Below are 72,089 nucleotides of genomic sequence, written 5' to 3'. Positions count from 1 at the left end.
GTGTAAGTTTCTACTTCATGTTTTTAACTACCAATTTATATAGGAATGTTTGAGGCAGTTTTCTGTTTTGCATGTTACTTTTTTGTCGATAGCTCAAATTTTTGGGATCACAGTGTAAAAAAATCATACATTTTAGGTTATGTTTGTATTCATGTACCAAAGACAAAGATACAGTATTTTTTTAATGCAAAGGTGCAGAGCCATGTGCTTTATTTATATTGCTTTTTTTTCTAGAAATAAAAGATGTTATTGAAAGTTAAATTAAAATCATATCCTTTTGTTATCTTTTGGTATATAATTTATGTACTTATATTTATTATTGACTGTATATATTGTACAAATTTTGTACTACGTTGTCTGCATTTATCATGCTCGTTTTATATTATACCAATGACTCAATTTGTAATAGTATACACTGTCTACTTTTTGCCCACTATTCACTAGTTTGCCATAAATAAAAAAAATTAAAAAATTGAGTGGTATAGTAATTATAGTAGTTAAATAGTAGACAAATAGTTCATTTTGTTTAATCGTAAGCCTATGGAACTGAATGGTGGCAAAATGGTAGATCGTGTATGGTAGATCAATGGTGGATTATTTGTGGTAACCCAATGGTAGACTCTGTATGGTAGACCAACGGTGGATTATTTATGGTAACCCAATGGTAGACCAATGGTAAACTATCTATGGTAGACCAACGGTACACTTTTTATGGTAGACCAATGGTGCACTTTATGGTAGCCCAATGGTAGATTATCTATGGTAGTCCAATGGTGGTCTCTATGGTAGACAAGTGGTGGATTGTGAATGGTGTTTCAATGGTAGATGAATGGTGGACTGTGACTGGTATGTCTATGGTAGACGAGTGGTGGATTGTGAATGGTGTTTCAATGGTAGAAGAATAGTGGACTGAATGGTATGTCTTTGGTAGATGAGTGGTGGACTGTGAATGGTGTTCCAATGGTAGACGAGTGGTGGATTGTGAATGGTGTTTCAATGGTAGATGAATGGTGGACTGTGAATGGTAGACGATTGGTGGATTGTGAATGGTGTTTCAATGGTAGATGAATGGTGGATTGTGAATGGTACATTTCAATGGTGTATGAATGGTACCAATGGTACAATTTATATGGTATTTTCAATGTTGGATGAATGGTACCATTCATTTACCATTGATATGCAAATTTGTTCGAAAAATGTAAATTAGGTTGAATGGTACACTTCAATGGTGGATGAATGGTACCGTTCATTGATATGCAAATTTGTCCGAAAAATGTAAATTAGGTTGAACGTACATTTCAATGGTGGATGAATGGTACCGTTCATTACCATTGATATGCAAATTTGTCCAAAAAATATAAATTAGGTTGAATGGTACACTTCAATGGTGGATGAATGGTACCGTTCATTACCATTGATATGCAAATTTGTCAGAAAAATGTAAATTAGGTTGAATGGTACATTTCAATGGTGGATGAATGGTACCGTTCATTACCATTGATATGCAAATTTGTCCAAAAAATGTAAATTAGATCGAATGGTACATTTCAATGGTGGATGAATGGTACCAATGATACATTTTGAATGGTATTTTCAAATGGTATTCCACTGGTATACTCCAGATGAATATTCCACTGGTACTTCCGAATGGTATTCCACTGGTACTCCTGTATGGTATTCCGAATGGTACTTCTGAACTTCCGAATGGTATTCCACTGGTACTTCCGAATGGTATTCCACTGGTACTTCCGAATGGTATTCCAATGGTAAACCAGCAATTTTTTTGTAAGGGATGTTCCTGTGAATCCACTGAACAAATCATGAAACCGTCTGAATCTACCTTTAAGTGTTGCAATTCATTGACTTTTGCTACTGGGGTACGCCAACACTTAGCAAAATGATTTTGCTTACCGCACTTTTACATGTTTTACATTGTGCAGGACATTTTTCTTTGGTATGTCTATTACCACATCTTGAACATGTTTTATTGTTAGTACGATCTGGAGGTTTTGTTTGTCTTGTTTGGTTTGACTTTTTACCAGAAGATTTCTTATTCTTGCTGAGAGAATCAACCGGAATTGAGGCATTTTCACCGGTGGAACTCAACGCTTGGGCCTGCGTTCGAGTTTGTTCAGCCACCCGACACACTTGCAATGTTTTATCCAATGTGAGATCATCTAGCCTCAACAAATGCTCTCTTAGACCATCATCTAAGATACCACAGATAATTCTGTCCCGTATAAGACTCTCTTTCAACGAAGACAACTCACATGACTGTGCACGACTTCGCAAATTGAGTTGCATTCTGATCAACACTCTCATGCTCTAATTGTGATCTTGTGAAAAATCAATGTCTCTCATACGTTAAATTACTTTTTGGCATGCAATATTCCTCAAATTTGTTCAACACTTTCTCAAGCTTCATGCTCTCATCCTCGGCAAATACAAATGTATTATACAATTCCAAGGCAGCATCACCAATTACGTGTAGAAGCATTGATGTTTGTGACTTGTCATCTTTTACTGACATTCGTGAGGCAACATTGTATAGAGTGAATTTTTGTTTGAATCTTTTCCAATTCTCGGAAATATTTCCCTTTAAGTCAAGTGGAGGAGGTTGACTTAGATTTGTCATTTTGTCTGTTGTTGTCTTTGTCTCTGTGTATCGTTAATGTTAGTAACTTTGTCTTACTTTAGTAACTTTAACAAACCATATCACATGTGCATATACTCATGAACAGTATAATAATTACCCGGGGGGGGGGGGGGGGGCCACTTCCATTGACGAGTGGATACCATGCGCGACCATGTGGTCTCGAAAAGCACCCTAAACACGCATTTTCCATAATCTGAAAATGCACCCCTTAACAAGTATTGGCGTCTGAAACCCTACCCTTAACAAGTATTGGAAAACAAAATGATACTCTTGGCAAGTATTCCCTGAAATGAGCCCCTAAACAAGTACAGCGATATTTTATTGTTATGTCACGGGTCCGTCGGTCGTCGGTTTAGTACGGCCCCACCTTCCACACCTCTTGCAGATCGGACTCTAAACAAGTAGTGTTGGGGCAAAAAGGACATCCTTTATAAAACATTTTAATTTTGTTTTATCATCCCCGCAAATTTGACCCCAAACATGTAGTTTCCTAGCAAAATAGATACCCTTTTTTCATTATTTTTGTGTTTTTGACACCCTTATCACGACGTAACGTGCCCTATCTTGAAAAAGACATCCTTTTTACATGTTTTTTGGGTTATGCATGGTATCCACTCGTCAATGTAAGTGGCCCCCCCCCCCCCCCGGGAATAATTAGCATATTTGTATCTTTTCAACAATTATGTTCGCTCAATAATTACTACTCTCACTGAGATATAATGTTCATGTCCCATAAACGTCACGCTAACTGCCCGTCGTACTGGAGTTTGGCCAGGCACATTCATGCACTCCAAATCCATACAACGACAGAGCCAACTTCTATGGACATAACATATCACACTGCAATGGTCATTCACTGATACACAATACAATAAGCTCTTTGTCTTTCACCATCTCTCCTCACGAGGGTTAGGGAGAAAATGGAATGAACTGGCCTGATTTAAATGATTCCTCCATCTCAAGGCTCGGTGGGTTACTCAGCATAATAATGCAGGATCTGACACCATGGTTGGATCTTATGTTGAATATAAATCAAAGTCCAGTAGGCATGCAGTTCTTTGTAACGTATTTACAACAGACATTTTTTAGGTGAGCTACATCACTACTCCGTCATCTTAGTAGCAGCCATAGCTTTCTCAGTACAAGTGGTCACGTGTAATAACATAGTATAGTCTACGCTTGCAGACCTTTATCAGTTATCACCACAATAACACACGCAACCAGGTATTTAAGTGCGACTCTAAGTCATACTTAAATCTTTGTGAAACACCCCCCTGATGTTATAAAAAAGATGCAGTCTTCAAAGAGACTATTTTAAGAATGGTTATCTCCCCCCAATTGCTTATCATGCAACTTTTATATTACAGTTACTATGGGCAATCTTTGTGATTATGTACTATGTTGTGATCATAAAACCCAATTATATACTCTTTTTTTTTACGCAGTGAGTACTTTAAGCTTGGCAGGCATCAAGTCACATCCTTCGTGACCTAACCAGGCAAATCTCTAAGGTATAAATGCACATGAACAATGTGAATGGACAATACCTTTTGTAAGTAGTCTTGTTCAACAGCATCTAAACATGTCACCAAGGACATCTCATCAGGGCTAGTATTGCTTGCCGGACATGCAGTAGGTGGCTTTGTGGTAGGAGTGACTGGATTAAAGCCTAGATTCCTGACAGCCTTACCATACAAGGGTTTCAGAGGGGATCTCTCAGGTTGCCTTAGTGAATGAATGAGAAGAAAAATTAATTGACCCTCAATATCAAACTTTTAGGTATTGAATTTGTTTGTCAAGATGCGAAGATACAGAGTGAGCACAACATCATACCAAACATTACAATTACAAGACTTCCAAATAAGTACATAGTTTCTTGTGCATTGTTCTTAACATTACTTCTTGTAACATTCTCAAGTTATGTAACTATTAAATGGTATCAATATTAGTTGTGTATTAACATTAAAAATAGTGATATCATTTTTTTAAATCAGTCTTGATATTGATTTAAATGCAAACATAATTTAAAAGCATTAGAGTCAAAACTACCTTGTTCCATGTTTTCCTAAAGGAGCAGGATTAGGAAGGGGTTTGGTCCAAGCAGTACTCAGCTGAGGTCTTGGTAGGGACTGGATCCCAAGGCCTCCTCGAGGTCCATATGATCCTCTGAGAGTGTTATTGTATGCAGGTCTCATAGATTGGTGTGAAGGATGACCTCTTCTAACCAGAGGGACATACTGATCAGCAACATTGGAGGTATAACTATACTCCATGACTGGCATTGACATGGTTGCACTGGATGCAGCAATGGATTTGCCAGCTTCGCCTCTGCAGAGTGTCCGCCCAGGTGGCACTCTCACATTCGGGACTGACTGCTCCTGTATGGGACGTGGCTGTCTTGGTGGCATATCTGTCCATAGAAACCCTGATGTTTGTTTTGGTGGGTAGGTAGGGCATTCAGATGATTTGGCTGGAGGGCACACATTCTCCTTCATGTTGTCACTGGGATCTTGGTGAAAGTTGTCCCCAAGGTCACCCATACAGATGATGTCATCCATGTCATCTACATCATAGATATCATTCCCTCCAATATCAAAACAAGGAAGGTCATCTGGTCCTTTATCAAAGCCAAGAGATACTTCTGGGAGTTCTGTTAGAAGGAAAGAAGGTGAACTCTACTGAACATAAATGATACTCATTGATAGAATGCAGGATGATTAATTACAGCTGCTCTGTAATATTTTAATAATTTCTTTATCAAGAATTTGAAAGATATTGTGTTTTGACTCAGAGCAGGAAATTACGTCAAACCCCCGTTTGAGAACGTACCGCAGTTCAGATTGCAAACTGCGGTATTTCACCCCATTTTGCATTTGAAAATCTAAAACATCATTTCCAAGCCCAGGGGCCGTTTCATAAAGCTGTTTGTAAGTTAAGAGCGACTTAAAGAGCGACTGGTGATTATCGCCAATGGTGTGTACCATTTACCGCAAGACAGGATCACCAGTCGCTCTTAACTTACGAAAAGCTTTATGAAACACCCGCCTGATCAACCCCGCTTGGCCAGGTAATCCCCGCTGTTCACCTCCACAGGCCAGATTATGAGCGTTGAGCCAAGGACAAAATGATAAACAACAGCTGTGCTATTACGTAAGACTTCTCTGCCTGTAGTAGGACCTTCTGAATGAAATTATTGTATTCGATATTTAATCACGTTTTCAAAGGCATCTTGTATTCAGAAATTCAATGTTAGTCCATTTTTAATTTCGAACGAAGAAAATCGACCTCGAAATAAGGAAAGTAAGCGAATAGAAATGACGGCGCGCTTACCGGGTCCGCACTCAGCGCTGCGCATGCATCCCATCGTGTGTGGCCCCCTGCTGTGACTGTATATGCCGGGCTGTTGTGTTATCTTCGGACCGAGGTCAAGAAACAGGTGTTTTGATACTTACATTGCATGCTTGGGGCAGTAGGTTTTGTCATACTTGGAGAAGAGAATTTATTGCAAGGGAAACTGGGGTATAGTGTTCTCAAATGGAGGTTTTTCGTCATGATTTAAATATATGAACATAAAGCATGCAAAGATAAATCTTTGTACAGAAGGTATAATACTTGCTAATCTTCCTTAAAGCTAGACAACATTCATAATTTTGGTATAGAAATAGATTGTATTAGAACACTGATAGTTGCACATATCTGGATGAAAATGATTTTTAATATTTAATCAAATATCCCTTTTTGTTGTAACATTTGCAGTTCATCATAAATATCTATTTAGCTTGCAAATCAAAGCAGTATCATCCATCCTACACAATACATACCATCATTACCACCATAATCATCATCCTCTCCTCCATGGGACTCTTCAGACAGCAAATCAGAGAGTTCCATTTGCCGCTGATGCCTGTAGAAGTCCAAGTGTTCCCATCCATGAGTCCTCTGAGGCTCCTTAGGATTGGGTGTGGCAGTGGTAGGAGGGGCCCTGCTGGTAGAGGTAGCAGCTGCTCTGTTCATGGCAGGAAGCAAGTTTCTTTTGGGTGTGTAGGCAAACTGATCTAGCTTTGGTAAGGGGGTAGGGGTTGAGTCACTGAACTGTGGATGGAAGCGATACAAAGTACAAGGTAAAGGCACTGGTGATATAATAATTGTTACCATATATCTGTTACCATAAAGTATCCCTGAAGTATTGGTACAGGGAATAAATATATCATCGCCATATGCCTAACCCTGTTTCAACTCTTATTTTATGTTACTTGCATATTTGAAATATTCCCCTACTTCCCAAAAACTTAACACTGATAAACAAAAGATTATAAAAATTCACAGTGAAATTGCACATAGCTGGGTCCCGTAACACAAAGGTTTGTGATGGAACATTGCTGTTTTATTTCTGGTCAGTGTTTTTAAGGAAATGTTTAAATAAAAACAATTATCTTGATTAGCTAATGCCAATTAGCAGTTAATTGAAATCTTTTGTATCCCTGAGCCCTGGTGAATCTTGTCTGCCTGAAGCTATAAACTTGCTCTTGGTTAAATGAGAGCATTTGAAATAAATGCAGCAACAATTACCAGATTAGAGATACCTTGCAAAATCATGATGGAGTTTCATCATGGAAAACTAAATACAACAGTTTGATGACAATTGCAAAACTCATGGTCTGAAATTTGTTATCCAAATTCATTTGCATCATGTAGATTTTCCTACCTTCAAGCGTTTGATGTTAGGGGTGACGGTGATATCACGAGCTCTCTGTCTCATCAGATCCAGGACGCCATCAATACCATGAAGTCCTCTAGATCTAGATGGTGTGGTGGCAATGCTCTTTGGATCATAGGAGTTCATACTAGTGTTGCTACTGGCGTTTGCACTGGTCGTAGGTAACCCTTGATCAGGAATCTGTAACCTCTTGGTGGATTGGGCTCTAGGTCTAGGAGGAGGTCTGATAGGGATGCCAAACTTACAGCAGTCATGGGCGCAGGTGTCCTTGTCTAAGCAGCGATGGCTACAGGGCTTGCGGCTTCCATACGCTTCAAAATCTGTAATTCAAGTTTATCTAGAAAAGGTGAGAAATCTTTAAAATATCCCATAATATTACCATCACAAATATTAGACACATGTTACTGTTAGCTGGTGCCTTAACTGAAACATATCAAAGGAAGAATCAGGTACTCTTAGTGTGGACCCCAAAGACAAGGCATGCAGCATTTTAATGGATTGTGATGTTATAATGTCATGTTAATTCTTTCCAACAATAATCAAGCTTTGCTATTATTAAAGTCTAGTTTTGAGTACCAGAAGAAATTAAAAAAAAAAGGTATTCCATTTCACCAAATAAACAACAATAATGGTTGTCTGACAACTATCCTTGATTTTGATTGGCTAAGAGAGAAGCACAAGTGTCTTACTTACTATGGTACTGTCAGATAAAACATGTGATGAGTCTTTCATGAGACATTTCCAAAAGATACTTGGATTGATATTTTTTTGCATACCCCCTCACCTTGTATACCGTCATCAAATGGCGGTGAAGAAGAATCTGTAGTGGTGAACCTTTTTTGAGAATCCACCGTATCAGGTATACCAAGTAACTGGTTTCTATTCATGATAGGGTGTCCAGGTAGGCCAGGTACCAGTCTTCTCGCAGGGGGTTTCTTCTGAGTCAGTTGAGAGGCCGGAGTATCACTGTCTGCTGCTGCTGCTCTAAGGTGCTTTGGTCCAGAGTAGAATGGAGTGTAGACGCTCTGGACGTCAAGTCCAACTAAGAATGATTGAAATAGAGGTTTACAACCACTTTGAATCATACTTTTCTTCTCACTTATATATTTTACTTTTATGTATTGTTGATACCTGGTAAATCACAATCTTAATTTAATTTAGTTTGTCCCTTTCTATTTCCACTCTTTCTATCTTCCCCTCTTTCATAAATGTATTAGGCAGCCCAGCTAAAGCCGGGGTAATAATAATAGCAGGGCCCACTGGGAGAACAGTTTTCAGAACCGAAGTAGCTTCCCTGGGTAAATATACCTATATTATTATTATTATTACTAATATATATGGATATCACATCTGATACACTACTACAAGCCATCAATGATTTCACTCATGTAACTCATGCAATTAGTTGAATTGATTCAAGATCAACATCATAACTGCATGATAAGTATTCCTGTTCCTCAGATTTCAATTTTGTAAATGTAATGTAATTTAGCATTTTGGCTGGCAAGGGGGTTGAAATTTTAAATCATACTGAAAAAAAAAAGAATTTTATCAACCATCTATTAGATCAAAGAAATACTCTTACCAAAGTCTTGACTGATGAGGTTAATACTGAGATCTTCTCCTTTCATAACTCTCTTGACTTCTATCTTACGCATCCATATACCAGACTGCAACAACTGGCTATCTCTGAAGTTGTGACATTCCAAAATAAAGCATTTCTTAATCATGAAAAAATTTGTACCAATACATTGTGGTCAAAAGTGAAAGGTATGAGAAATGTAACATAGATAAAGGAATCACAACTCAGTCTTTATTGAAATCATTAGATCGTTCTTAATTTTCTTCCACTAGCATTACCTTGTAATATTAACAAAACAAGGGGAAAACACAACTAAATAATCAATTACACTGAATAATCATGCAATTAACCAGGAATAGCTATATATTTTTAAAATTCTAACCTTAGTAGTTTACTGGTTAATATTTGCATGATGACGATGCTATATATCAAACACCTGCATACACTGAGTGCAGAGTGCTCAAATGGTTGTCACTTTACACAACCTAGCAATAAAGCTTGTTTAGTAAATTACCAGGAGGATATGGCTCAGATTCTTCTCCATGGGACTATGTATAATCATGACAAATCTCCAAAAACTTAATTTTAAAACCCAGGTAACATGATCACTGTACCAACAAAGAGTAGAGAAATGAAAATGGAGCATGTATAGCACATTGTCATTGTTGACATTCTCGCAAAGACATTCACACTTACGCTATTCTTTGCTTGTAGATTACTTTGTTATTGGCATCTCCTATGAGTAAGATGACATTATGGTTTGGTTTAGTGGTCTGTTTCCCAGCGACCTTCTCATGGTTCTGAAGACATACTGTGATGTTGAGTTCTGATTTCACAGGACTGTACTTTGAAATCTGAGTTAGGTCAAATACAATATGGCAGAATATAAAATATTTCTTCCTCTACAACCACTAATAGCTATATCAACAAACCCGCTCAAGTTAAGCATTTCTTTGATATTGTAAGAGTCATAAAATTGTCAATAGATACACTAGTTTTCAAGGCTGATATCTAAAAGTGAATGCTTTCAAGCATCATTTCAGTTTCTATCCAGCCCTAATTTGATTTACAAGGTGGTCTACATAACATGTTCATTCTTCTAAATTTGTTTATTTTAGCATGTTTCTATATGATTCTGTAGTACTTTCATATCTTCAGCAGATTACAACATGAAAATATGCTCAACTTTCAACAATATGGAGGAAGGAGAAGAGAGGCGAGAGATAATTTTTTTTCATGACACCCATTTGCTTTTGTCAGTAGTTAATCATCAAAACAACACCATTCTCCATTACTAGCTTAGTTCAACTTTTATAATGTAGTTAATGACACGTTTTTTCGTAATTATCATCAATGACAAACTTGAGGTCTTATGGCGTAGGTTACTTGAATATTTTACACATATGTGATAAAAGCAAGATAAAAAGGATGGTAATATGCACCTGTTCAATCGAGACATCATACTTTGGAAGATGCGAGACTGCTTCTACTATCTGATTCCCAAATGGAGGATGGCGATTTACAATCTAGAAAACGCAAAATCAATCAAATCATCCATGCAAATTATATCACTTCTGATACACTTTAAATTCATTCATTTTTCATGATGTAGTTCTGCTTCAATTTGCAGAAATATAATAAAACAGCATCTTTCAATTGTGCCAAAATTGGTCATATTCTATGTAATTAGAACACCAGCCGACCAGGAAGCCCTAGAGTAGGGCAAATGGGAAGACGGGGTCTGGAAATAGGGATGTATAGTTACATACAGATTTTAAAAAAAAATAGGAGACAGTGGCTGTAATGGCTATCTCTTTTGACAAAAAAAATTGACTTTATTCTACGGGGACAGTTGGCAGCTATGGACTCACTGAAGTCTTAACAAACTCACCAATTCCAGTTCCCTGGGGTTCTTGTTCTCTAGCTTTTCAAAGGTGTCCAGACCAGCATGAACCAATGCATTGGACATGGTTGGACCTATCTTCTCTAGCTGTCTGGCTACATACTTAGAATTCTCCCACAGCTTGGCTTGAATGCACTTGGATGTGATTACAGCATTGAGCAAGGCTTTGAACTCTGTTCTGGTCATCAGATACTCGGTGAGACCTGACAACATAAGAACAATGATGATTTACTGCTCTTCTTTAAAAAATGCATTAATTTCCAAAATCTAAAATTCCAGTAGGTTTTGAACAAGAATGACCAGGTTCAAGTGTGTAATGGCTCAAACATGCATTTATCAAAATATGTTCCAGTTTACTTCCTTCAACTTTATCTTTCCAACAATTGACTTGATATTGTAAAAATCAGAAGTATCATTAGACTCCAAAACACTAAAAATATGAGCAGACTAAGCAAGATGTATGATATATATCAACAGAAAAGATGAAATGACCTAGATTCCGAAGTTGAAAAAAATAAAGAGTATGCCAATATTGTCAAAGTAGGCTCTTTCCTAGAAATATCAAACCTTGAGATCATGAGATTAGAACTAGAGCTTGACGGAAATACTATTGCCTTTTATTAGCTAAAATAAGAAATAAATGCTCACATCTAGTAAGTCTCTGGCCTGCTCTGAATATCTTATAGCAATCCTGATTGAGAGCAAACTCCTGGATAGGAATAGATCCTAAGGTGGCTTGGATCAAACTTGAAAAGAAGAAAAAAAAACGATGAGAAAATCATAATATAAAGACAAGATCAAGTTGAGTAACTAAGAAAAACAACAACGAATTGAAATTGTTCAACACATTAAAAAAAAAATCAATGCTGCTTGACAAAATTTCTAGGAGCTTGAAAAGTATGATTAAAACAAAATTTAACTACCTACCTAGTCCTGTTCATTTCCCCCCTCTGACATTATTTGCCCAAATATTGCAACACTTAAAGTTCTTCAACAGAGAAGCTATTTTTTCTTCATAAATACCTCTACTGATAATTGTGTTTCTTTAATGAAAAGATATTAAAGTTTTGTAAATGAAGCTGATTATCTAAAATCTTTCTTGTTGAGTCCTGGAATGAAAATACCCCCCCCCAAAAAAAAAAAATATGTATATGATAAATGGTTGAATATATTTATTTCTTAAAAAAAATAAAAAACTTTAGTATTGTCTTCCTTCTCTTTAGCAGAAATTTGAAGTTGAAACTAATCAGGGGGGGGGGGGCGTTTCACAAACGATACAGTCTCACTAAAACTTGCAGTTCAATTACCAGTTGCCAGTGGTATATCATGCAACACCACATTATGTCAGACCATGCTCAGCGTGTCTTTAAGTCAAACTTAAATCTTTGTTAAACAATCCTGTATATCAAGTTGGATGATTGTACATACAATATAAATTCCTTCTTACCAATTGACTTTCATATCATTTGTCTTGATCTTTCCATTCATTGGGTAGCGGATAGTAACATGGTTCTTGTCTTTGTTCATTTTGTTCAAAACCTTCCTCTCATTCACTCTCAGCTGAACATCACTGAATTCCTTGCATTTTGATAGAAGTACCATCTATTAAGTTCAGAAATTAAAGAGATTTGGTGCAGTGTCAATTATGTTTCATAGTATCTATTTGATTCCCTATTAAAATCTTAGGATTTTTATTCATTTGAAAAGAAACAAATCTACATATTAAAGGCACTGAATGAATTACAACAGGAAACATTTTTCCAATATTGAGAATTACAATTACTACAGTTTAGGTACAAATAGTCAAATTTAGACTCCTGTCTGTCTGTCTCTCATTCTCTTTGTTGATTATAATTAGCTATTTGATTGAAGAATCTTCTCCTGTCATTTTTAATATATTCAATTTTTCTTAATTTCAGAAACACCTATCAATAACTTGTACAACCAAGGTAAATACAGAGTAAAATAGCATGTGTAACATTTATCTACATTGTTAATTTATTAGACCCAAAGCATTAAGGTAAACATTCAGATTAAAACTTTCAGATCCACTGCAATGAACATGTGGAGGATCAAGATCACTCCTTTTCACACAGAAAGAGGTAGATGGTTGTGTGTGTGTAATGGATCTGAAGACTCACCAAGTCCGCCACAGTCTCATTGCCATTAAGTTTGGTGAACTGCTTCATAGTCTCAAAGGCTACACAGTATCTTGCCATCAATCTGCCTGTCTCTGTAAGATAAAACGTAACAATGAGTTTACATTGTGAGGTATTGTGTGGATGCTTAATTTGTGTTTTCACCTTATTGTTATTTTTTTTGTACATTTGACTTAAGAATTTTTCTGTTGAATCTGATTTTGTGTGCTAGTTCTTCTATTTGAGGTTGCTGAATATGAGAGTGTTGTACAAGTCAAATGAATTTTGCTTGTTGCCACATATTTAAATGCTCTTCGGAAACCATGTGTAATTACTGCAAGGGAATCATGGAAAGAAAATGGATGTGGCCAATTTTACGATTGTACTACAAAGATAGCAACTACGGTAAAACATCAGACTTTAAAAGTTCATTTGGTGTTTTTTGTTAACTCTTTGTGCGCTGGGCCACGAACCCCTCTGTGCTGAATTCTTTTCAGGGAGGGTAACAATGCATTGTTTGCTTGAGTGTGAAATGCGAAGTTCACATGGCACCAAGTGTGCATACATGCGAAGTACGCATGGAAAGGGTTAATAACAGCCTCATAACAAGGAGTAGTAAATCTTGCAGGATGCAAATAAAAAATATTAAAGTCAAAAGTTCTCTATATCCTATGCAGCTAATATGGAGGAATGCAAAATTTATATTTACCAAGAGGCTTGAGTACTTTACTCCCTTGATCCATCTGTATGAGATTGATGCTAGCCAATGATGCCAAGTCTTTAGTGCACATTTCTTGTGAATGAATGTAAAAAAAATACATTTCTCAAATCATGCTACATCTAAAGTACACAAGCAACATGTGTTCTTAGAGGAAAAGTATTGGCCTATAGATAATTTATAAAATACTCTCTGTGGCCCTAGACCTATAGCAAAGTGATCAATTGTAGGATTTAAAAATTAGAATAAAATGTGGAAATCACTCTGCTGCACAATAAATTCATACCACTCAAAAACGTATTGAAAAAAGAGAATATAAATATAGGATTACAGCTTAAAGTTCAGGTTACATGGATAAGGAAAACCTTAAAACACATTACTGAAATCCCAATGACTTTCTATTCCACTCTAAACATATATGACCACATAAAAAATATATATTTACACATAAGCTTTATACAAAACAAAAAAACAATTTCAATTATGATAGTATTTTTGAAAATCAAAATATGGGGTTGTTAACCCCCCAAATTACATTAAAGAAACAGAGTGAGTATGCAATATGTAATTGAATGGTTCTCAGTGATATATATATATATATATATATATAGTACAGACATATATATCGATTAATATCTATTCATCACTATCAAAAATTGTCATTATACCTTTCAGTTTCTTTTCTAACTCTAGCTGTGTGAGTCCCTTTGGAAGACCATAGTGTGTGGGATTCTTCTGAATGCGTATGTAGAGGAAGGTAGACTTGAGCCACTCCAAGGCGATGTCCATGTTGTTAATGGTATGTAGGACTATCTCAGCATTCAGGTGCTCTATCAAATGGTTATGAAGACTGAAGAGAGAGACAAAGGGGAAAGAAAGATAAATAGAGAGCAAGAGAGGGAGACAGATAGAAAGAGGGAGAAAGTAGGAGATGTGCATGATAGATAGACAGGTAGAGAGAAAGAAAAACAAAGGAGATTTAGACAGAGAAGAAAGAAACATATATGAAAGAGAAAGAAATAGAAAAAGGATAGAGAGGGAAGTAAATAAAAAAGACAAAGAAAGAGAGATGAAGAACGTCAGTGAAAGAGAGAAAGGAAGGAAGGGTGGAAGGGTGGCAGGAGATTTTTTAATGCAATGGGAAGATGATGTCAGGATGAGGCAGGGGTTATCACAAAAAGACAGAAGGTTAAACACTACAGAAGAAAATGGCAAAAAGTAAGTCAGTTAGTAGCAATATAAAAAAAGACTCAAAACAGACCAAGGACAATGATGAGGGAACATTTATTTTTAGAAAGATAATTCATTCACAATTTAAATTTATTTTTAAAGTTTAGATTGCATCAATGTAGAGTATTAGAAGAAAAACATATTTACCTGCTCTCTATTTCTTCAGTTCCATTCAGGAGATTGTCATATTTCATCTGTAGAAAATAATGATTTAACAGAAGATAAAAATGGGGGAAGAAATAAAAGATTTTAGGTTTTTGCACAAAAGCTTTCCTTTGGTCATGTTCATTGTTTTTTTTTCAATATCAAGCAGGATATATAACATACTTTCTATTTCTGAGTTTTGAAATGAAAATGGAGTAAATCAAATAATACCAAATTGATGTTCTTCACAGTGTTATGTTTTAAAGATGGTTCTTATGTTATATTGAAATGACCAAACAAAAGTAGTGGTTATTTCGAAAAGTTGAAGTAGTTTTGCCAACCTTTGTCTTGTGTTTAGTCATGATAACTGCAGTGGCTGTGATATCAAATTGTGGTCTTCCAGCTCTCCCAATCATTTGTAGGATCTGTGTCTCACTGTATTCTGTATACATCCCACAGGCATAGTGCTGAGTTGACTTGACAACTACAAGGTGAGCGGGCAGGTTCACACCCATTGCAAGGGTACTTGTGGCCACTGCAATTAAGTGATTTAGAAACAAATAATGAGTAAAGTTTGTGTTTGACTGCAAGGAAATAAGAAATGTTTAACGTTTTAGGTCAGAGGGGATTCATAAAATACAAAAGGCTAATAGTGTGAACAGTGGTTCCTACTTTCATATTTTCCCCAGATGCATGTGTAAACAATTCTAGTTTTGTTCATATCTACTTGAAACATTGTGACAATTATAACAATTAGTAAAGTTCACCATACTGATTTGGGAGAAAATGTAAACGAAAGATGAAAACAGCAGTACATAATTTTAATTCTACTGCAAATATGAAAGACGTTACAAATGCATAGTGAGAATAGCAGTGCCTAGTTTTACATCTACTGCAGATATGAAAGATGTTACAAATGCATAGTGAGAATAGCAGTGCCTAGTTTTATATCTACTGCAGATATGGAAGATGTTACAAAAGCATAGTGAGAATAGCAGTGCCTAGTTTTATATCTACTGCAGATGGAAGATGTTACAAATGCATCGTGAGAATAGTAGTGCCTAGTTTTATATCTACTGCAGATATGAAAGATGTTACAAATGCATAATAAGAATAGCAGTGCCTAGTTCTATATCTACTGCAGATATGAAAGATGTTACAAATGCATAGTAAGAACCTCCGTGCCTACTTTTATATCAACTGCAGATATGAAAGATATTACAAATTCATGGTGAGAATAGCAGTGATTCTATATCTACTGCAGATATGAAAGATGTTACAAATGTAAAGTGAGAATAGCAGTGCCTACTTTTATATCTACTGCAGATATGAAATATATTACAAATTCATGGTGAGAACAGCAGTGCCTAGTTTAATATCTACTGCAGATATGGAAGATGTTACAAATGCAAAGTGAGAATAGCGGTGCCTAGTTTTACATCTACTGCAGGTACGAATTACGAAAGATGTTACAAATGCATAGTGAGAATAGCAGTGCCTAGTTTTATATCTACTGCAAATATGAAAGATGTTACAAATGCATAGTGAGAATAGCAGTGCCTAGTTTTATATCTACTGCAGATATGGAAGATGTTACAAATGCATAGTGAGAATAGCAGTGCCTAGTTTTATATCTACTGCAGATGGAAGATGTTACAAATGCATAGTGAGAATAGTAGTGCCTAGTTTTATATCTACTGCAGATATGAAAGATGTTACAAATGCATAGTGAGAATAGCAGTGCCTAGTTTTACATCTACTGCAGATATGAAAGATGTTCCAAATGCATAGTAAGAATATCCGTGCCTACTTTTATATCAACTGCAGATATGAAAGATATTACAAATTCATGGTGAGAATAGCAGTGATTCTATATCTACTGCAGATATGAAAGATGTTACAAATGTAAAGTGAGAATAGCAGTGCCTACTTTTATATCTACTGCAGATATGAAATATATTACAAATTCATGGTGAGAACAGCAGTGCCTAGTTTTATATCTACTGCAGATATGAAAAATGTTACAAATGCAAAGTGAGAATAGTAGTACCTAGTTTTACATCTACTGCAGGTACGAATTACAAAAGATGTTACAAATGCAAAGTGAGAATAGCGGTGCCTAGTTTTACATCTACTGCAGGTACGAATTACGAAAGATGTTACAAATGCATAGTGAGAAGAGCAGTGCCTAGTTTTATATCTACTGCAGATATGAAAGATGTTACAAATGCAAAGTGAGAATAGTAGTACCTAGTTTTATATCTACTGCAGATATGGAAGATGTTACAAATGCAAAGTGAGAATAGCGGTGCCTAGTTTTACATCTACTGCAGGTACGAATTACGAAAGATGTTACAAATGCATGGTGAGAAGAGCAGTGCCTAGTTTTATATCTACTGCAGATATGGAAGATGTTACAAATGCAAAGTGAAAATAGCAGTGCCTAGTTTTACATCTACTGCAGATATGAAAAATGTTACAAATGCATAGTGAGAATAGCAGTGCCTAGTTTTATATCTACTGCAGATATGGAAGATGTTACAAATGCAAAGTGAGAATAGTAGTACCTAGTTTTACATCTACTGCCGGTACGAAAGATGTTACAAATGCATAGTGAGAATAGCAGTGCCTGTCTACTGCAGATATGAAAGATGTTACAAATGCATAGTAAGAATCTCCGTGCCTACTTTTATATCAACTGCAGATATGAAAGATATTACAAATTCATGGTGAGAATAGCAGTGATTCTATATCTACTGCAGATATGAAAGATGTTACAAATGTAAAGTGAGAATAGCAGTGCCTATTTTTATATCTACTGCAGATATGAAATATATTACAAATTCATGGTGAGAACAGCAGTGCCCAGTTTTATATCTACTGCAGATATGAAAAATGTTACAAATGCATAGTGAGAATAGTAGTACCTAGTTTTATATCTACTGCAGATATGAAAAATGTTACAAATGCATAATAAGAACAGCAGTGCCTAGTTTTATATCTACTGCAGATATGAAAGATGTTACACATGGATAGTGAGAATAGTAGTACCTAGTTTTATATCTACTGCAGATATGAAAAATGTTACAAATGCATAGTGAGAATAGTAGTACCTAGTTTTATATCTACTGCAGATATGAAAAATGTTACAAATGCATAGTGAGAAGAGCAGTGCCTAGTTTTATATCTACTGCAGATATGAAAGATGTTACAAATGCAAAGTGAGAATAGCAGTACCTAGTTTTATATCTACTGCAGATATGAAAAATGTTACAAATGCATAGTGAGAATAGTAGTACCTAGTTTTATATCTACTGCAGATATGAAAAATGTTACAAATGCATAGTGAGAATAGTAGTACCTAGTTTTATATCTACTGCAGATATGAAAGATGTTACAAATGCAAAGTGAGAATAGCAGTGCCTAGTTTTATATCTACTGCAGATATGAAAGATGTTACACATGGATAGTGAGAATAGCAGTGCCTAGTTTTATATCTACTGCAGATATGAAAGATGTTACAAATGCATAGTGAAAATAGCAGTGCCTAGTTTTATATCTACTGCAGATATGAAAGATGTTACAAATGCAAAGTGAGAATAGTAGTACCTAGTTTTATATCAACTGCAGATGGAAGATGTTACAAATGCATAGTGAAAATAGCAGTGCCTAGTTTTATATCTACTGCAGATATGAAAGATGTTACAAATGCATAGTGAAAATAGCAGTGCCTAGTTTTATATCTACTGCAGATATGGAAGATGTTACAAATGCATAGTGAGAATAGCAGTGCCTAGTTTTATATCTACTGCAGATATGAAAGATGTTACAAATGCAAAGTGAGAATAGTAGTACCTAGTTTTATATCAACTGCAGATGGAAGATGTTACAAATGCATAGTGAGAATAGCAGTGCCTAGTTTTATATCTACTGCAGATGGAAGATGTTACAAATGCATAGTGAAAATAGCAGTGCCTAGTTTTATATCTACTGCAGATATGGAAGATGTTACAAATGCATAGTGAGAATAGCAGTGCCTAGTTTTATATCTACTGCAGATATGAAAGATGTTACAAATGCAAAGTGAGAATAGCAGTGCCTAGTTTTATATCTACTGCAGATATGAAAGATGTTACAAATGCATAGTGAGAATAGCAGTGCCTAGTTTTATATCTACTGCAGATATGAAAGATGTTACAAATGCAAAGTGAGAATAGCAGTACCTAGTTTTATATCTACTGCAGATGGAAGATGTTACAAATGGATAGTGAGAATAGCAGTGCCTGTCTACTGCAGATATAAAAGATGTTACAAATGCATAGTGAAAATAGCAGTGCCTAGTTTTATATCTACTGCTGATATGGAAGATGTTACAAATGCAAAGTGAGAATAGTAGTACCTAGTTTTATATCTACTGCAGATATGAAAGATGTTACAAATGCAAAGTGAGAATAGTAGTACCTTGTTTTATATCTACTGTAGATATGAAAGATGTTACAAATGCAAAGTGAGAATAGCAGTACCTAGTTTTATATCTACTGCAGGTACGAAAGATGTTACAAATGCATAGTGAGAATAGTAGTGCCTGTCTACTGCAGATATGAAAGATGTTACAAATGCATAATAAGAATAGCAGTGCCCAGTTTTATATCTACGGCAGATATGAAAGATGTTACACATGGATAGTGAGAATAGCAGTGCCTATCTACTGCAGATATGAAAGATGTTACAAATGCATAATAAGAATAGCAGTGCCCAGTTTTTATCTACTGCAGATATGAAAGAAGTTTGAAATACAGTGGGAAAAGCATTGCCTAGTTTTATATATACTGCACATATAAAAGAATTTACAAATGCATAGTGTGAACAGCACTTTTTATATCATGGACATTGAAGACAGTATCATTGTGGAGTGAATAAAAGTGATTAGCTTACTGAGTACAGGTAGATCCCCTTGTAGGAACATCTCTTCAATAGCCTTCCTGTCTTGTAGGTCCAATCCAGCATGGTGGTATCCTACTCCATTCATTACAAGATCTGTCAAACAGAATATGATCCTAATCAATTTTGTGGGGCAATTTTTGTGCCATATTGTAAACAGCATAAATTCTGTCTTTGCTATCAATAATTCATATATTTACTACAAAATAGTGGGTTTTGACTACACTTGTTAAAGCTATGCACAGGTTTTTGTTAAAGACTTATCTACAATGTGAAATAATATTCTTTTACAGAAACATAAGAAGTGACCAATTTTAGACTATCTATACAATGAAACTTTATTATATCTTTCTCCAACTTTGATTGCAAAAGAAGAAATTCATCATTATTCCAGTATGTCAAGTAAAGATGAAGTCCCATTAAAATATATCAACCTATCTGAAATACACAAATGTATAGTTTAATATGACCTTCGACAATTATCACAGTAAACAACAGATGATCAACTTTAATTATCAATCTAATTTAATTCTGTCTTTCCAATTTGCTTTGTACAGAGATCACCCAAGATTCTGTGGCAACCAGTATTGTTTTAACACACCTCTGAGCTTGGAATCTCTGATCCTATTATTGTACATCTGTAGTCTCTGTTTGCACTGTGCATTCAAGATGAATCTAGCTTCTTTCACCAGGATAGAAGCAGCCTGTTCGACAGCTTTCCTAGTAGCACAGAACTGAATATGAGTAAACATGAATTAGTAATATGTTCATTTGAACTTATGATGGAAAGGAAAAAAATGAGCAGATATATAAAGTCCTGGCATATTGTCGCTGTTGTGTTCAAACCTTGTATCCTAAAATTCAACAATTTTGAGGACAGCTCAGGATAACCATTATTTTAGAGTTGGGACGCAAATAAAAAACCTTCTTTTGCCAAGAAAGAGTTCTCTACAGGAATTTAGAGACTTTTGTCTGACAATAAGTGGTTGTCACCAATGCTTTATTTTTAAAATGTGGCTGTTCTGAGCTGCCCTCAAAATCTTTGAATTTAGAGATACACGGTTCTAACCCCCAAGTTATAGATGTATTGGTGGTGATGATATTAGTTGTGATTGCAGTGGAGTGTTTCATGAAAGGACTTGTTGGACTTTTGGAGCCCTGTTTTATCTGACAGTTTCCATAGAAGCAGTGCTTCTCAGCCAATAAGAATCAAGAAAATTTGTAAGATCTGACCACTTGTCAGACAAAATTGAATTGAATCAAATCAGGAAAAGGAACTCCAATAATGGCATTTTGAAAGTTGACAATCGAGGAAAACAGTATTATATGGTACGGTGAAAAGTGATTGTCTAAAGTTCTTACCACAAGAGAAGGTTTGTTTTCTGAATAGGTCTGGATGACTCCACTCAGCTTGTAGTTTAGAGATAGATCAAACTTGAACTCTGAGAAGTTTTCAGAGCAGGGGTAGCCAAGCACGACCTTACGAAGCTTCACTGGTCTGTGGCTGTCATCAAATCTAAAATGGGGGGAAAATGAACAAACATCTGCACAGACAGCATATTTTTATTTTGGGTATCTTGTGTATTCATTGTGTGTTTACAGACTTGTTTTTAAACTGCAAGATCATGTCATCCTTTACAAAGTAATCAGGGAAAATTGAGCTGTGATGATTCTAATTGTAATATGTGATACTAGTGTACAAGTATACAAGAGTTGAAAACACACTTGAAGTTTTGATGGAAACATTCTGTAAAAAGGATCACTACTTGTTCTGTGGTTATATTTTTGAACTGCATGTTTTAACGGAATACTTTGAAAAAGTCTGTGTTTATATACTCACTTGTGATAGACAGCTGTGTTATTTCCAAATCCAAGCCATCCAGCAATCTGCAAGAAAAATGTATGCATTAATTGATTTATGTTGTGTGTGAAAATTGCTACAATTATATATATTTCCCTCACCTCACTAAAACAAAAGGGGTAAAAGAAAAGTGAGAAAAATTTTAATCTGTGCAGTCACTCTGTCTTAGGATTATTATTACCATTTGGTTTTTTTTTCATTAATATCGCAACCATATATTGACCACTAAATATTCAATGTTATGTCATTTACATTATCCATTCTTCATCCTAAAAATAGAAGCTACCATGGTGTTTTTTTTTAATACTTACATCCTTGATGTTTGGTATGGTCGCAGAGACTGCAAGGAACCGTAATCCTGAGCCGCTGCTCTGATCCTGAGGTGCTGAGTTTGTCTGATGGTCTGGTAGTGAGGCCTGGACAGTCTTCATCCTACTGATAACAGCCTCTACAGTAGCCCCTCTGGTTTCTTCATTTAATGAATGCACCTGGCGGATAAAGGGATAGGGAATATGAAATGATAGGCATGGTTATGATATATTCAGTGGGGAAAGCATGGGGGGCAAGAACTAAAGTAGATGAATAAATAATATGAAGAAATAAATGATAGCAAAAATAGTATTTCAAATTTTCATTGGGGTAGTAAAGGAGTGGCAAAAAGTACAATAAATGAAAAAATAAATAAATAATAATTATAACCAGAATAAACAGGAAAATGATAATAAAAGAGTGAAATTATTGCCAATTTTCAAATTTTCACAAAATTTACTAAAGGCCGACCCTTGCTTTCAATTTTCATATGGGCACATTCTGTCAGGTTTAAAGTGCAAGTCCACTCCAACATAAAATTTATATGAATAAAAGAGAAAAAATCAAAACAGTAAAGCAAATTACTCACTTCATCGATGAGGAACAGTTTGACAAGTTGAACCAAAGAATGATTGTCCCTCCATTTCCTTGTCATGCTATCCCATTTCTCCTACAGAAATGAAACACATTCAAACCATTTAAGTTTAGAATTTAAAGAGTTATACAATTGATTTAAATCAAATTCAATTTATGATTGATCAAAGTGTATGTATTAAAGAGAAATGACTTTCAAACCAGTTCTGGTTCATTATGATTTGAATGTACTGCATTTCTTTGTAATATGATCTACATGATAATAAGTTGAATACGTCCTTTAAAATAAAGATGAAAAGTAATTAAATGTGGTGATCAATTCAAGTTGATCATATGAAATAAACAGGTTATATTATATTCTAATGTAAAATAATTTGAGAGCTATTTCATATTATGTTGCAGTTATGATATTCATTGAATAGTTGCATATGATTGTACTCTATACAATTTTTTTTTCAAAGCATATCAATAGCTATACTATTTTTCTATTTACTTTTTCTAATTTCATTCATTTTAAAGAAAAAAAATGTTTTCATCAAAGAGATGAAAATATGAATGGGAAGAGGGTGACTTCAAAATCTGATTTAAATGCTTGTGTTATTAGGTTTTGACAATATCAACACCAGCATAACATCAAACTTAAATGATGCCGTGCTTAAGCTTGCTTCACTAGGTGTTTAGCTATCAGTAACGTGATTGACATCATATTTGTAAACCCTCATTCAGTGCTAGATCTAGGTTAGGGCACTATGATTCATACACTCAACACAGCATCAGCACCAAACTTGGAATCACTAACTGAATCACAGTGTGTTAAGCTATCAATAATGTTTGGTACTAGATTTGTATAGCTTGATTTATACTCTAAATTATGATACCAACACTCTACTTGAACTAGCTCCATATATTACACAAAATATGAAATAAAGAAACACAGACCGGTGTGGTAAAGATGATATTGACAGCTTGTAGCTGATAGAAGTCTTCAATATCAGTGTCTCCTGTCAACTCTTGACATTTTAATCCCAGTGGTTCAAACTTCTCCTTCCATTCATCACATCGCTGGCTGCATAAAACCTTGATGGGAGCCACTACAGTAGATGAAAGATGGTTTGATAAGAGAAAAGATGGATTATAATAAACAAATCATTGAACAATAGATAGTTTTTATAAATTAATCTAATTCTCAAATTGTCTTATATCACCATTTTGTCTAATTGCCACTTGGTCTACCCTACATTTGGTATAATACTTACTGGCCCGTATCTGCACTTGGGTTTAATTTAAAGCTAAATGAACGTAGTTGCAGTAAAACACTGATTTCGTGAGAAAGTCTGTAAAACCAAGGTAAAGTATTGATATATCACCGTGGATCTAGATCTGGTACAGTTACATAAACTGAACTTTGTGAAATCATAATATCTAGCTAAGAAACGATCACACTGAAGATCGCCAACACAGATAGGCACACTTGGGACAGTGTATTATTATTGCTGGAATAAAGACCTGACGGAAGTGACAGAATCCGTGCTTATTTTGCTTATTTCTCAGCAATTACACAATTTCTTCCAGAATCCTTTGGCACATATTTTTTATTCATACAAACAGACACGTTGGTGATCATTATATTAAATTCTGTAAAAAGCAATTTTGAGATCGTTCCCACAACTGGAATTTATCTTTAAGCTCTGGTTTAGTCGTGATTCAACTACGGATAGGCAATTGACATAAATCTTTAATTATAGTGGTTGAATTTGTTAAAATTTCATTTTAGTCAGAATGAAGGCCAATTAGTCTAATTTCATTTAGTCAGAATGCAGGCCACTTAGTCTTATTTCATTTAGTCTATTGGCAAGTTGGTCAATTTCCATTTCTTTATTTATTATTTTACTTTGTCAAATAATTTTTTTTTGCATATTCATAAGTATTTCATTTAACAATACAGACACGAATAGATAAATAGGGCAAATGCCAATAAGACCAAATGGTTAAGTAGACCAACTGGTTGTAGACAAAGTAAGATTAGACCATGTTGGATGAGACTAAATGAATAGTAGATGAAGTGGATATAGACGAAATGGTAATTTACTCAATATATTAAACCTTGTAGCTATAATCTATGAATAAAGAACAACTTCATTCATTCCTTTGATTTCTGTTTCTGTGGTCTGTTTTTCTGGCTTATTTTCTTTTAAAACCATTTTCTTGACTCTTTCTGTAATCACACCCTTCTACTAGTATCTCATATTTAGAATTTATTACATACTTTGGCAATGTCCTGAAGAAGCACTATGGGTGAAATATTGATATCAAATGTTGTTAATGGAGTTTTTATTGATATTTTTTGTTGTTTCTATAATATATCTCCATAAACAACACCAATACACTACTACAGCAGAAATTTGGTGGCCCCATTGCATCAAACTTACCACTATTTTTACTTTGCTATTGTTGATAACTTCAATAGAAATCTTCATTTGATTGGGTGTTAGGCAATGTTACCATGGTATTTATCATTCATGGCAAAGTTGTCACCACTGCTATTAGTTCTATTCAATGAGGGGTAGAAGTTTCTATGAAAGGCAACTTACTATATACCACTTTCGTCCTATTATCATAACCTCCTTGAGAGATCAACAGTCTGAGAATAGCTAGCTCAAAGAGGACTGTCTTTCCTGATCCTGTTGGAGCACTCACAACCAGAGGTTTATCAGTATACAATATCTAAAAGTAAAAAAAACAGAATGAATGACATCTTATTCAATCCTTCTTTCATTACCTTATTTATTATTTTGCTTAAATATTAAAACATGAAAATGTTTTCTGGTATTGGAAGAAACTACCAATGATATTATTGGTACCGGTACTCATCTTCTATCCGCTTAGTGTATAGACTGATATCAAACACTCGATCTAACCTAAGTGGGAAAAAAACCTGAATCTAATAAGAATTATTAATTGTTTCAGCAGAAAACTTATCACAATTTCAAGAAATAGCACAAAGATAGTCAAGGAATACAGTAAAAAGTGTAACTTACATCATCAAGAACTTGTGATTGCACAAAGTTGAAGTATGAGAATGAAAAGATGGATCTGTACTGATCAGCTGATAAGAGTTTGATATTAAGGAGGTACAACATACAAGAGTGGATCATGAATTATTCAAATACTCACAAAATATCTAACATATTTCTATGTTGGGCATCATTTTATAGGAGAGATACAGAGGCACAATGACAAATACTAAATATTGAATTAGAAATAGTTAAACATGAGAAAGGAAGAGACTCAAATATATTGCTTCGAATACTGTCATGGAATAAATACTTGTGTAAATTTTCAAAAGCACCAGAAGCTGATGGAGAATATATCATGAGATATTATTGACCCATTATGGTTTAAGAAAAGGATACGTATTTCTTCGATGGAACGCAAGCATTTGGCCCCTCTCTTTGTTCCTCCAGGAGTTTGTAAGGCTGATAATGGAATGACAAAAAAAGATAAAAATACTAGATTTGTGATCCTTGCTTATAAATCACTTTATCATATTCATATGCACAATGAAGACTTCAATGCAGAAAGTAACTTACTTTACTAACAAAATTGAGAATGCTGTATTCATACTTTCACTTATTATTTATAGTTGACACAGCACTAAATGTCATCAATTTTAAAGAATCGCTTTATTTTGCAGATTTTTTCTAAAAATTTTTGAGGTACCTGGGATATGAATGGAAGGTGGCAAGTCATCATCTTGACTATGACTGAGTTGTGGTGGAACTGGAATCTGGTCATAAGCCTCTTTTATTGACTGACTTGGGTAGGGTTGATCATCTAAGTCTTGTCCTTTCTCCAGAGGGCCTTGTAGACTAAGCAAATCATTCAAATTTTCACTGAACAAGTCCTCTTGTGATGATGCAAGGGATACCTGGCTTTTGGTTTGATTTGGCTGGTTTGACAGCTTGCGTTGAACAGGGGGCACAAACCTAACTCTTGGCCTATAAGTCAATTAAAGAAAGAGAATGGATATTACGATTGTAGTATTATAAACCTTTTGGATACTGAATTTTATGCAGTTGTTTTAACCATTAAATAACTAAATAATTTATTATATCATAAAGCTGTTAAAGAATGACAGAGATGTACTTCTTTTTTCAAAGTTGGAAATCTTTGTGCAAGTGTATATTTGACCTTGATTTGATTATTCATCCAATAGATAAAAGTTTGATTCTCACTGGTGATAAACAAATATACAGATACAAGGTATATAAACCAAACAATAATTATGACAATACATTTAGTCATATCAGCAAAATAATTTTGGCTAAATTAATAATTCAATTAATATTAAACTCATTGGTAACATTTACTATGATGAACTAACACAAAATGCAGATTTAGTATATGGATTAAGATGTGACAATCTACCAGAATCAGTTCCTTTACCTTTCTTTTTCTTTATTGACATATATATTCCAATATCTTCAACCATTAAGGATTTAGGAGGTTTTTTTTATAGTGAAATGACAATGACTGAGCATGTAACATACTTGAGTCATACTCTCAACTGGCAAATATACAATCTCAATCGCATCAGAATTTTCTTGTATATGGACACATGTCAAAATGTTGTTAGAGCATTTGTGCTCTCCAGGATGACTATGGTGAGTGCTTGCTTGGGAGTATTGGGGGTATTAGTAATAAAGATCTAGGAAGACTTCAATGCCTTCAGAGCAAATGGGCACGCTTAATCTGTCAAAAAGCAAAATGGTGTCATGCTACCCCTCTTCTAAATGAACTTCACTGGCTGTTTCTGATAGAATACATTATTAAATACTTGTTCAAACATTTAAATCTCTGTCAACCACACTTCTTTCTTACATTTCTTCATTATTTCAGCTACATAGATCTACATACTCTCTTCATTCTGCAGTTGCAGAAAGCCCCATCTTTGGAACAAACTCCCTCCATTTCTCCAAAACCTCTCTTCTCTTGACCTCTACAAAAAACATCTCAAAACACAATAATATAACCATAAACATTAACTTGTCTTATGCCATCAACAGCACTATGTATCCTCTGGAAAAAGTGTTATATAAATCCAATTATTATTTTTTATTACTATTACTCAGAGACAAAAACTTTCTGAAAACCTGAATGAAAGATCATAAAAATAAACCAAAAAATCTTACCTGGGTTGTGAACCAGCCGACCTTGATTTTAGGATTCCATGACCTTAAAGGATATGAATATTGATAATAGTTATTGTAGTAATAATGATAAAGATCATAATGAGCTTTATCATTACTACTACTACTACTACTACTACTACTACTACTAACTACTACTACTACTACTACTATATAAGAACACTATATCATTATCCTGATTCTAATACTACTGATATTATTAATGCCAATAGCTCTTCTTCTACTACTACTACTACTTCTACTACTACTACTACTACAGTCTACTACTACTACACTACTACACTGCTACTATTAATTACTACTACCACTACTACTACACTGCTAGTACTACTACTACTACACTGCTAGTACTACTACTACTACTACTACTACTACTACTAATACTACTACTTCAAAGATAGGAAAACATGTTAAATATCATCATAGAATAAGAGTTGTGTTCCATCAAAGTTAAATTTCAAGACATTATGTATGAGCAGCTCCTAATATTTTGTTGAAATGCATTTAGATTCAATGAACTTGCATTGGTGAATGGTTCATGACTGAGTATTTTATTTTTCACCTTAAATATAATACGTTATTAAAGTAATGTTGTTGATTGTACATTGCATGCACTGGTCAAATCTTGAAATGATGGAACAAGAACTTGAATATATACCTTTGACGGGTGAGGTGGTGAGAGCCTGTGATGCCGAGAAAGAATCCAAATCATCAGTAAAAATCTGTGATGGTAAGATATCATCAAGCAGTGGTGGAGCTGGGATATCTTTTAATTCTGAAAATGGCTTCCTAAAATCACATAAACAGATATACAATACACTTAAAAAGTCAAAATGGTCAATACTGGCTCTAGAAAGACTGCTCAAAGAATGAAAAAATGGGATGGTGTAAACATTCAAGATTGAATATTCTCTTAAAACTGAAACCAACAGCAACAACAATCCTATACCTTAGTTCAATTTGCACTGAACATGAAGCCATGTAAAAAAAAAAAGATAAAAAGAAGAAAGAAAAAAGAATAGAAAGAAAGGAAGATGAAGAAAGAAAGAATGAAAAAATAAAGGAGATAGACAAAAGAAGAAAGGATTGAACTGAAGGAAGACTGATTACTATAGCCTCCTTGTTACAACAAGTGGTCGTCAATTTTTAGCAAGAAAGAAACGGCCTTCATGAGATGTAATAACCCCCTAGCTATTGTTAATATAATTTGAAATATATTGTGAAAGATAAGAAAAATAAAAGAACATTTTCAGAATACCAAACAATTGTCTCAGTCAAGCATAATTATGTACCTATTTTTTCTTTCTTTCTGATTGTCTGTCTTACTTCTTTTTATTTTATTTATTCTCTTAATTTCTTCCTTTTCCCTTCATTAATTCTCTATCTTTCTTCATTTTATATTTTCTTCAAAAACATTTGTGCATGATCTCTAGAGTAATAGCTACTACCACCACTGCGGTGCAATTGGGATAGATCTACTTTGCTCTAATATGTGGTAGGCCTAGACAGCTGAAATCCATCTGTTTGGAGGAGTTTTGAAATATAAAAAAAAATACTTTTTAAAATTGCTCCTCCGACTCAGGTGTAGATCTATCTAGTGCAGTGGAACAAAACGTAGATCGAGGCAAGGGGCAAAACAGAGGTCGGTGGCAAGAATAAAATTTTCTCGGTCATATCATAGTATGAACAGGCAGTGTCATGAGGCAACCCATCCAACCCAGTATAGAAGGGATGATCTGATTGGCCATTGGTTTCGATAAGCTGTTGACCTAGAAGTAAAAAAAAAAACAGAGCTGAAGTCAACCAGAGTTAGTCTCTGTATTTGTGTTTTTCATTTTTCTTTAAAATTTCGAAATTATCATAATCAACGCAGTTAGTTACATTATTTATAAAGGGCAGGGTTTTTTGCCAAAAAATTCAAAGTTCCCCTTTGCGGGCTATTTTACTGCAAGTCCCCTAGGTGCGTGCATGATAGATAACTGTCTGTGACTCGGAGGAGAAAAAAAAAGTAAAAAAAAGTTTAAAAACTCCCCCAAACAGACTGTGGGTTGCCAGCTGTAAAGGTAAAGGCCTGGTCCCACTGCACTTATGGATGCAAAGCGGATGTAAAACACAATTAAATCTTGCCATCCATTGGAAAACACTATGCATCCTTTGTTTACTCATTTAATGTACGTGTTACATCCATGCTCTAGTCATTTAGCATCCTTCCACTGTAATTTTTTTTACACAAAAAAAATTTGAGATGCACAAAACTTTTAGAACGGATGAACTTTCCACCATGTACGATGTAAATCCGCAACATAAACAAGTAACAAACTTTCCATACATGTCCGTTAAACGTCTGCTGTAGATCTAGACTGATAAATCCGCTTTTTTTTCCTGAGTTTTTCAACATTTTCTGATTTTTGTCCTCCTCCTACATGGAGGGGATGTCGCAAAGCCAGAGGAAATCTCAGCGGAACATATTCCTGACAGAAATAGACCTATTTATCGGTCTACTGTTGATCTATCCTCTCTGCATCCTTGCAACTCGTATCCACTGCAGCTTAACAACGGAAAGAGGGAGGAAAGATAAGGTACATAGAATTGCAATCGTTAGGAGTGGAAATAGAAAGGATATTTTTTTTTTTTTCAATTTGTTTCCCCTCCACAGGGATTTTATTATTATTCAAAACATAACAAGATATCTTTTCAATGACAAATCAAATTAATAACAACGAAATACAATACAACAGTAATTGTAACAAATATATAAATTGAACTGTCAGGTTTACATAATAGTAAACAATTTAAGGAACAAGTAAGGAGTAAATGAACAATAATATTCATATGTATCATTGTACATGGAAAGGGAACTGAACAGATCACTTCATGTAAACATGGCATGTAATTGAAACCATTTCTTTGTAAACTTTACCATTTTACAATTTGACTCTGCGATATATTTTTCATTCTTGAAATAATTCTGAAGTGCAAATTTGATATTATCAAAAACGGGTAATTGATGTTTTACTCTGGAAGTATAGATCATCTGTCGTATCACTATCAATAAACAATTTAATGCATAATTACTTGAACCTCTTAAACCAAATAATTTTTCTTTATTAGAGAAAACAATTCTATTTCCAGTTTTAAGAAATATCCATTGTTCAAACCTGTCCCATATATGTTTAATACATGTACATTCACAAAGTAGATGAGTAACTGTTTCACGGTGTACATTACAAAAAGTACATTCTTTTTGTTGAGCTAAATTAATTTTAAACAATATTTCATTTGTATATAAAATATGTTGCATTATTTTGAACTGAAACCAACGTAAATTCACATCGGTAGTACAACTGAATCCAATAGAGCAATACGATTGCCATTGCTTGTCATTCATATCGAATATACACTTCCACTTAAGGAAACTTTTACATTCCACTTTTCTTTTCTTTTTAAGAATCGTATAGATGTGTGAACAACCTTTATTATATTTCATAACAAGTGCTATTGTATCGGGGATAATAGGTTCTTGGAACTTGCTAAAGTGTGTGCCATTGCTAAAACCGTCTCTTATAGCATCACATAATCCACGGTAAAAAATAAAATTTATTTGAACATTGTATTTTTCCTTAAGGTCATTCAAAGAGAGGAAATTGCCATGTACATCTAAAATATCATTAACAAAACGAACACCCCTATTATTTAGAGATCTACTGTGAATTGAGCTATTACCTATTTTGATAAAATCATTGTTCCATAAGGGTTGGCAAGGTATATCATTACAGTGCATAGATAACAGTGTGCTATACGCTAAGAACATTTCTTTCCAAAAAGGATTTTTAATTTCGTGTGCCAGTCTAAAAAAATAGCTATTTCCCATATAAAGATCCAAGTTTTGCGTTTTATGCAAAAAAGACTGAAGAAGACAAATAATATTACCGTCAATGGAACCGTTTATCATTTTTTTCATCCAAGAAATTTTCAATGACTGGCAATGCAGATTTATGTCTATCATTTTTACTCCACCTTCAGAATAACTCTGAGACATTTGATTTCTACTTACTTTATCTGGTTTCTCTCCCCATATGAATCTATGAAATTGGGAATTTACATCTTTTAGAAATAACTCACTTGGATTCGGGAGAGAAAGAATTAAGTAGTTCAATTTAGACACAAACAATGACTTGACAACCGTCACTCTTCCAAGGACCGTCAGGTAACGTCTTAACCATGAAGTCATTTGACTTTTGATCTCTTTAAACTTTTCATTGTAATTATGCACCGTCATTTTCTGAAGATCTGTACAAAAATCTATACCTAAATATCTGAAGTATTCATCAAATACCCAATTCAAATTCCTATTGGCAAGAATACAGTCTTTCTTGTTCTTATATCCTCCAATCCATATTGCATGTGTCTTGGTTATATTAACAGTCAAACCTGATATTGTTTTATATTTTTCCAAGATGTCAAAAGCACTACTCAATTCTCTTTCTGAACCGTTTAATGTCAGAAGAGTGTCATCTGCATACTGTAATATTTTATGACATTTACCAGAGGGCATCCTCAAACCATCTATTGACGTTGATTGTCGAAACAAAACGCCAAGTATTTCAGCACATAATAGAAAAATATATGGAGACAATGGATCTCCTTGGCGACAGCCCCGCTCTATTGAAAATCTGGGAGACAGGTGTCCATTGATTAAAACACAAGATTGAGCATTTTCATAAAACACATCAAACCATTTAACAATGGTCGGACCAAATTTAAAGAAGTGTAGTACATTGCGAATAAAGTCATGAGAAATTGAATCGAATGCCTTCTCAAAATCTATAAGTAACAATAAACCGGGAATATCGTTTAATTCAGTATACAATAATATATCATATAACAAGCGGATGTTTTCTCCGATAAAGCGTCCGGACATAAACCCTTTCTGATTCTCATGAATAAGAAGAGGGAGTACATTCTTCAATCTATTAGCTATACAAGTAGATCCTATTTTGTATACAACATTTAATAATGATATGGGTCTCCAATTTTTTAAATAGTGTCTATCTTTACTTCCTTTGGGGATTAAAGTAATAACTCCTAACTTCTGTATGTAAGGCATACCAGATAAAAATGAAGAGTTTAAATATCTAACTAAAAATATATGGATTTCCTTCCAAAAATGTTTAAAAAATTCAACAGTGAATCCATCTAGACCAGGAGATTTATTGTTTTTCATATTTGTTAGGGCATAATAAACCTCGTCGGTGGAGAGCTCTCCTTCTAAATTCCGTGACATAGCATTTGTTAATTTATTTAGTTCATCTTTGTTTATCATTGCATTTAAATCAATATTTATAACAGGGTGCCTTTCATATAGTTGTGAATAAAAAGAAACAATTTCTGATGTAATATCCTCATGTGTTGTTACTTCCTTATTTTCATTGGTAATCAATTTGCATATTCTTTTATTAACAACATTTTTCTTTTCTAAATTTAAAAAATATTTGGATGGTTTCTCTCCGAACTCCATCCATTTAGTTCTGGATCTCATCTTTATTTCTTCATTATTTTCTTTTCTCAATGACTCTAACTGAGCTTTCTTCTCATTCAGAACAGTTAATTCCCTTTCTATATTTGTATTTAAAACCAAATTCTTTTCTAAATTTACAATTTCTTTCTCTAAATCATTTTCTAGATTAACGTTTTTTTTCTTTTTTGCAGCAGCATATGAAATTGTTTCACCTCTAACAACTGTTAACAGCGTATCAAAAAACAGCTGATCGCTTACATTAAACTCATACCAAGGATTTTGACCATCTACTACATTTCCACCGAATCTTACCGGTCGGGTTGAGTAGGTATCAATTGTTTGTTGAATAACACCTTTAATCAGTTCTATATAAATATCATCTTTTAACAATGAATTGTTAAATTTCCAGTAACTCGGTCCTGTCTTACAATGATTTAGATTCAATGATAACTTCACCAACGAATGATCAGTTCTGTATCCTGGTAGAATTTCTATTCTGTTAACAAGAGACATTAATTCATGAGATACAAGAAAATAATCCAATCTGGCTGCCTTAAATGGAGTGGGTTGGCGCCATGTAAATATCTTTTCATGTTCATGTAATTCTCTCCATGGATCCACCAGGCTTAAGTTAGTTTTCATTTCATCAACTCTTTTCTTTGCGTTTGGATTATTCAAACGAACATAATTAAATGTGTCTTTATCAAAATTTTGGACCAAATTCCAATCACCACAAAAAATTGTTAAAGGGTTTTCAAATTCTAATGCAACATTTTCAACATCTGAATAAAAGTTAACATTGTCTTGGTTAGGGCCATAAAGAGATATCAATGTTATATTATAATCATATATCTTAAGATCTAAAGCAACAAAATTCCCTTCGGTTGACCTTTTGATTCGATTTATATTAAAAATAACACCCTCCGCAAAGAGAATGGCTACACCCCTAGCATTAGACGTCTTATGACTAAAAAAACAATTATCTCCCCAAATAGTTTTTATTGAAACTTCTTCTTCACCTACAAAATGAGTGTCCTGCAAGCAGCAGATATGAAACTTTTTTGCCTTAATATATTCTAAGACATCATTTCTTTTTTTACTATTTCCCAAACCTCGACAGTTCAAAGAAATTATACTGAAACTACCCATCATACATTGAATCTAGCATTGAGTTATGAACAATAATTCCTGTGGAGGCTTTTTCAGTTTTTTTTAACACTAACAACACAAACACAAAACAACAAACAAAAACAAACATAAACACTTGACACACAAACAAGACAACACTAAACATGATTTCACGCGAAACGAACAAGGAAGACATGGCGCATACCATCGCGCCTAGGTCCTTATCCAGGCCTTCAATATTATGCCAAAGAATAGAAACTGAAATCCACTACTTTTTAGGCACTGTAAAAATGTCTGTGTACATTTCGTGCAAAAATTTCGTGCGCAAGGCCACCAGAAATAATCTACATAAAACAACCAGTATGTGAGTGAACGAAGTATGCGTTATTAATACCAGGACTCTGTCATTCTGCATTATCAAAGATTATAAAGATTATTTAGTCAATTGAATGCACAGCCTTGCATATACATAAAAGTCCTTGTTTTTTTTTTTTAACAGCATTTTTAAAAATATCATCCAATAAATAAAACCAACTTTCTGAAACCGTTAGTAGTCAGTAGATGTACTTATTTCTTATTTTCTCGCATACTTACTACTTTTCCATAGACATGCAAATAACATTGGTGAGAACTATACCAGTTTACTTGAGCTACACGTTATTCATGTGCTTTCTTTTATATTACTTTCTTTCATTTGTTTTCTTTCATATTATTACAAAGTACCCCATACTAACAAAAAAAAACAAAAAAAAACAAAAAAAAAAAAAACCCAAAACATTAATAATAATAAAAGAAACTTTAAAGAACAGCCACAATTTTTTCACTTAAAATCATTAGATCTTGAAAGGTTTAGCCAACTCTAAAGACCTTAAAAAACATGAAATTAAAAATTTCTTCAAAGGTTAAACCAACTCCTTATTTGACATCTCTATTATTTGGAGATGCATGAAAAAAAAAAAAATATATATATAAAAGCAGCAACTAAGTCTTTATCATCCATGCTATGAATAAAAGCCATGACATAAAAACACTCAATTTTCTTTATTCGAGCAGTACAAAAGAAGCAGAAAGGATTTTTTTTAAATGTTAATACTGGGTCTCATAAAAACTAAAGTATTCTTTATGCCCTTTCCATTTTGGCACAAAATCCCCGTACAAGTTCTATTCTAATTTTTTCAAAAATATTTTGTTATCATCCAGGTAAATTGTTATCTTGTACTGGAAAATAGGCCTATTCATTTTGTTTCATGTAATAGACAACAAAAACATTGCATTGCCCATCAGTTCATGTAGGCAAAAATAAAAAACATGTGCTTATCTTTCTTTAGTATGACATGGAAAAAGCAATGTATTAAGAACTTAAAAAATGAAAACTAAGCACTAGAAATGGAATGGATGTAGTCCAAAGTTAAATGAAGGTAATATAAACCGCTTGGGATGATTCTTTTTTTCAGGGAAGTCCGAAAGTAAAAAATATAATGATCTAAGAAAGGATATATAAGCATATGGCATGCATCTCATATACAAAGTATTCAAAAACCCTGGTCACCTCTTCGAAGCTGCCATCCACTTCCACCCGCTAGGCTTCTAATGAACATCCATTTAACACCCCTGCTAAATGCTACCAACATCTGTTGTTTCTGCACAGTTTTAATTAATTTTGTCCATTTCTGGAGCAGACGAAAACGGAAGGAGCTACCCAAAAAAATTTTCTTGTCCATGTACTGTATCCTTTATCGGCCAGTGACCAGGCCTTAAATAAAAGATTATTTTTATAAACTTAACGTTATTTGGTAATAGATCTAGACCTAATAATACTATAGGGCCCAACGTTTAACCTTTAACTTTAAAGATTAAGCCTTAACTCTCAACCTTTTTCTAATTAAGTTAAGCCAGGCTGGACTTGTAGAAGTGGAACTTAAATTAAAATAAGCCTTATTTAATAAAGTATACTAATAAGGCCTAGACAAATACGGTACCGGTATACGGTACCGGTAACTGGTTATAGATCTAGACTAGACTTGATACTGATAGATCTGATGTCTGATGACCACTTTTTTTTGTTACCAATGCCAATTGTGATCTTTTTCTGAAGTTCAGAGGTTTTCTTAGGTTTCATTCATGTCTCAGGACGCCGCCAGTCTCCGAAGCTGTAGTGTTACCGGGGGTTCGACAGTTTGGGAGGGAGGCTAGTCGTCCGGCAGGGGCAGCGTTGTGTGCCTGTACAGTCGGCGGTACCACCGCCGGTCTAACGTTAACTTATACGGGTTACGGCTGTCATTAAAAAAATAGGGTAACAAAATATCCCCAGAATATAAAACTTTTAAACTTGGCCAAATTATCTTACCACATCGTAGTTTTACATTAGTCTCCAACCTATTCTTACTGCTAAATTAGTTAGAGTTTAAGACCCACGTAGATCCATCTTTGTGGCTAAAAAAAAACAATAGAAATTGGTAGAAATTTCGCAGAGCAAGCTCAGTTGTTGTCGATAGATCTGCTGCTGCAAGAAAGACCGTCTGCAAAAACAGCTGATGATCGATTCGCTCAAAGTTTTGTTGATTGGAGGTTGGATCCATTCTCAGCCATAGGTGGAAAAATTTTCATACAGTTATTTAATGATATATTTCTTCTTTAGATAAGCAACAACAATTAGAAAATTGATTTGACCGGAAACATTATAAACTAATCAATAGTAGGAAGTTATAAAATTATGGAGGATATGTCAGTTTTTATTAAAATAATCTTCCCTGTGAGAGATTGTCAGTATTATATACCGGTACACCCCTATATCTCACTATGGAACATGCCATGCCGTGACCTGCCGAACCGGGGAATTGAAAAAGAAATCACAATTTTATCGATAATGCGATATTCAAAAGGGTAAGTGTGATCAGTGATATATATGTAATGTATTGATATGGAGCCTATATCTGAGTGTGTGTCCATTAGTGCTTGGAAAACTATGATTCTATTCTTGTGAGGCATACGGGATAAGATTTACTTAAATATTAACATCCGTGTTAACCACAGTCCCACGTGCTTATCTCTGTGTTCGCCATGTCTCTTTCCTTGCGAGACTCCCGAGTCGGACATGCGCAGTTTCTGAAGTAGCTCACTGAAATACTCAGGCGATGCACTGTGAGTGTGATTGTAACCTACATACATGATCCATGGTTTCAGTTCAAGTGTGGTGTTGGTGTCATTCATTGTTTACTGTTGTGTTGGTATTGAGAGTGTGAATGATAAAGTAAAGCTGCTCATGTTAGACAGCTGGCAGCCGTCTGTTTCGAGGAGTTTATTAACAATAACATTTTTAATTTATTTATATTTCTCCTCGTACACAGACGGCTCACTATCGTGCAGCCAGGCATTAGGGGGTTAACAATGCAAAATCCCCCAGACGGGGCTCATTGATTTTTGTCTGTATTTCATAAAAATATACAAAAAGAACTGTACCAAAATAAAGATTATTATTCCGTTTTGGCCTGAAATGCGCCAAAACGGGGAAAAATAAACTTAAAAGGGGAAAAAACAGTGACTTACTTCGGCTGTCGCGCAACTTCACTTCTCTGCTTAATCCGAACTTAATATCATAGATACAGCTTCTTCCCTCGAACTACCAACGATTGGAACGAGTTAAACATGGACACAACATTGATAAACTCATTAGACTCTTTCAAATCCAAACTCAATCAAAAACCTAGCAAGTGACCTGCTTACTTGGTGATTTCACACACATCAATAAAGTTGGCGGAGTACAGCAAGTCTGCATATGCCGACTTAACCCAAGACAAGACAAGATAAACATATGGCCATTGAGTCTCTGTACAGATTGAGCTAGAAGTTCGGTCTCTGTATTTGGTGAGTGGAGCCAACGGAGTTCAGCGGAACAATCAACATAACAGAGACTGAATCTTTTGGTCTACTCATGTTACTATTATAGACCCCCCCAAAAGCTTGACTCAGCTCAGATTGACATTTGATTTGTATGCAACTTATCTAACGTTAAATTGGTTCTTCTGCTGAACTACGACTACGTTGATGCCTTTTAATGTTGGCTCCAGCTCCACTCATCAATACAAAGTCATAGATTCTAGACTAAAGTGTTGGAGGCCTGTACGTAAAGACAACTATTAGCAGTAACTTTAGATCTGACCTTCTGCGGCAACCTGATTTTGGATTCAAATTTTTTTGTACATAGATATCACATTTTTGTTTAAAAATTACATTAAAAAATAAATTCAGAAATTTCGTGCCTTAAGGCAAGGCTCCACATTAACTTTTTTTGGTGGTGGCCCGTTCGGGCCACCAAAACCTTCAAATAATTTTTTTTGGTGGCCCGATATTAAAGTTTGGTGGCCCGAAAAATATAAAGAAAAACATTAAAAAAGAATAAATGGTTTAACCACTGTCAAAAAAAATGAAAGAAAATAATAAAACGGCAAAAAAAAAGTGTGAGAAAATTCCTTCCCTATATTTGCCAAATGTTGGAAAAAATCACATTTCATATTAATGAAATGCCTTCCCAAAGTATTTACTTTCTCAAGAGTTGTTTAAGTTAAGTCATTTAGAAACAAGAAAGAAAGTAACTGTCTGTTTATTTTTGGCTAGAAAAGACCGGAAAAAAACACAGCTTCGAAAGAAACCAAGTAACAACATACATACAAATGCACACGTGGGACTGTGATGTACTCACCTAGATGTGTTTTTATGTGTATTATTTTCATTTGGAAATCGGTCTTTTTGAGTCAAAAGAGAGGTCATGATTCCTCTTTTTAATGCTTGCAAATAATCGGGATACACCAGATTTTAGCAAAAAGGTCTGTAGAAGGGTATTTCATTGGTGTAAAATGTGACTTTGACTTGGATTTTCACAGTTCTGTGGAAGATTTCTTAGCAGCAACATTTCGTATTGCAGCTCCCTGAGTCTGAATAGGCTGCTAACGCACAGCTGCTTGAAGCATGCAAAGCTCACGCCAGCCGGTCGGCACGGCCAGCTGGATAAAAGCTACTTAATGCTATAGCGGTAGGCCAACTTTGTGTGTGTGTTTGTGTGTAGATCAACAAAAAGGGCGCATGACGAACTGGCTTGCAATTTGAACTGTAGAAAGTTGATAAATGCGTGCAAAATGGGGAGAAAAATTGCGCTATTCTGAAAATTATTGGTTGCCCGATTCGGGCCACCAAAACTTAGTATTTTTTCAATAATGGTTGCCCGAGGTTAATTTCTGGTGGCCCCGGGCCACCGGGCCACCGCTAATGTCGAGCCTTGCTTAAGGCTTAGCCTAAGGCTTAACGTTAGAGTGCAGTTAACACTGATTCCTTTCAAATGATGATTAAAACCTAGTCATACACGATCCTTTTGTTGGTCATCATAAATTGCCATCTTGAATGATCATCCTTATAAACGTCTACCACTACCAGTTATATCGTGATTCATGTCGCTATGTTGCGTTTGTCTTCATATCGCTAATTGTCTTTGTGTGTGCGTTCGGAACTCGTAATTCACATACATTGGCCTGGACGCCCTGTTCCTGGAACGCCGTGTGCGGCGCTCTTCACGTCTTGAGCTTTTTCGGAACATTTCATATACTTTCGTTAACAGAATCTTTGTCGTCACTAAATAACGCTCATTTTTTATGTTAGCATTTTTCATTTTTTTGGGGAAATACATGGATACAACACTTAATGGTTTAACTTACATATCCTGACTTGGAATTAAAAAAGTTGAAACTGATTACAAAAAAATACGTTTTTTTATTATATGTCACGTGATTGATGACGTTTATTGACCCCTGTACCATAATACGTTCGGGGGGAGCCACTTCCTTTCAAAGATGCACAACATGATTGTCCAAGAAAACTCGTAAAGCCGGTTTAAGTTTCATCGTCGGGCGATATCTGTGCGTACAAAAGAATGGGTATCAATAGCAACTAATTAATTATTCTTCATTTTCAATGAATACTTTAGTATTTTAGTATAGGTTTTCTCATAGTGTAAACAACGTCCCCCGGGTATAGAGGTTTTGTTGCTCTTGGGTGCTTTCCGATTTGAGAATTATCTTTTTCGTTTTGATCATCGTACACGTTTTTTATTCGGAAAATATTCGGAAAAGAAAACGCAGCTATATTTAGTGCATCACATATGTGCACACTGCATATCGCATATGTGGGTCATCATTGACATTGTTCGCCGTATTATTCAGGGTGATGGGTAAGTGAAAAGTATGGTCGTGTGACCTTACTTCGCGCGGGACCATATTTCGTGGACGGTCGTATATCTCAGAAAGTACTTAATATCGTGAAAATCTGATATCACTACCAGAAAAAGCGGTCAAAACTTATCCTGTAGTGAAAGTTTCTAGTTGATAAGATTGAAATTTGTTTAAGCTAGGGCTAGGCGATTGGGCAGGCGCGCGCACCTGCCTCGGCCGATCCTCGCCCATGCGCCCACCACTAACTTTATAGCAGGCAGGGTAGGACTTCGGACACATCCACACATATACATCTCCAACTAAAGTGAGTGCACTAACTACCCCAACATTCACTTCCAATCTAAAAAAACGCAATGTGAGAGGATGTATTCCCTGTATGGGCAATGCATCCTCTCACCACCCAAATTTTCTGATCAACAACTGTCCTTTTTCCAGCCAAACGTTCTCTGCTCTTTAATTAATGATTAACATGGGCAGTGAAACCTGATCTTATCCTCAGCATCCTAACATAGCTTCAAACCACTACCTCTCTTTTAAAAAATGCCCATTATCAACCACAATACAATCCATGAAATAAGCACAATTTGAACACAAAACAAAACCAAAAAGCCAGTGTATCCATCGACATCTTTTATGATTGATAAGATATCCACGCATAAAGGATTTGGACATGTTCAAAACCACAAATTCTAAACCCTACACATACTATAATAGTCCCCTTTCAGCTCACCAAACGCAACATATGTTATTCATATCTGGTTCCAAAATACACTGGATGTTGAAGCCTAGTAGTATAAAAAATAAGCGGATTATCTAAGGAAAAACAGCATCGTTCAAAATAACTATATATTTCATATATTCATATATATTTTTGTTTTGCAACCCATTTAAATATTTTTACCTGCGGTGCCATCCATTTGGTTGGATGATGGACCTGGTCATTTTATGTATGTAAAATGCTACATTATCACTGTCTTGAACTTGAAATAAATCGTGATTAAACAAACAGGCATCAGAAAGTATTATTTCAGGTAAATGGTTACGAAGGTCATTTCAGATCAATCAGCTTAGATAAGAATTGTTTTCTTGTTCATTATCAAAAAAACTATTTAATCATAAGATGGTTATGGATATCACACATCATAAAATGAATTACAATTTCCTTATTCAAGGTCAATGATTTCAGGATTATTAACAAATGAATGTATTTTTTCTCATATTTAAAAAAATATCTTGTTTGATGTTTTCAAATTCAGCACTGCTTCTATATTGAATTGCTTGATGCTGGCGAGACTGCCAGGAGTGTTCCACTTGTTTATTATAATTAGGGAAATTTGAAAAAATTCTAATTTGAGAGTGAAGTTGGCTCTGTCAATAAAGCGTCTGCCTGTCGAACCAGAGGTTGTGGGTTCAGTTCCTTCCTGGGAGGATTACTGAAGCATGCATTGTGTGTAAATACCTCCCCCTGTTCCATAGATGAAGACTATGTTACAGTGAAAAACACTTGTCCCTCGGATAGGACATTACATGGAGACCCGGTGTAGAGGAGAATCACCACCATTGCACGTTATGCAACACATAGATCGATCCCTGACAGCTGATTAGATGAATGTGCGTCGCATGACATTCAGAGGAATCAGCTATAGCATGCCAAAACATGACACTTTCACCGATGCAATAGTCAACTATTGCAGCAAGAGAGCCAGCCATGCAAATGATGCAATATTGCGTGTTCAAGCAAGTGTAATAGCTCCTTAACTGCACCTCCACAATTACTGCATGCGCATACCCGCATCTCTGCATTACATAGGCCTACACTACGCGCAGATGAAATAATATATATAGTAAAATAAAAGGATAAAGAGTAGGTCTTTACTCCTAGCCCTGTTCCTTCATAGGCCTAATACTTTCGTTCTATTTTAGTTTGGTCAAGACTATGTCTACAAGTCGTGTGTTGTATAAAGTGAATATTCAATATTTTGTCATTCATGCGACCATGCGAATATTACATTCGGTGCAAGTTGAAGCAGTCTATTCAATTCCGCTTCACGTTGTTGAATAGATTCCTTCAACTTGCATGCTCATGTAATATTTGCAACGATCGCACTCATAAACATTGCTAAATAATATTGCTACCCTAATGTCTACAGCAAGGTGGAATAATTTTGCATTCTCCTCACCGGGATTGATTTCTGTTCAGCACCATTTGCTGTGTTAAAGAAACCAGTAACAATGGCAGACAAATATGAATGAAATAAAAGCAAAGACCTGAACAAAATTGCAATGAAATGTACCAATGTGGATTTATTTCCTAATTAGATCCTTTATAGAATATTTATTTATTTTGTTTTGAAATCTTTGCAGGTAAGAGCAGAGATGATGCTAATATGAGACGTTCTGCTGCACCATCCCAGCAGGGTCTGGCACCTAAGAGACCAAGGTTCAACCCTCCATTTCGTTCAAACAACACTGTTCCCCTGAATACTCCTCTAGCATTACCAAGTCAACACACGACCCATTCTGCCTCTCAAAGTCTACCCAGAACTCAACAACCTGCTCATGGCAATGTAGCTAATATAAACAAAAATAAAGAGCGGTCAGCTGAAGCAGTAGAATCAGTAAGTTCTATTCAACCAGTTGATGCTAAGGAAAATAATGACAAACAAGAATCAAGAGACCATGCAGAGAATGCCTCTGATAGTACTGTTGCAAAACTGGAATCAGATGGGACAGACATAGGTGAAGGTCAAGGACATGGTCAAAGTGATATCCATGAGCTTGGTTCTACAGATGTTGGACATTTGACTCATGCCATGCATGGGTCAGCCCTTGTAGAAGAAAGCTCTACTGGAACCAGACCCAAGCATCTCCTTTCCAAGAGCAGTTTGAGGCAGAGAAAACCATTCATGGTCAAACAGACTACTCCAGCCGTCAAACCACCCATGAAAGAAACAGTAGATGATGATGGACCAAATCGTCATTTTTACAGTGTAATGTGGTAAGGGATTGGAATCTCTGTTATGGTAGTTAGCAGTTAGCAGTTTAATTACTGATTTTCTGTATGCATGTATAATTATGCCATACTCAGGAAAAAAGAAGTAACTTTCTGAATTGTCATAGTGCCCTCTTGAGTTAGGATCTGTGAAGTGGGAATGAAATGAGAAAGAAAAATATAATTTGTTTATGTGATAAGTGTGCAGTGCAATTGATAAATATTAGGTTTTTGTAACCCCATCAAATGGGAAATACCCCCTTAACCAGTACGAGGGGGGGGGGGGGGGCTCCCCTTAAAGTCCAAATTGCGAAATTATTTTTGCAGCAGTACTACCGGAATTTTTCTTTGGAGTCTTTTGAGACAAAATTTGTGATGCTTTGGTTGCAGTTCCAAAGCTACGTAAAATTGTGTGAATTCCTCAAACATAATTTCATCTAAAAATCAAGTTCAATATAACCAAATCTAATAAATATATCATTTTACCTTTACTCAGTGAAATCAATTCATGTTCTTCATGATTTAAATAGAGGGGCTGACAATTCTCACCCACCCCCCCCCCCCAAAAAAAAAACATTAAAATAATCATTGTAAGGTTTTTGAAATATCATAACTTTCAAAGTACATAGATCTTTTTCATGAACTTGGACATAAGGGTAATCACGTATCACCGATCATCTTGCAGAAGAGTCAGGTAACATAAACAAGGTCTTTTTAGGTCATTGTCTTTAGTATTTCATTATTAAATGAATGATGTTTATGTGAGAAATAATTTATCTTAGTTGTTTTCAAAGTCAGCACTGATGCTATATTGAAATGTGTAGTGCAGATGAGACTGCCAGAGATGTTCCACTTGCGTTTATGTTACATTTACATAGAAGGACACAATACGAGTGTCTGGATCCCAAATTATGAGATTTAGACCTTCATTTCTTGATTTTGAACAGAATTATGATTTCATGCATAAATTCTGCATACATTAACAAAATTTTCTTTACCAAGATAATTAAAGGGCCTGAGGAGGCACATTCGGGTTTACAAACTACAAAATATTCCAGGCAATTTAGGGTTAAGAAGTAAATCAAAATTAAATTCAGAAAGAATGAATTTTTGCTTGTTCTTTATTCAAATATTTCCTCTTGTTTTGCAGGTGTAAACTTTCAAAGAAAAAGCACAAGAAGTGGGAAGGAGATGGTAAGTTTGTAAAATAATTAGACAAATCTCTGGACTAAGTTTTTACAAAGATTACTACCAGTTACTAAATCAACATATTAATTGTTAAGGGGGAAACTATTTTTTCAATAAAGAATTCTGTAAATATTTCACGAATCTTACAGGAAGATGACAACATAAATGTAGGATTCTCAGTTGTTGCATATATGCCATAAGAATGACTTCGGATTTGTTTTTATTCCATGTTACATTCACCTATTGTTTGTAGACAATTCAAGGTAAAAGCCTGTGCCCTGACCAATTAATTTTTTTTAGCCTTCTAGAATTTCATTATAGATAGTGATCATTTGTTGTAATATTTGATGTACATAATTGATATTGAAGTTGATGGGATTTGGAGCTGTACTGTTTGTATGGGTCAAAGAAACATGTATTTAACTACTTGTGGAGACAGAGATAAAAAAGAAATGAGTAACGAGTTATCATTTTATTGTCTATACATGTTAGATTATTTTGAATCTTTTATCTTTTATGTTTTTAATGTCATATGATGGTACTAGATATTATATGTATAATCATGCTGAAATTTTGTTTTTCTTATTTCAATTATCAGCTCTTCTGATTGCCAAAGGCAGATCCGTGACCCTACTGGATACAGAAGGGAAGGAGTAAGTTCTCCAACAAGAATTTAAAAATTTAAACTGGGTCGTAGCACAGTTCTCAGTGATTGATTGTAGGACACATTTTTATGAATAACCTCATTGACAGTAATGTTCATTCAAATTGTTAAAATTGATTGTTTGATTAGTCGTTTAATAGCTTATCACAACAGGAATCTGATTATATTTTGGGTTATAAGGTCTGTGGCCAAACACAGGTCATTGTGTATATGAAGACAGCTAGTTCTTGTTTTATCTTGATTAATCAATTTCACACCTTATGCATCTCACAAGTTAGATATCAATTCTATCATCTGATTAAATCTCCAGAATTTTAAAGGTGAAGTTCACCCTGACAAAAAAGTTTAGTGTAAAAATATCAGAGAAAATAATGAAAAATATTGCTTAAGGTTTGAGAAAAGTTATGAGAATTTTAATTATTTGATTTAAGACGTCATATGCGAGCAGCATTCCTACATAGTGAATGGTAAAAAAATCAATGAAATGTCATTTTCTCAAAAAATTGAAAATGGTTTTTACTGTACCTTTTGTATATGAAAAGACAAATCATTTCACACCCGATCATGAATAGAAAACAAAAATAAGTCACCAGGAACTATTAAAAAAAATGAAATTCATGCATTTTGTATTACATAACATATGGGGCAGCTGCTCATTTGTGACGTCACAAATTTAAAATTCTAATAACTTTGTTAATCTTTAACAGATTTTCCTCAAAACTTCTTCAATATTTTTAAAATATTTTTCTTCTATTTATGCAAAAAACTTTTCTTCAGCGTGAACTACCCCTGTAATGATAGCAAACAGGCCCCAAATTCCACTGGAGCACCATGTTCTACCCACTCTTGGCAAATGTCAAGATAAATTGCCACTTTTTTCGGAGCAATGGTCCCAAAAATTTTCAATAAATTTGTATTTTGAAAAAAAAAAAAAAAAAAAAAAAAAAAAAAGAATATATTCATCCAACATAAATTTGGCATTAAGTTTTATGCTGGTACTAGCATTATTTCAGAAAAATATTTCATGGCTGAAAAAAAACAAGTTGGTTGTATTGATGCATACAAGTTTTGATACCTGTAGAATGTAATATGTGATTACAATTAAATCTAAACAATAGGTTCTATGATATTCAAGTTTCATAGGTAAATAAAGATGATCTTCAAATTTGCACGTCTCCAGCACTTGAAAAAGAGATCAGAGAGGCCTGTGTATTAATACCCAAATATATATTTTGCAAAGGTACTTTATTGTGTTAAAGAGCTGTTTCTTTTAAAACATTTTGTAATTGTAAGCAAATAAACTTACAAGTTGATTAGTCATCTTTGTACACCGTGTACTTATATCCTTAGAATAAATGAGACTATGTGACGTGAAGTTACCTGCAGCAGTGAATTGTCAAAAGCATTATTGAAGAGGTGTTGTTTCTATTTCTTACTAAGTATGGGCCTTTCCACCTTCTCCTTATTCTCATAATTGAAAAAAAAATGTGAATCAACTTTAAACATGACATAAATGCATGGATATTTCAGGAATAGCGGTTTCACAATTAAATATTGGGATTATTAGGTCAAGGAAACTATAAATGTACCTATGGAAAATTGCTTATTCTTGCTTATTTTTTTGGTTCACCTCTTTGAGTAAATTGCAGCCGAAGGCGAGCGAATGGTTGATATAACCCAATAAGACGGTCAAATAGTGAGCAATGGTTTGAAATTATGTGCGATTAAAAACGAAGACGAGGGAATAGATCGGGTGTTCTTGTACGTTTGTGTCATCGTGTTGCTTCGTTAAGGGTTCTTTCGAGATCGGTCCACTTTGGCAAAAGCGGGATGAGGGACTTTGCGCGACAATAACACACAAACGATAAACAAACGATTACCGCAGACTAAATAAGAGATGCGAAGGCAAACAGATAACTAACAAGATTTCAATTCGTCTGGAAATTTTAAACATGTTCAAAATTTCCATGCGAATTTGAATTATTGCAGCTGTTAGTTCAGAAGGTGTACGAGCCCAAACACGAAGGGTAAATATGATTTACTATCAGTTACCATTGAAAACGATTAAAAAAAATGCTTTTCGCCAGCCATCGCAAGGAATATTTCAGGCAATTCGGTTAAGTGTGAGGGGGCCTTTACACCATAGACAGATATTTTACTGCCAATTTACAATCATAGACCCATTGCATAAGAGTGAATATGTTTGTTAACTTGCCAACCAATTATTACTTACTTGAAATCTTGGATTTTGATTGGCTGTTAACTTGTTACCATGGTAGTTTACATTAGAATTTCTTTCTCTTTGCCTCATTAGATGAATTTTTCATATCAAATTCATCAACTGCATAAGACTTTATATGATACGGTTAACATGGTAGTAACTTTTATGGATTGGGCTCTGGTGTTTCAAAGGTTTTTTAAGGATAGTTATTGCATTCAGACACCAGACAGAGATGTAAAAAATTAACATAGATGCTGGTATTCATGGTTGATTGGCATGAAACAATTTGCAGCCTTGTATGAGAGTTTATGCCGGTATGAATATGAAGGAGAGAAAGAAATGCTGGCATATTTGTTGTTATATTTCTTAAGGAATGCGGAATCCAGGCGAGGTTGATTGCTTCAAGGAATGACGTGTGGGGGATGGCAAAGTTCATTACTCTTAGCATCAACAATGATCAATTTGTTCTATTATAATGTGAAAAATCTCACTCTTTTCTCTTGATATATACCTGAATTATACATGCTTGAACCATATTGTCAGTGTAATAAAAATATATTATCTTGATTTAAATTTGAATAAAAATTATTCCATCTAAAGTATTGATAAAACACCCCAAGATTTTCATTGCTAACAATTTTCAGTATCTTGTTTGATTAGCAGTGGACATGTTTTCATCTAAACACCTATAATTGCCACATTTTGAAAATACAATAACTTTGATAGGTTGAACAAAATAATCTTACAGGGTTGACTAATTTTTGCATTAAAAAGATCAAGCTGTGCTGTCTTTTCATACCTGAATGAGTACATAAAAGGCAAAATGTAATTTTGTTAAATGTCTCAAGGATAATTTTGAAGGATTTGTGATTTTTTGTGAGCAAGTTTTTATCTTATAATTTGACCCATTATAACTTATTATTCTGACTTTTTTACACTCCTATTAATTTTGGTTAAAGCATAATTTGATACTATTTAGAATAAATTCAAGGAATTTATTCCTTGAAATGCCAACGCACTGTAAAAGGCTGCGAGGCTAAAGCCAGGGTAATAATATCCAAGTCCTTTGGAAGCACATAGGGACGTTATGACATAATGTGATATGCGCTATACAAGAACTGCGTTATTATTATTGCTAAAAATAAAAAATTGTTTCTTAATTTTGGCGTTGAAAAATCCATTAGCATTGAAAAAAAAAAAAATTATATTTTTCTTTTCCAAAATGTAACATAACCATTTTACTAATAATCGTTGAATAAAGATGAATTGTTTACTGTAATTTTGGCATTGTGATTTGTCTTTTAAAAGGTGAAATCTTTACATGATGCATGAATTGATGAATAATTACATTTTCTCCACCGGATATAGTCAACGAGTGAAGAATCAATATGTATTCCATAATACGCTGGCTAAAATGTACACCCGATTAGAAGGTACCTAACTGGAAATATTACATGGTGTATTTTGGTTCCTTGACGAAATACATTCCTGCTAATTATTGTATCTGGAGGTGTATTCCATTTAGATCTATCAAATTAGCATGCCATATTTGAAGCATCTTCTCTTTGTATAAATTAATGAATTTTTTTGTATCTGTTTTTTTTTCATAGGATAGGTAAAGGTAGTGGATACAGACCATCAGAGCTGGAGAGCATGGAGGAAGGTCACACGTTGTGTGTGGGTGGCAAGGAAATTGAGGTAAGATATCAGTCTAATCTTAGCCTTGCTCTAGGAGTTAAGTGTTGCTGTTTGTTATTGTAATGGCACTAGATATTTTCTTTTTACATAATTAGTGTCCTTTGTGCTCATAACAAGACACCAAAATGAAAAATATAATATTATTTGTTTATTAGTTTGAACGACCTGAATGCAAGAAAATTTATCTATAATGGTGAGCATAATCTTGATCTTGCTGTAGGAGTTTTTATTTGTTTGTTCATATATTCTTTGTGGATAAAATGTTTATTTAATGAGAATAAAGTAAATTTTTGAGGAATTTCATGGAGTCAGTTTAATAATCTCTCTGAAAAGGTGAATTCTTATGTCGATTTTACATCATATTGTATTATTCTATAGTTTGTAGTAGATTCATTTATCGAGTGTCTGAAATTACACATTGTACATACCAGTGACTTGTATTTCGGCACAACCCTAGTTTTTTTATATACCTTTTAATTATGACAGTGATCAGTGCTAACTCTTTCCCTCTCTTTCTAGCAATGATTGTTCATTTTTTTCCAACCAACGATAAATAATTGTACATAATTATATAAATTTTTTTTGGTGCTAGGCTTTTCTCAAGAGCAACTTGCTGATTAAAAGTTTCAGTCAGGGTTTATGTTTGCAGATTACAGATTGACTGACAGGCTAGGTCCTAGTCTGCAGGCACAGTCCCTGATTGAAAGTTTAATCAACAAATGGGTCTTGAAACAAGTCTAGCAAAAATAAAACTTGTAAAGAAAGAATTAAAGGAAAGATAAGAAAAACAACTGAAAAGGAAAGAAAACATTAAGAAAAGGAAAAAAATATGTGAAACAAAAGAAAAATAGAAACATTAAAAAATAAAAATAAAAAATAAGAAGAGAAAGAAAAGAAAAGGAAAGAAGTCTAAATAATATGAAAGAAGCTATGAAATTATGTTTTAAAAGCTGTTGCAACAAGTAAATTCTGACTGGTTACTGTTATAAGGCCAAGGGGGAAAAAATGTTATTTCAACTTAGCAAGAGGGGTCTTCCACACACTTGTCCCAGTTAGGGCCTTAAGGAGCCATATTCTGACCCCTTACCTCGTACAGAAGGGTTTCCATAACAAAGTGCATCTGCCCTGTTCGAAACTTTGATAATTGAATTAATTTTTTAAAGGCCAAGGCAAAATTATAAAGATGATTAAAATGAAAAGAAAAAAAATCAAATGTAATGCTGAAAATTTTATCAAAATCAGATGTAAAAAGAAGAAAGTTAAGGCGTATGTCACCCACTCACTATTTCTTCTGTATTTTATTATATGAAATATAAAAGAAAAAATTCTTCATTATGAACAATGTGAAACAAGGTTTGATTCCTTCTGGAAAATCTGCATAAACCATGGATTCAACCGTGGGTTTTTAAAACCACCTTTGTGAATTCGGGCTATTGTGATTCATGAAGATGTTTCCTTAAATGTTAAATTTACATAAATGATATAGTCTGTAATTCATATAATAAATTACAAAAGAAATAATGAGTGTCATCATTAACTCTATCATTTGTTATCAATGTTTTTCATAAAACTTTGAAATATCAATTTTTTCTTTAAATTCTCACCATTTTGCTTAGTTGATTTTTTGTCTCACCTGCGAAGCAGAGTGAGACTACATGTATCGGCGCCGTTTTTCCGACGGCGGCGGCGTCAACACCAAATCTTAACCGAAGGTTAAGTTTGAAATGACAGCATAACTTAGAAAGTATATGGACCTAGTTCATGAAACTTGGCCATAAGGTTAATCAAGTATTACTGAATATCCTGCCTAAGTTTCGGGTCACATGACCAAGGCCAAAGGTCATTTAGGGTCAATGAACTTAGACCATGTTGGGGGAATCAACATCAAAATCTGAACCTAAGGTTAAGTTTTTGAAATGTCATCATAACTTATACCCCTTTCATAAACCCAATAAAACATATCCTCCAATTAGCCGCCTAAGAGTAATGCGGATAATTCAATAAAAATTGCGTTCACAAACTCCATAAATTATTTTTATGAGCGCCTGTCCTGAAAAAGGCGGATAATCGTCATGACAACTGGACACGCCCCCTCCAATGCGGTTGTGTTGGAAAAGGGTGACCTTGTGACCGCACCATGGCAATTATCCGCATTATTTGGAAATACGTTCATAAACTCAAAATCTTGTCCCGCTGCCGCTATTATGCGGATAATAGCAGCATCAGAATAATGCGGATAACTCTTGTCCTCCTCTGATTTTACGACCAAATTATGCTGCTATTAGCCGCATAATTGTGTTTTATTGGGTTTATGAAAGGGGTATTAGTAAGTATATGGACCTAGTTCATGAGACTTGGCCATATTAATCAAGTATTACTGAACACCTGCCTTAAACTTTCAAGTCACATAACCAAGGCCAAAGGTCATTTAGGGTCAATGAACTTTGGCCGAGTTGCGGGTATCTGTTGAATTACCATCATAACTTTAAAAGTTTATGGATCTGATTCATGAAAATTTGACATAAGAGTAATCAAGTATCACTTAACATCCTGTGAGAGTTTCAGGTCACATGATCAAGGTCAAAGGTCATTTAAGGTCAACAAACTTTGGCCAAGTTGGGGGTATTTGTTGAATTACCATCATAACTTTGAAAGTTTATGGATCTGATTCATGAAACTGGACATAAGAGTAATCAAGTATCATTGAACATCCTGTGCGAGTTTCAGGTCACATGACCAAGGTCAAAGGTCAATGAACTTTGGCCATGTTGGGGGTATTTGTTGAATTACCATTATAACTTTGAAAGTATATGGATCTGATTCATGAAACTTGGACATAAGAGTAATCAAGTATCATTGAACATCCTGTGCGAGTTTCAGGTCACATGACCAAAGTCAAAGGTCATTTAAGGTCATTGAACTTTGGCCAATTTGGAGGTAATTATTAGATTGCTGTCATAACTCTCAAAGTTTATTCCGGTAGATATAGTTTATAAAATGTGGATATAGGGGTAATCAAATATCACTGACAAGTCGTAGGTCGCATGATCAAGGTCAAATGTCATTTATTGTCAATGAACGTATTATTGTATCATTATATGAATGGTGTTTTTTGTGAATAATTATTTTATAGTAGTTTTCAAAATCAGCACTGCTGCTATATTGAATCGCGCGATGCAGGTGGGACTGCCAGAGGCGCTCCACTTGTCTTTTCTTTAGCTCAGTCGGTAGAGCGGGGGATTCGTATTCTGGTGACCCGGGTTCGATTCACACTTGGTGCGCTAGTGCCCTTTGGTAAGGCATTAATCCTCATTACCAGGTCCTTCGGAGAGGACCTTAAGCCGTCGGTCCTCTGGTTGCTTGCTTACAAGCATTCATGCTTTCTTAGCAATCAGGTAAAAAAATCCCCACCAAAAAAACCAATTTGTTTTGTTGGGGTGGTTTTGACCTTCAATATCAAAAGAATTATTTTAACTTATTAAAAATAGTTAACTGTCTGTTGTCTTGTATCAAAGCTTCGTAATTGATTGTACAGTTGATCGATACAATTAATTTCAATTCCAGATTAGAAATGATTGCATATTGCAATCATTTCTAAAAATCAGCCTTATGGTCAATCACATAGTAGAATGTGAAAACTTATGCTAATGTGAACAGTCCTGATAATATTGAACCCGTGAACTGGAAAGACATAGATGCTACTCATTTCTGGTTAGTGTTATCATTGATTATTTCCCTTGTTTCCAATGTTTTTGTTGTTGTTTTTTGTTCCATGTTACAAAATGAAACCTTGTTATCTTAAACTTAGGTATCTTAAAATGAATTCTGACAAATTACAAAGGAAATACAAGCTTGGTTGTTTTCTTCATCCATGTGATTGGTCTGCTAGACTGAAAATATAGATCTGTAAACATATATGTTTTTTATCTGGGGAAAGCATCTAAAAGACTGGTTATCTCATTACAAAAGTAGTAGAATATAAACTCAAGTCTCTATGATCAAGATTCACAAAGGTTATGTGAACCTGTTGATTCAAACTATGCTCTATGAACATTTCATGCTGCTTAGTTTATTAACCCATTGGATACTAAGTCTGCAAAAGTCAATGTGGGCTGGAGTCTATAGAAAACATGTGTTACATAGCAAAATTATCCAGTCTCCAAGGGGTTAATGGGTACAATGAGAGTGGTCCAATAGAGGATTGATACTTTTTTCAGAGGGTGCTAAATTTGATCTTCGTGTTATGTTGTTTGGTTTATACAATAAATTGAAATAATCCCCCATCCATATTTAAGCAAGCCATGGTCTAATCGATAGCAACAAGTGTGAAATTAAAGACAAAGATATTCACTATTTGACCTTTTATTTTTTTAATTTATGCACTTAAATAGACTCAGTGATTTATATGCATGGGACCTGCAGAAATCATGTTTTTAACACCGTCTGTGTGAAATTCAAACAGAGTTCTTCAAGCAAACTGCACATTTTTTTCCAGAAGACTTTCAACACTCATTCAACCATTGTTGTTACACAGACCGGTACACAAAAACCTGAAAAACTTGGTTTACATTAGAAACATTTAATGTTCTTTTCATATTTGTAAAGAAAAGTTTATATACAATGTAAATAAAGTAAATCATATCTGATTAAAAGAACCAAAGATTCAAGCAGAGTCACTTGATGCAATACTTTCTCCATTTTGGTATAAAACATGGGAAATAAGCAAATTTGCCATAAATTTGGCAACAAATGGTCTAAACTTCAAGAGATCTATGAATCATTAGAACCACTACCGGAAGAATTAATATATGTGAGTGAACAATGTATGATATAAGAAACTAGTAGTAACAGGGGCTGGAACAGGAGCATTGTTGCCAAATTCAAATCTATTCTTAGCTAACATCTAGCAGCAAAAGGGAAAATGACTGACATTTTCTTCTGTGCGCAGGAAAGTTATACATGTCTTTTCCTGTGCATTACCAAATCCTTTATATAGGTGAAAGGGCCAACCATGAAATGATGGCAAGGTATTTCAAAACTCCCATGTACTTATGATGGAAAAGCAGTAAAAAAATATCTGAGTGTTACTGACACTAAGAATACTCAGTATTAGCATGCAGATACTAGTATGGTCAATATATTTGAAGAGTCACTATTTATTTTGTTCATGCTGTGTGTCGCTTAGCAGATGAGCAAATCAGCACTTTTGACTTTTTGAGTGTACATTTTGGTCAATCGTAGTGGAAACCGCTATTAAAATCATTTCATTAGTCCAACTTTGTATGTGTGCATGCTAGCTCTCCCAAATAATAAAATTTATATTTTCTGCAGTAGAAATAATTAATGCTTTAATGACAAATTTTTTTACTGGAAATTCAGGTTTTCATCATGTTTTTTATCATTGTCTTTAATGAAATTGTGCTATCTTAGTATATATTATGTGGAGCGTTGTGGCCCAGTGGATTAGTCTTCGGACTTTGAAACAGAGGGTTGTGGGTTCAAATCCCAGCCATGGCGTAGTTTCCTTCAGCAAGAAATTTATCCACTTTGTCCTGCATTCAACCCAGGTGAGGTGAATGGGTACCTGGCAGGAATTTATTCCTTGAAATGCCACAGCGCTGTAAAAGGCTGCGGGGCTAAATCCAGGGTAATAATATCCAAGTCCTTTGGAAGTGCATAGAGACGTTATTTATAATGTGTTATGCGCTATACAAGAACTGACTATTATTATATGGCCCTAGATACTGTCAATTTTGTGTGTGACTAGCTAGCATCTATTTACTTTTACATTATTTATCTGTGTGAAAGTATTCTATTTTTGGTTTAAAATAATATTAAATATTTAAGTTAAGCCTAATAACCAGAATATATTTAAATTGCTGATTTGACTATTTCACAAGTAACATCTTGTCCAATCCCAGCTCTTTATCAGAAAAGCCAATTTATAAAACATTTTAAAATGGAAGGGAATTCCACTGCATTCAGTGTTGTAGCAGCCACGTCTGTTCACACGTCTACTCGTCTGCACATGTAAATTTCTCTTTTAAACTTAGGTACTGTTTGAGTTTTACCACCTCAAAATTAAACCCTTTTTTCTTATATTAAAGCCTGTTTACACACACAAAAAAATCAAATACAAAACATTGTAAACATGTTTTGGTGGTGAAAGAAGTTGATATGGCACTTTTGCCTTAACTCCTAAATGCTATGATAGATTTACAGCTAAGACTGCTTTGATAAGTTTACCTTTTAATCACAATTACCTTATCAGTGGAAGCAATTTCATAGATAAAAACATGCTAGGCATTTATTATTTACACGCATCCTCTATTTCTGTCTTGTCTAAGAGGTTGTGGAGAGACATCAATGATGTAGTCATGGTAATTGCATTGCAAACTAGGGCTTTTCCACAAAGATAATTAATTATTAAAGTGAAAAAAAAAAAGCTGTATAAGAAAAGTTTGACACAAAATGTTGGAAATTGCTTTCTAATTCATCACAGCTGTAACTTGAAACAAATGAAAATGACAGCCAATATATAGAAAAAGTTGTTTTTCTCATGGAGTTGTGTTTAAGTGCGGCCATTTGACAAGACTAAGACATTCATATGTTCCATATGTAATCACATTTACGAAAAGGAATATCTGATAAATATTTTTTTTACTATATATATTTACAAACATTTACTTTGTTTTCTGAATTATCACAAGACCACTTTAGAAATGTTCAATGTTTTTCACCACATGAGACTTCTGCAAGGTATGTCTTTTCATCCCCTCAGTCTGATTTGATATTCAAGTGGTAAAAGCTATGAACAGTTATAATGTAGAACAAAGTACTAGGTAGCTGTCAATGGTTTCAGTCTCCAAGGATATTTGAACACTCATTGGTTCCAGCCTACAATGTTTGAACATCACTGTGATTGATGGTGAAAGCTATGACAAAGGTTTCTTCTTCTTGGATGAGTTAGGTGATAGCCAAGTGTCACTGGTCAGGTTGACTGGTTTATCAGATGGTACACCATTACATTGTGCAAGGTGAGATTCTGACTTCTGGTTCAAGAGAAATCTCAGGAATGCAGATGGCTTAGGTATCTTGCTCAAATTGCAAGTGATGATGCACTTGAAGACAATTTGAAAATGCGGATGCTTTAATCCATAGATGATGACATTGGCACAACTGTTCATCACCAGGATAAGAGCAAGGTACAGAGAGGCATGACGAGCCAGACTGTTGGTTTCAGATATTGCTATGAGACAGATACTGTAGGGCACCACGCAAACCATGTAGACGCAGACGATGTAGAAAAGGTTCTTTGTGATCTTGATGTTGACCTTAACCTTGCTGTCAATGCGATTTGTAGAGAGGTTACTGGAATGACGCTGCAAGGACAAGGAGTGCCTCTTGAGATGAAGATATATGAGAGAGTAACAGACCAAGATGATCGAGTAGGAGAAGACTCCAATCATGGCTGCTATGATCTGATAGAATTTTGCGAGTGGATGTGCAAAGTCCCAAGCACAGAGATGGGTGAACTTGTCATATCCGAGTTTACCGTATCCAGCAGCTTGGGGGATGATAAGAATGGCAATTGGAAGAAGCCAGGAGATGAGAACCATGGTGAAGATGTTGCGCCCTCGGTAGATGGATACGTAGACCTTGCGGGACTTGGTGATCAAGCAGTGCCTGTTTATAGAGATCATGGCAAGGGTGATGACGCTACTTGTTATGGAAATGACGATGGTTGATCCAGCCATCTCGCATACCTGATCCGTCAGGGGCCAGCCATCTTTGGCCAAGAGGCCTACCACCTGAAGAGGCTGCATGGTAGACACCAACAGGTCTGCAAAGCCAAGGCTTAGCACAAAGGCATTGGTCGGGTTCTGGAGCTTCTTGGAGAATGAAATTGCTATGATGACCAGCACATTGCCAACTGTCCCAAACGTCGCTACAACGATGTAGAAACATGCCATCACCAGTCTCTCATGGAATGGAACTACTTCCACACTGCTGTTATGAGTGATGTTCATGATGTCTTTTGCTGTGTATAAAAGAAACAAAAGAAAAATATTTACAATCCTAAGTATTTCAATAATATCATAGCTTGAGCATCATTTTTGTGAAACACCTCAAGATGTAAATTATTTTATTTAACTGATTAATCCTAACTTCAGTCTTGTGTTTCGTTTTAAGGAAAAAATGTATTACTACACTTACCTAGAAAACATATAAACAACAATCAAGCATGGAGCATCATATAAATTATATCCAGTGAAAGGTTTTCCAGTAGAATTGGATTCTCCAGTACAATATATATGTGAGAATTCAATAAATTTGAACACAACAGGTTAAGACATCTGAGTGGTCAGTTGCAAGCTGAAAAGCAATGCTGAATATCATTTCCTGATACAAAAAAATTCAGATGATTATGATCGGTCATCTCTTTCCGGGCACGAGACACCAACTGATCTGGGACCCACCACTTCTGAACCGGAAAGGAACTGGTATTTGATCATGAGTGGTCAAGCTGTTGGTCAGGCTGCTGGTCAGGCTGCTGGTCATATCTTCATATCACACTTTCAGTCATGAATGATACCTTGACGGAGTGCAGTATCCTTGGCGGATCTTTTACCCACATGTTATGAAATGTGAACAGGAAAAACAACCTTTCCCAATGAATCCCATTTAGACAAATGAATTCTGTGTATTATTTACATAGTAGTAATTTCATATAACGTATCAGGGTCCATTGTATTATTAATGGCTTGTAGGCTATCCATTAGAATTGGTTGCACTTTTTATGTTCACAAGTTATTTGTGCTGTGCACTTATGATTGGCTAACCTATATACATGTATGTATTTCTTCAATTCTTCAAAACTGTTTTATTGTTCAATATTTGTTCATCCATAGTACTTTCAATACTTATATCACCTTATCAAGTCTATCATATTTTTCATCATAAATTCATATTCATGACTTAATTTTTACTTCCATATCTAGCAGTACAAATGTAGACCTACATGTACATGGCAAAAAAGTGTTGTGAATTTTCACTATAATTATTTTAAGGATAAAACCAAAGGTACTGTTTATTTTTTGAAGCTTGCAAGACAGTTTTGGCCAATAACACCATGACTTTTTACAATGCCTTATACCGGTTTAATAAGATTTCCATATCGTCTGAACAAACCAGAAGTTCTACTGGTAGCTAGCTGGTCAGCGATGGTCAGGAGTTGGTGTCAGGTGTTCCATTGGTGCTAAAAATTGCACATGGTACTAAGCATGTTTTATGTATTTGAAGAAAAGAGTCTGAACCTTGTTATTGTTGTTGAAACTGTATCAGAGGATATCTACAAGGACTAAGGTGTCATATCTGTCTGTAAACACGTTGTTGTACATGCATTGACATGGCCAGGGGGCCGTTTCATATTACGTAAAGTCGCTCGTAACGTACAGACAGCTTTATGAAACTCCCACCTGGAATTGGAAAATTACCACGTCTAAAAATATTCACAAGTAACTGACCATTAGGTCCTAGATAATCTGTGCCTGTATCACAAGGTGATTTTATGATGAATTGTATTGATCAACTGTGTGATCGATCATACTAATCAATCAATCTGGAAACATTGTATTGCATTGTCAGATTATTATTATTTTGTACATTTTGTTCTAATGGTTTTAATTTCATTAGGCTCTGATGGGTAGTATATGGTCATGCTGGTGCAACCAGGTGATCTTTGAGCTTGAATACTGTAGTCTTGCAGTTAAAATTCTGGTAAAATACACCTGGATTTTTTGTCTAAAAAATTTACCAATGAACCATCCTGGATGAACTCCCTGGTACACCTGTGTGAAACTACAATACATATTCCCACTTCAGAAGAACAAAAATAAGATGGAGCTTACTGGCTGAGGCTATAATTTAGGCCAAAAGGTACTTCTTTTCAAGATCATAATGGTGAAAGGATTCTTGCTGTTTACTCTTTGAAAAATAAGTATCACAAGGCCTACTTGTAATCTTTATTTTTCAAAACAGTACAAGGCCTACTTTATAACTGTTCTGATTGGCAGCAATAGTGCATGAAAATTGGATGATTTTAATCATGTTCATATTATTCACCTTTAGTGAAATGTTCTCACAATCCTGATTTTATGCTTTGAATATGTGCTTGTGAAGCATTCTGTGATATCTCAGCCAATATTTTTCTCAAAAGATGAAAGTAGGCATAGCTTTGACTGCCTATCATGTTCAAGATCGACAATGAAAAGCAAGTATATACATTCAAGTACATATGATTTAAAACCTCTGCATTATCCCATTGTACGCTGTTATCACATGTCAGTGCACAGAAGGACAATTAATCGTTAGTTTATACCGCAAAGTCATCTCATTTATGAGTATCTTCTTTCATCCATTTACAATGTCAATAAACTTTGAAATGTCCTCGGAGATTCCAATGAAACTTCTTTTATTGACCTGGTAATGTCAAAGTGCCTGGATCTACAGTTTTGGAAAGGTTAAAAAAAAATAATGAAAACATTTTTTGTTTGTTTGTTTGTTTTAACCAGTGAGCTTAAAGAGTAAAAACAAGGGCCCATAAGCAAAGATTAGTGATTAATCATACGCCTGATTTTCATGATAGATTTGGCAGTGTAAAGCAACGTACAGGAACTCTCTTAGCCCAGCTTGTCGTTGCACGTGGGCGCTGTAGGAGGCTGCTGAGCTAGCGATTTTGAATCTCGCACCTTGCCTGCTTATCAGATCATACTGCGCATGCTTGTAACTTTGAGAACTTTCTTGAAAGGTATGTTTTGGAGCGATGGGAATGCATGAATAAATATCAGGTATTTTTTAGCCTGAAAAAGTTCACATAATTTAACAGGGATTCATGTGATCAAGGTGATTTTAAACCACCTAATGAAGGTAATTTGGGGTTTTGATACAAAGTGAAGGTGTTTTTTGTTCCAGGAAAAATTTGACAAGCAAGAAGAAAAAAAGAAAAAAGCTTTTAGCATACAAACCAGATTTCCAGGGGGTGCTACCTATGGGGAATAATACGCAGCATCACAGCTAAATCTTGGGTGTGCTTCAGCACCCCCGTTTCCCAGAGCCATGATGGGCTTAAAACAGCAAAACTAAGATATCATGAAATTGTTTCTTTTTATAGGTCACATGACCAAGGTCAAAGGTCATTTAGGGTCAATGAACTTAGACCATGTTGGGGGAATCAACATCAAAATCTTAACCTAAGGTTAAGTTTTTGAAATGTCATCATAACTTAGAAAATATATGGACCTAGTTCATGAAACTTGGACATAAGGTTAATCAAGTATTATTAAACATCCTGCATGAGTTTCACGTCACATGACCAAGGAAAAAGGTCATTTAGGGTCAATGAATTTTGGCCAAACTGGGGGTATCTGTTGAATTACCATCATAACTTTTAACGTTTATGGATCTGATTCATGAAACTGGGACATAATAGTAATCAAGTATCACTGAACATCCTGTGCAAGTTTCAGGTCACATGATTAAGGTCAAAGGTCATTTAGGGTCAATGAACTTTGGCCAAATTGGGGGTATTTGTTGAATTACCATCATAACTTTGAAAGTATATTGGTCTAGTTCATAAAACTTGGACATAAGAGTAACCAAGTATCACTGAACATCTTGTGCAAGTTTCAGGTCACATGACCAAGGTCAAAGGTCAATGAACTTTGGCCATGTTGGGGGGGGGGGGTATCTGTTGAATTACCTTCATAACTTTGAAAGTTTATGGATCTGATTTATGAACTTGGACATAAGAGTAATCAAGTATCTTTGAACAAGGTCGAATGTCAATGAACGTAGTATTGTATCATTATATGAATAGTAGTTTTCAAAATCAGCACTGCTGCTATATTGAATCGCGTGATGCAGGTGAGACCGCCAGAGGCATTCCACTTGTATGTTTACATGCTACTCTGAAGTGGTTGAAATACAAAAAAAAGCATCAGCACAAATCGATTTGTTCATGATGATGATAAAACCCAAAGACTTATTCACCCTGGTTAGTAGATACCTTGTCACTTGCATATTCATACTTGAATAGAAATGTGAATGTGTAAAATCACCAAGTGCCCCTAGATTTTATACACCCATCAAACAAAGTTCGAAGTGGATACTTAGCAATCACTATTACATGTATATAGGCCTATAGTTTGTTGGGTGATTGGATGGTCTGTCTGGCCGTTGCAAAATGCAAATCTGCTCTCCATAATATGCCTTAAGCGATATTTCTTGCAGTGGCCCGGGATTTTTAAATTTCATTAACCCCCAGGGCCCTACCCCCATCACCCAGGCTGTAACAAATGTGCAACTGGAAGTATTAAGACATATGAAAATAATACATTATGTGCTAAAAATAAATTAAAATTCTGAAATTCATTTGGACAGGCAAGACAAAGTCTCACATATAAAACTTGCAGAAAATTTCAAGTGAAGCTTTGCCCCATCAGGGCACCCATTGAGCAAGAGCACCATAGAGGTGTTTGTGCCGAAATTGATTTTTTTTCCTTCTTCGACCCATCGTCACGATCCCTTGTCAAATTCTTCATTTATTTATTCTGCTCTATGACATGTATAATAAATGCAGATGTCTGGCATTCTGGCCTCCATTCGCACACCGAAAGGATGTTACATCACATGTACATGTATACATGCTCTTTTAAAGAAAAATGTGTAATGATAGAGCTGATTTATTTTTGTCTAATTTCATGCTGAATATAATATGGATTTAAACAAGCTGGCATAATAGTACTTCTACAATTGCCCTTCCACTTCTACTACATCTGCTACATCTACATCTTTATATCTACATCTATGGCATCTACATCTTCTATGTTGCTTTTTACATTCTAAAGACAAGTAAAATCAAATGAATGATTGTTATGTATATGTTTCATTTAATTTAAGCAATATATTCAGTGTAGACTTAAACAACAGTACCTAATTAAAGTTCATATTAACACTGGAAACACATTTTTGTCTCGCCTGCATATCAGAGCGAGACTATAGGTGCCGCTTTTCAGACAGCGGCAGCAGCATCGTCAACACTGAAATCTTGACCAAGGTTAATAGTTTTTTAAATATCACCATAACTTAGAAAGTATATTGACCTATTTCATGAAACTTTGACATAAGGGTAACCAAGTATCACTGTTCAGTTCACATTTCCAAGGTCAAATGTCATTCAGGGTCAATGAACTTGGACCATGTTTGGGGGATAAACATCACAATTTTGACCAGTTAAGTTTATAATGAAATATCATAACTTTGAAAGTATATGGATCGAGTTTATGAAACTTGGACATAAGCATAATAAAGTATCATTGATCACCTTGCCTGAGTTTCAACCCGTCTATAGATCGAGTTCAGAAACTTAGACATAAGTGTAATCAAGTATCATTGATCACCTTGCCTGAGTTTCAACCCGTCATGTCACATGATGAAAGTCAATAGTCACTTTATAGTCAAGGAAGTTTGAGCATATTGGATTATTTGTTGAAATGCCTTCATAAATTTGAAAGTTTATGGATGTGGTTCATGAAACTTGGACATAAGGGTAATTGAATATAAAATAAAGTTGATTTTTCTTTCAGTTATGTGGGTTTAAATTCTTTGTTTCATGTGAAGTATCTTTAACTGCTCAAGGTAAAAAACTGACTTGAAGTCAGCAATAGCTCCTATGCAATGTGACTTAATTGGAGTAGCCAGTCTCTTCCTTTCTATCTCCCTCCCTCTCTTTTTCTCTCTTTCTCTTTATTACCTCGATCAGTTACCGATACTGAGACTTGCTTTGCTAACATAAAGATTCAGGAAAAAAATTGGAATGGGAATGTAGTATTGTGAATTACGAATGTATATTTTGAGTCTGAGAGTGAAGTGGATTTTAATTCATTAAAATGTGTTTTTATGTGAAGTTTCTTTAACCGTGGTAAAAGACTGACTTTGATGTCAGCATTTAGCTTCTTTGCAACATGACTTTATGGGAGTAGCCAGTCTCTTCTTTCTCTCTTTCTATTTCTTATCTATTTCTCTCTCTTTATTACCTTAATCGGTTACAGATTCTCAAGTTTGCTATGCTAACTTCAAGACTCAGAAAAGAAACGATTGCATGGAAGTGGATTGTTTCCTGAATTCCAAACATATAAATGTATTTTAGTCTGCAAGTGAAGTGGATTTTGTGAAGTATCTTTAACTGAGGTAAAAGACTAACTTTGAAGTCAGCAATAGCTCCTATGCAACGTGACTTATTGGAGTACAGTCTCTTTAACTTTCTTTCCCCTTCCTTGTCTTTTTCTCTCTGTATATCTTTATTGCCTTGATCAGTTACAGATGCTGAGAATAGCTTTGCTAACCTAAAGGTTCAGGAAAGAAGTACATGGAAACGGAGTATTGTTTGTGAATTCTGAACGCATATTTTTTGTCTGAGAGTGAATTTTATTTTAACTCATTAAATTATGTACATGTTTTTATGTGAAGTATCTTTAACTGAGGTAAAAGACTGACTTTGAAGTCAGCAGTAGCTCCTTTGCAATGTGACTTACTGGAGTGGCCAGTCTCTTCCTTTCTTTCTCCTTCCCTCTCTTTTTCTCTCTATTTCTTTCTCTTTTTTACCTCGATCAGTTACAGATACTGAGAAAAGCTTTGCTATAAACTCAAAGGTTCAGGAAAGAAATAAGTACATGGAAATGATTTTGTTTTGTGAATTCCGAACATATCTTTTTAGTCTGAGAGTGAAGTGGGTTTTAACTCAAAAGTATGTATTTCATATTTGTGAAGTATCTTTAACTGACGTAAAAGACTGACTTTAAAGTCAGCAATAGCTCCTATGCAATGTGACTTATTGGTGTAGCCAGTCTCTTCCATTGTTTTCTCTCTCTCTCTCTATTTCTCTCTCTTTACTACCTTGATCAGTTACGGATACTGAGAAGGTTCAGGAAAGAAATAGGTATGTGGAAACAAAATGTTGTTTTTTTAATTGCAAATTATGTATATTTTTATTCTAAGAGTGAAGTGAATTTGAACTCATAAAGTTATGTATTTCATATTTATGAAGTATCTTTAACTGAGGTAAAAGACTGACTTTGAAGTCAGCAATAACTCCTATGCGATGTGACTTATTGGATTAGCCATCTCTTCCTTTCTTTCTCTTTCTTTTACTTCTATTTCTCTCTCTTTACTACCTCGATCGGTTACAGATACTGAGAATAGATAGCATAGGTTCAGGTAAGATATACACCTGTAAGTAGATGGAATCGGAACTCAGTATCGTGAATTACAAAGATATATTTTGAGTCTGAGAGTGAAGTGGATTTTAATTCATTAAAATATGTTTTTATGTGAAGTTTCTTTAACCGTGGTAAAAGACTGACTTTGATGTCAGCATTTGGCTCCTTTGTAACATGACTTTATGGGAGTAGCCAGTCTCTTCTTTTCTCTCTTTCTATTTTTTCTCTATTTTTCTCTCTTTATTACCTTAATCGGTTACAGATTCTCAAGTCTGCTTTGCTAACTTCAAGGCTTAGAAAAGAAACAATTGCCTGGAAGTGGATTGTTTCCTGAATTCCAAACATATAAATGTATTTAGTCTGCAAGTGAAGTGGATTTTGTGAAGTATCTTTAACTGAGGTAAAAGACTGACTTTGAAGTCAGCTGCCAGCAATAGCTCCTATGCAACATGATATATTGGAGTACAGTCTCTTTAATTTTCTTTCCCCTTCCCTGTCTTTTTCTCTCTATATATCTTTATTGCCTTTATCAGTTACAGATGCTGAGAATAGCTTTGCTAACCTAATGGTTCAGGAAAGAAGTACATGGAAACAGAATATTGTTTTGTGAATTTTGAAAGCATATTTTTAGTCTGAGAGTGAATTTTATTTAACTCATTAAATTATGTGTTTATGTGAAGTGTCTTTAACTGAGGTAAAAGACTGACTTTGAAGTCAGCAATAGCTCCTATGCAATATGACTTATTGGAGTAGCCAGTCTCTTCCATTGTTTTCTCTCTCTTTATTACCTCGATCAGTTACAGATACTGAGAAGGTTCAGGAAAGAAATAAGTACATGGAAATGATTTTGTTTTGTGAATTCCGAACATATATTTTTGGTCTGAGAGTGAGGTGGGTTTTAACTAATAAAATTATGTATTTCATATTTGTGAAGTATCTTTAACTGAGGTAAAAGACTGACTTTAAAGTCAGCAATAGCTCCTATGCAATATGACTTATTGGAGTAGCCAGTCTCTTCCATTGTTTTCTCTCTCTTTATTACCTCGATCAGTTACAGATACTGAGAAGGTTCAGGAAAGAAATAAGTACATGGAAATGATTTTGTTTTGTGAATTCCGAACATATATTTTTGGTCTGAGAGTGAGGTGGGTTTTAACTCATAAAATTATGTATTTCATATTTGTGAAGTATCTTTAACTGAGGTAAAAGACTGACTTTGAAGTCAGCAATAGCTCCTATGCAATATGACTTATTGGAGTAGCCAGTCTCTTCCATCGTTTTCTCTCTCTTTATTACCTCGATCAGTTACAGATACTGAGAAGGTTCAGGAAAGAAATAAGTACATGGAAATGATTTTGTTTTGTGAATTCCGAACATATATTTTTGGTCTGAGAGTGAGGTGGGTTTTAACTCATAAAATTATGTATTTCATATTTGTGAAGTATCTTTAACTGAGGTAAAAGACTGACTTTGAAGTCAGCAATAGCTCCTATGCAATATGACTTATTGGAGTAGCCAGTCTCTTCCATCGTTTTCTCTCTCTTTATTACCTCGATCAGTTACAGATACTGAGAAGGTTCAGGAAAGAAATAAGTACATGGAAATGATTTTGTTTTGTGAATTCCGAACATATATTTTTGGTCTGAGAGTGAGGTGGGTTTTAACTCATAAAATTATGTATTTCATATTTGTGAAGTATCTTTAACTGAGGTAAAAGACTGACTTTGAAGTCAGCAATAGCTCCTATGCAATATGACTTATTGGAGTAACCAGTCTCTTCCATTGTTTTCTCTCTTTCTCTCTCTTTATTACCTCGATCAGTCACGGATACTGCATGAGAAGGTTCAGGAAAGAAATAAGTATGTGGAAACGGAATGTTGTTTTTTTAATTGCAAATTATGTATATTTTCATTCTTAGAGTAAAGTGGATTTGGACTGATAAAATTATAATATAGGGTATATTTATATTGCGCACATATCCACCTTGTTAGGTGCTCAAGGCGCTCCTATATTACCCGGCTAAGCTAGGCGTTCATAGCGCACACAGCTTTTAAAGGAATTACTTCCTACCGGTACCCATTTACCTCACCTGGGTTGAGTGCAGCACATTGTGGATCAGTTTCTTGCTGAAGGAAATTACGCCATGGCTGGGATTCGAACCCACGACCCTCTGTTTCAGAGTCCGGAGACTAATCCACTGGGCCACAACGCTCCACAATTATGTATTTTATATAAAAAGTGAAGTATTTTTAACTGAGGTAAAAGACTGACTTTGAAGTCAGCAATAACTCCTATAGATGCGATGTGACTTACTGGAGTAGCCAGTCTCTTCCCTTTTTTCTCTTTCTATTTCTTCTCTATTTCTCTCTCTTTATTACCTTAATCGGTTACAGATTCTCAAGTTTGCTTTGCTAACTTCAAGGCTCAGAAAAGAAACGATTGAATGGAAGTGGATTGTTATCTGAATTCCAAACATATAAATGTATTTTAGTCTGCAAGTGAAGTGGATTTTGTGAAGTATCTTTAACTGAGGTAAAAGACTGACTTTGAAGTCAGCAATAGCTCCTATGCAACGTGACTTATTGGAGTACAGTCTCTTTAACTTTCTTTCCCCTTCCCTGTCTTTTTCTCTCTATATATCTTTATTGCCTTTATCAGTTACAAATGCTGAGAATAGCTTTGCTAACCTAAAGGTTGAGGAAAGAAGTACATGGAAACAGAATATTGTTTTGTGAATTCTGAAAGCATATTTTTAGTCTGAGAGTGAATTTTATTTAACTCATTAATTATGTATTTATGTGAAGTGTCTTTAACTGAGGTAAAAGACTGACTTTGAAGTCAGCATTTAGCTCCTTTGCAATGTGACTTTAATATTGGAGTGGCCAGTCTCTTCCTTTCTTTCTCCTTCCCTCTCTTTTTCTCTCTCTTTATTACCTCGTTCAGTTACAGATACTGAGAAAACCTTTGCTAACTCATAGGTTCAGGAAAGAAATAAGTACATGGAAATGATTTTGTTTTGTGAATGCTGAAAATATATTTTTGGTCTGAGAGTGAAGTGGGTTTTAACTCATAAAATTATGTATTTCATATTTGTGAAGTATCTTTAACTCAGGTAAAAGACTGACTTTGAAGTCAGCAATAGCTCCTATGCAATATGACTTACTGGAGTAACCAGTCTTTTCCATTGTTTTCTCTCTTTCTCTCTCTCTATTTCTCTCTCTTTATTACCTCGATCAGTTACGGATACTGCATGAGAAGGTTCAGGAAAGAAATATGTATGTGGAAACGGAATGTTGTTTTTTGAATTGCAAATTATGTATATTTTCATTCTAAGAGTGAAGTGGATTTGAACTCATAAGATTATGCATATTATATTTGTGAAGTATTTTTAACTGAGGTAAAAGACTGACTTTGAAGTCAGCAATAACTCCTATAGATGCGATGTGACTTACTGGAGTAGCCAGTCTCTTCCCTTTTTTCTCTTTCTTTTACTTCTATTTCTCTCTCTTTACTACCTCCATCGGTTACAGATACTGAGAATAGCTTTGCTATAGATAACATAAAGGTTTAGGAAAGTTTACTTCTGAGAGTGAAGTAGATGGAATCGGAACTTAGTATGGTGATTACGAACATAAATTTTTAGTCTGAGATTGAAGTGGATTTTAACTCATTAAATCATGTTTTTATGTGAAGTTTCTTTAACCGTGGTAAAAGTCTGACTTTGATGTCAGCATTTAGCTCCTTTGCAACATGACTTTATGGGAGTAGCCAGTCTCTTCTTTTCTCTCTTTCTATTTCTTCACTATTTCTCTCTCTTTATTACCTTAAACGGTTACAGATTCTCAAGTTTGCTTTGCTAACTTCAAGGCTCAGAAAAGAAACAATTGCATGGAAGTGGATTGTTTCCTGAATTTCAAACATATAAATGTATTTTAGTCTGCAAGTGAAGTGGATTTTGTGAAGTATCTTTAACTGAGGTAAAAGACTGACTTTAAAGTCAGCAATAGCTCCTATGCAATGTGACTTATTGGAGTAGCCAGTCTCTTCCATTCTTTCTTTCTTTCTCTCTCTTTATTACCTCGATCAGTTACAGATAATGAGAAGGTTCAAGAAAGAAATAAGTATGTGGAAACGGAATGTTGTTTTTTGAATTGCAAATTATGTATATTTTTATTCTAAGAGTGAAGTGGGTTTGAACTCATAAAATTATGTATTTATTACATATTTCTTTAACTGAGGTAAAAGACTGACTTTAAAGTCAGCAATAGCTCCTATGTAATGTGACTTATTGGAGTAGCCAGTCTCTTCCATGCTTTCTCTCTTTCTCTCTCTCTTTCTCTCTCTTTTTCTCTCTCTTTATTACCTCAATCAGTTACAGATACTGAGAAGGTTCAGGAATGAAATAAGTACATGGAAATGTTTTTTTGTGTGTAAATTACGAGCATATATTTTTAGTGTGAGAGTGAAGTGGATATCAATTCATAAAATTATCTACTTCATATTTATGAAGTATTATTAACTTTTCTTGTCAATTTGTTCAATTTATTAATGTAATTTTCTGTATTATATAAGTAGTTAATTGTGCGCCTTGAGTATCATCGACAGATATGTGCGCTATACAAATCTTTAATTATCATTATTATTGAGGTAAAAGACTGACTTTAAAGTCAGCAATAGCCCCTTTGCAATGTGACTTAGGGTGCGTTTATGCCCCACTTTTTTACCCTTGAATTATGATTCAAATCATGATTCTGCAGAATCACAATTGCGTTTAGTCAAAAGTGAAAATAAACGTCTTTCAAATCACAAACATGAAAAACGGAAAAAGGGGCGTTTGGAAAGACGTTTCTGTAGAATCACGAACGAACAAGGTCGTTCGTGATCGTGAAAAGTAGTGGACGATGTGATAACCAACACAGAACTTGAACATTACAAGAAATGCATGTATAGCACATAATTATGTACATATACACTGAGCATATTGAGCGCCTTGAGCTTGGAAAGAGTCAAACCGTAAGTAGCCTGACACAGTGACGTTATAGAATCATGATTCAAATCACGATTGCGTGGTCTCTTTCTCTGGTTTTGGTGTCTATTCATATGTTTTGAGGGACAGGCAATTTGTTTTTCCTAAAGTTAGTACCTTTAGTAAGTACTCTACGAATAATGGTATAAAAGTACTAATATTATATTAGGAAAAACATATTGACTGCCCCAAAAAACATATGAATAGACACCAAAACCAGAGAAAATGACCACCTAATAAAGAAGTTGTGGCCAAAACTGCGATATTGGGGGGTTTTGGCAGCCGTTTTTGATTTTTGCCCGGCACACTTTTTTCTTGGACCAGAGACAAAAAATATTGTCATTTCATGTTGAGATACATTACAAGGAATAAATAACAACTGTTGAAAACAACTGAGAAAAGTCAGTTTAGTCAAAGGTTACAACTCAATTTCAGGATAGGCCATTAAAGTCGCAATAGTAGCATCTCTATGAATTATGAGAGGAGAGGTTAATGCCCATTGTGGTTTCAAACCACTAGGTTTCATTACATGCAACTTGATCAATACTCATGGACTCATGAAATTTATGATTTTATTCAAAATTTGTAACAAGGGGCTGTTGGCTTGATATCCACCAATGTTTTATAGTTGATGTCATTATGATGCTGGTAGATTTAATTGAATTCTGAGGGAAAGTTTGTCCTAGGTTATTTAGATTTTGAATCAAGGAGAGATGATCTGTCTGAAACTGCATGCATTCACTTCATGATTCGCAAATTCATGAAATTTCATCAATTTTGCATATGGGTACAGTTTGATAGTGTATTCTTCTCACTTCAGGTGATTAAGATATCACTCTTTGCCTAACAATACACCACTGAAATAGAGTTTGTATTTACAAATTAATCTGTCTAATGTTAGAGCGTAGGCCGGTATAAATATAAAGCAAATTTCATTTCAGATATATCCAAGGAGACCTATTTAAAATTTGATAAAGAATATAAACAGTGATTCATTTTGTGAATGATGATCAGTGCTGAATAATAGTAACAGTAATTAAAGGGGAAGTTCACCCTGACCAAAAGTTTATTGTAAAAATAGTAGACAAAATATTAAACATATTGCTGAAGGTTTGAGAAAATCCATCAAAGAATAAAAAAGTTATTGGGATTTTAATTATTTGATTTGTGATGGCATATGTGAGCAGCTTTCCTACATATTGTATGGTAAAAATATTGATGAAATGTCATTTTGTCAGAAAATTGAACATGGTTTTTACTTTACCTTCAGTATATCAATAGACAAATAATTTCACACCCGTTCCTAAAAAGAAAACAAAGATTGTCATCACAAACCATTAAAAATTGAAATTTATTCATTGTATATTACATTATATATGAGGCAGCTGCTCGTTTATGACGTCACAAGTCAAAAACTTAAAATTTAAAAAATTTAATCTTTACTGGATTTTCCTCAAACCTTCACCAATATTTCAAATAATTTGTTATGCTATTTTTACAACAAAGTTTTTCTTCAGGATGAACTCCACCTTTAAATTGGAAATTCAGATCCTGCTTGTGGTAAAGTTTTAGAATGATATGAATGAAGAGCTAGAATTATACCCCCCCCCCATTATTGTCATTAAGATGGTGCTAGACTGCAATATATGTTACGTCAGTATTAATCATGAGCCATGAACTTAATGGAGTGTTTTTTAAAACAGGAAAGTGAAAGGTTTTTTTGAAAATAATGATTTACTTAATCTAGTGATGAGTCAGGCAATCGCCTATTAAGATAACACGGACAACACATTATAATTTCATTTTCAATACTATTGCAACTTGCCGACACTACTTAATTGTAACTTACCAAGAATATGCTGCTAAGTGTCTTGCAAAGTTTTGCTTTACCTAGGCTTGTATCCCTGCTTTAAGTAGCAACCGTAGCAATCCTCTTCAGCTAGATCTTTAGTTTAGCTGTAATTAATTTCTTATTATATAGTCCTCTGTGATTTAAGTTCTCCAAAATTGCAGAGCTGTTGTCACTATAGTTGATTACTGGTAAGAGTTCATTTTATGAAATTACACCACAGCAAATACAGTCCTGCTTCTTGGGTGGGTAAGCATGGAGGAGCAACACAGTTTACAGATTTCTTTATCGTCCTGAGATGAGTCA

At 34.8% G+C, this 72,089-nt stretch overlaps 3 protein-coding genes across 3 annotated transcripts; 1 reads left to right on the top strand and 2 right to left on the bottom strand.

Annotated features, from left to right (window-relative positions):
* Positions 1 to 3,400: 3,400 nt before the first annotated feature.
* Positions 3,401 to 25,933, bottom strand: LOC129253567 (probable ATP-dependent DNA helicase HFM1). The gene is made up of 26 exons (XM_064106151.1): positions 25,832 to 25,933; positions 25,385 to 25,517; positions 23,733 to 23,884; positions 22,789 to 22,869; positions 22,202 to 22,378; positions 21,870 to 21,916; positions 21,392 to 21,545; positions 20,631 to 20,763; positions 20,024 to 20,125; positions 15,430 to 15,623; positions 15,092 to 15,138; positions 14,383 to 14,564; positions 13,706 to 13,789; positions 13,000 to 13,091; positions 12,306 to 12,460; positions 11,507 to 11,604; positions 10,847 to 11,061; positions 10,398 to 10,481; positions 9,652 to 9,809; positions 8,959 to 9,062; positions 8,158 to 8,415; positions 7,362 to 7,693; positions 6,478 to 6,748; positions 4,706 to 5,306; positions 4,204 to 4,381; positions 3,401 to 3,475 (listed from the first exon to the last, which is right to left on the bottom strand). The coding sequence occupies exons 1-26, from the start codon at positions 25,931 to 25,933 to the stop codon at positions 3,401 to 3,403; spliced, it is 4,209 nt and encodes a 1,402-aa protein (XP_063962221.1).
* An 11,497-nt stretch (positions 25,934 to 37,430) lies between these two features.
* On the top strand, positions 37,431 to 50,464 carry LOC129275743 (DNA repair and recombination protein RAD54B-like). The gene is made up of 5 exons (XM_054912234.2): positions 37,431 to 37,532; positions 43,232 to 43,865; positions 45,010 to 45,053; positions 45,646 to 45,700; positions 49,543 to 50,464. Exons 2-5 carry the CDS (start codon positions 43,255 to 43,257, stop codon positions 49,691 to 49,693), a joined length of 861 nt encoding a protein of 286 aa, XP_054768209.2. The 5' UTR covers positions 37,431 to 37,532; positions 43,232 to 43,254; the 3' UTR covers positions 49,694 to 50,464.
* A 3,729-nt stretch (positions 50,465 to 54,193) lies between these two features.
* On the bottom strand, positions 54,194 to 58,321 carry LOC129275754 (melatonin receptor type 1B-B-like). Its single transcript, XM_054912244.2, has 2 exons — positions 57,848 to 58,321; positions 54,194 to 57,671 (listed from the first exon to the last, which is right to left on the bottom strand). Exon 2 carries the CDS (start codon positions 57,658 to 57,660, stop codon positions 56,566 to 56,568), a length of 1,095 nt encoding a protein of 364 aa, XP_054768219.1. The 5' UTR covers positions 57,661 to 57,671; positions 57,848 to 58,321; the 3' UTR covers positions 54,194 to 56,565.
* Positions 58,322 to 72,089: the final 13,768 nt, after the last annotated feature.

Source organism: Lytechinus pictus, chromosome 2 (genome assembly GCF_037042905.1).
Source record: "Lytechinus pictus isolate F3 Inbred chromosome 2, Lp3.0, whole genome shotgun sequence".
NCBI classification, from domain to species: Eukaryota; Metazoa; Echinodermata; class Echinoidea; order Temnopleuroida; family Toxopneustidae; genus Lytechinus; species Lytechinus pictus.
The sequence above is the reverse complement of the archived record's forward strand: the minus strand, read 5'-3'. Positions and strand labels throughout refer to the sequence as shown.

Bases quoted from the DNA above. Each gene is read 5' to 3' on its own strand.
- LOC129275743 (XM_054912234.2), top strand. From the start codon at position 43,255: ATGAGACGTTCTGCTGCACCATCCCAGCAGGGTCTGGCACCTAAGAGA. The intron at 43,866-45,009 runs GTAAGGGATTGG...CTTGTTTTGCAG, and splicing joins CATTTTTACAGTGTAATGTG to GTGTAAACTTTCAAAGAAAA. The intron at 45,054-45,645 runs GTAAGTTTGTAA...TTCAATTATCAG, and splicing joins CAAGAAGTGGGAAGGAGATG to CTCTTCTGATTGCCAAAGGC.
- LOC129275754 (XM_054912244.2), bottom strand. From the start codon at position 57,660: ATGAACATCACTCATAACAGCAGTGTGGAAGTAGTTCCATTCCATGAG.
- LOC129253567 (XM_064106151.1), bottom strand. From the start codon at position 25,933: ATGTTGTACCTCCTTAATATCAAACTCTTATCAGCTGATCAGTACAGA. The intron at 25,518-25,831 runs GTAAGTTACACT...TTTTACTTTTAG, and splicing joins AATCACAAGTTCTTGATGAT to ATATTGTATACTGATAAACC. The intron at 6,749-7,361 runs GTAGGAAAATCT...TTCCATCCACAG, and splicing joins CTAACATCAAACGCTTGAAG to TTCAGTGACTCAACCCCTAC.